Consider the following 72,089-nt stretch of genomic DNA (forward strand, 5'->3'; position numbering starts at 1 on the left):
CTGACCATCAAGGTGAGCCAAAAGTTGCTGACAGCGCAGGAGCAACGCAGCCTGACCGACCTGAAAGGCAGGCCAGAAGTTTTGAACTTTGAGTGATTGAACTTTAAATAACTTTGATTGAACTTTGAATGACTAAACTTTAAATGACTTGCTATCCTTTTGGGAAGCCTGAAGCACCTTCAACAGAGGAACTTTTCTGGTGTCCATTTCCAGAAGGATGGCCATGAATCATAGCTTGGACTTTTGCAGCTTGTGCCTGTGTATTGTGGGTTTGGCTTTGCATGTGGCTCCTGGATTAGGACAAATTGATGATACTAATGCTTTTATTCAGTTTGCTCACCAGATGAAGAGGCGTATGCCAGCCTTGCAGAATACATCCTGCTGGGTTTGTTCTCTTTTACCAGTGTCCAGTGAAAATGGTTTTCCAATGATACCAACGCCTCTAACAGCACAAAATATGACTTGGGCACCATCTCTAAAGGATCCCACAGGAAGCAGCTTCGTGACTTGGAATGATGTGGGGATTGTTTCTGATAAGTATACCATAGTGCTGCCAAGAGTGGGAGAGTGGTGTTTCTTAAGTCAAGGTGCACAATCTGTGGGCACTAGTGTCTATAAAGGATATTTTAATGGTACACATTTTGGAACACAGAGGGGGCAAGGAATAAATCTGGAAGATGGATATTCCCAGAGCAGAGCCTATTGGGCATACACAAAGCCTTTAAATTGTGCTCTGATGTTCAAAACCCTAAATTACTATGAGAGAGGATTCTGTTGGATTGTGTCCCAGCGTATCCAGGTTCACCTAAAGAGGATAGTAGAGGCTACCTCTGCTACTGTGATTATAGGGCTATAGAACCACGCTTCGAGGGATTAGTTGTGTGGTCAGGATGGGCCCTACGAGTTTATGCAGTATCAGCTCTTCATAGAGTTAGTCTCCTCTATGGTGTTTAATGGGTATGTGGGGACAAAGTCTATATCATTCTTCCAACTTCATGGGATGGTTCATGCTACCTAGCATGGTTGAATCCTCCAGTTTTGTTCAGGGAACAACTGCAAATCGAAAGAGTGCGGAATGTGCGAAGTGCTAAGGAAGATGTGGATAGGACGCACCCTCTGACATGGAGAGCACTGAATGATTGGACAGGTACCTGTGCAGCCTTTCTTTGGGCTTGTAGTGGAGCTTTCTGGAGAGTAGGTGAGGGCCTGATTCATGTCCAAGGGGTACTTGAACAAATGGCGAACAATACAGCAGGAGCCTTACTTGATTTAACTTCTGAGCAGAGGCAACTAAGGCAAACTGATACAACACCACATTGTTCTCGATCTTTTATTGGCTGCTCAGGGAGGTGTGTGTGCCTTAATTGGCCAGGAATGTTGTGTTTACATTCCAGATACGTACAACGCTACCTGGGATCGTGCACATCACATTCGCACAGTTGCTAAAGATATGGCAGGCAAACTGGTGGTAGGATTTTGGGCTAATCTGTTCAGTTGGTTCCCTGATGTGGGTGGTTGGTTGCATAACCTAATAAGGACTTTGGTTGTCTTTATCTGTATTCTGTTACTGATATATGTTTTGGTAAAATGTACTTGTTGCATGGGTAAGATAATAGTGTCTAAAGCATGCACAACACCTGAACCCAAGAGAGTATATTAATGCTAGCAAAGGTATTTACAAGAAATGACAGTTAACGGAATGTATAATCACATTTCACATATATCAACTTATATTATCATGTATCAATATATACAGAATAGGAGATTATGTTGGTGGCTCAGATTCACTAGTTCATCTGTGCCAAGAGGAGGCACTGAGGGAGATTTTTAAGGTTTATCTGCATTGATATATCTTCTTATGTAGACTTATGTATTTGTCTTACTCAAGTAATGTATATTGTTCTCTGAAACTGGTTCTCGGCCCTACAAATATGGATACAGACTTTGGTTGTGCAGTTTTCTGCTTACATAGATAAGAAGGAATGTGTTTTTCAGCTTTTGACTGTGGCTGACATCCAGGGACTTTTGCAAGGGAACAGATATATCAGGATAATGAGAAGACCATGTCAGAAAGTTCTAGGGTGCAATGACCCGAGTTTATGAATTCTGGAAAGTTTGGAAAGTCCCGAGAATCCAAAGTGCGTCATAGTTGTTATGCACAGTTGTTTTTGTACTGTTATAAAAGTGATCACAAAAGGGGAGGTACAAGGGGGTATGGTCTTGTCCTTGACAAGTCTGTCTGAGCCTGTTAGCAAATAAACCATCTGAAGGAGAGCAAATCTTGACTTTTCATTTTGGCTCCTAATTGGAAAACAAAGAAATCCAAGTTCTTTCTATCAGCAGATTAAGGAACCCCTAAAATACTTCCCTACAACCTATCCGTTTCTGATTCCTTTCTGGATGCACCCAAATACATAGCACATGCAGCCACCATAAGCTAGGTACACTAGACACAAGTAATAGAAATCTATACTTATCAATTCTCCATGTGTATTATGTTTACCTATGTGTGTTTTTGCAATAAAAATATAATCCTTTGATTGAAAGTTACCTTTCTCCCAGTTTCCTCTTTAAGCTAAACAAGGGATTTCTTTGCTCTATGCTGTCTTCTTATCCAGCCTGCGATTCTAAAAGTTTCCAAAAGGCTAATATACTAATTCCCCTAAAAAAACTGCCTTTTTGGTAACAGTGCAGCTTCCCCGCTCCCTTTCTCCCACCCCATCCAGTTTCACGCCTAGCCTGCCCCATTACCACCACCACCCCATGGTTGCCTTCCTTAGTCCGACAGGCATGGCAGGGCCCTCTTGCAGCAGCACTCACAGAATGCTCCACGCTCCATTGGTAGTCACAGAAGTGACTTCCACTATCATAATAAGCTCAGCAGCACAACCCAATTGGGCTGCCAGTGCATCATACCAAAGGTGAGAAGATGCCCTCCTTGATGAGGTGCTTTTTTCCCCCTTGGCTGCAGGTTCTTATGATATGAATTGCCTCGGAGTAGAACTTCATGAAAGCAACCATGTTTGAATAAGCTAATTTTTCTAAGGTTTTGAGCCAGCCACCCTCATTCAGTGCTTTATAATTCCAAGTGCTGATCAATACAGGGTGCAGGCTGGCCCCCGGATCCACATAATCTAATATCAGCGGTTCTGGTTATCTTTGGAAACACCCCCCGCCCTTTACTGTCATTAAGCAGCTTACCCAGCAAAGATTTCTTGCTAAAACAAGTCACTATAAGCATTTGCGCTCATAGTGCGATGTGACCAGGCTGCCTAAACACTTGCTGAAATGAGCTCAAATGCTAAATGGGAAGTGGTTAACTTCTGCTTACTGTCTAGCAATAGAGATAGATTAATTATGAAGATTGTTGGCAGCCTGTTCACGTTGCACCATGAGCTTATAGCAAATTCTTTAAACAAGAAAACTTCAACGGGTAAGCAGCTTAAAAATGTGAATGCATGCATGGGGGCGTAGTGCTGCATGGGGGGCACCATTAAAACAGGTGTCCCGTTTATCCGTGATTTCCGTATTTGCAGGGCTTTTGTGGTACAGATCCTTTCCTTATATGGGAGAATGCCTTACTATACGCAGCTTTTCTCATTTTTCTCAATTTATCTTTTCTCTGAAAAGACATGGATGACTGTTTTGAATGCGCAGGAGATCAATATCCCAACCATGACCAGGTTATCTGCATTCCAAAGGTTTACAGCTTCTTGTCTTACAAAGAGCCTTTGGGGATCACTTTGAATACAGTCACACTTTCTTTTTCTTTCATCACTGCTTTGATCCTCCAAATACTCATTAAGCATCAGGACACTCCCATTGTCAAAGCCAACAACCGGAGCGTCACCTACGCTCTTCTCATCTCCCTCCTACTCTGCTTCCTTTGTGCTCTGCTGTTCCTTGGACAATCCAAAGCAGTCTCGTGCCTTCTTCGACAAACTGCTTTTGACATCGTCTTCTCAGTGGCCATTTCCTGTGTGTTGGCCAAAACCATCACTGTGGTTCTGGCTTTCATGGCCACCAAATCAGGGTCCAGGGTGAGGAAATGTGTGGGAAGTAAATTGGCAACCTTGGTCGTCCTTTCCTGCTCCTTCCTTCAAGTCATCACTTGTACGGTGTGGCTGGCAACTTCCCCTCCATTCCCAGTTCTTGACATGCACTCAGTGACTGGAGTAATTGTACTGGAATGTAATGAAGGCTCCACTCTCATGTTTTACTGTGTCTTGGGCTTTCTGAGTCTCCTTTCCGTTATCAGCTTCACTGTGGCTTTTTTAGCAAGGAAGTTGCCAGGCACCTTCAATGAAGCCAAGTTCATCACCTTCAGCATGTTGGTCTTTTGCATTGTTTGGTGGTCCTTTGTTCCCTCCTACTTGATCACTAAGGGGAAGTACATGGTGGCTGTGGAGATCTTCTCCATCTTAGCTTCTGGGGCTGGTTTACTATTTTGTATCTTTTCCCCAAAATGCTTCATTATAGTGCTGAAGCCTGAATTGAATGAAAGGGGTCAAGTGATAAGAAGAAAGGAATATAATATCTAAAATTTGTGAACCCAATCTAGTTCCAGTTAACTGTTTCTTACCAAAAGTTAGTCCAATGTACTTAGTGGTGTAGTGTTGTAACTTTGATGGTACAAATAAATGCCCAGCAGGGGATGTGGACCTCATTTCTGGAGTCCCTCCCATGCAGTGGGTTAGAACAGCTTTTCGCAAACTGTGGGTCCATGTGTGGTGGGTCACAACTCCATGTGTGCCAGACCCAACACAATGCTCCTGGTAGTGCTACAATGCCTAATTGGGAAGTTGTGGAGTCCTTTTCCTAGTAACACCAGCCCTGGGACCCACTTTATTGGCCTCCGCAGGCCTCAGAATGCCCCACAGAATCAATTGGAAGCAACTTCCGGTTGGCGGACACAACTTCTCGTTTTACGAAAAAATGCTTCCAATGTGTCTGCAGGGCATTCCAAGGCTTGCAGAGGCCAATAAAGTGAGTCATAGGCCCGGCATGGCCCAGATGAGGTCTCTAGGGCTTCTCAAATGGCACTGAGGCACTGCCAAGAGGTCTGTGTCATGATCACCAGGGAGGATGAAGTGTGCTTTGGAGCTGAAGTGTTTGGCAACCATTGGGTTGGAACATTGTCTCTGGCTTAGCTTTCATTACATCTTTCACCTCCTGCCAAGATTACCCAGTTCAAATCAACATGTTTTCTTCTGAAATGTCTCAGGATGTCCATAACACTCAGGAGATGATTTTCTCCCCTTGTCATTATCAAATTAAGTATGATGACTTGACCGATTTCTCCAAGTCTCATGGGAATCATTGCTCCCTTCAGAAACATCTAAATATATGGCATAATCTGGATATGGTGAATGGGTTTACAAAAGGTAGATAGTCCTAGAGGATGTTGCAATTCATGGTGTTACTATTAACATGCCTGCCTCAAGGAGTGTACAGTACCCCTATTACGAAGTGTGCCGGAGGCGAGCATGTTCCTCTCCATTACAGTTATTATGAGTCTGGAGACTTCATCATTGGTGGCATTATTTCTCAAAGCTACCTGATTTCTGACCCACAAACTTTCAGAAGACATCCATCTCAGGGACTGCTTGATGATCGCCTGTAAGGAGTTGACTTTCCTGAACCTTTCATGCATGTTTTCAGATATTATGTTCAGAAATACTGATTGGACAGGTTGAGATGGGATTGAGATCGTCATGATTGCAATGGGAATGAATGGCAAGACTGGAATTTTAAGAAATTCCTTATCATCAAGTGAATCTTTTTGTATGACATGTAATGCAGCATTAAATTGTTCCAAATGTGTTTTTTAATTGGGTGACTAGCTGAGTGGGTGACGGGAATGCCGTGGATGCACTTTGTCTTGATTTTGAGAACACATTTGACAAGTGATGTAATTTTGAATTGAGTTTCATATGAATGCCAGCAAACAGCTGAATCCTAACTAGAAATGCCGCCGGGTCAATGGATTGCAGGCTGCGTCATACAGGAGGATATACCGCTATTCAACAGAAAGTTCACAAAGCGGTTTACTGAGAAAATCAAACAAACAACTCCAAAAGGACTCACAATCTAAAAAGACGCAAAAGAACACCAGCAGACTGCCACTAGAAAAGACACTGCTGGAGTGAGGAGGGCCAGTTACTCTCCCCCTGCTAAATAAAAAAAGAGCAGCCACATAAAAAGTGCCACTTACTGAGTTAGCAGGGGTTAAGGGAGCATTTGTTCCCTTACGCTTGGGGCATGTCTCTGTTGCCCCAATGTACCTCCTTGGAGTGTTCCAACCATTTTGCTGCAGCAGGAGAGTAAGGGAGAGGGAAGAGGAGAAGTAATGGGGATGGAGTCCTTCCATATGCCGGTGTCACTGGGATCCATCCCCTCTCTCCTGCATTCTTCCTACTGTGCTCCTTTCTCCCACACGCCCCATTCCATCCCTTTCCTGACCCGCTCCCCCCACCACCCACCCTCACAGCCAACATACATGCATTGCTTTTGGGGACACTTGTGTAAACCACCCTAAATTGGCTTCCTCCTTTCTGGGTGATCCCTGAGAGAGTCACTCTGCCCAACACAACTTGAAGGAAACGGGCACAGTTGCAGTCATATGGATCAGTAGTGAGCCTTTGGGCAGCTGTCTAAGTACCCCAACTTCTGATGCAAGTCCTGGCAGCTGCAGTAATAAAAAAAAATGTCTAACTGGCAAGCATCTATGGATTTTCCTTCTGTGCTTCCTTTCCATGCTTGCTTCCATATGCAGGAGGCTCCACTGCTTCTAGCAAAACTTCCTTAAATTTAAGTAAATGTCATATTGTGCAGCAAATGTGTTGCAATGTCATATCACTTTCTTCGTAGTCATTCAGAATTACCAGCTGTTATTCAGAGACATTTACATTCCAGGTCTAGGCACCAATGGCTCTTCACACTTCATCGATTGTGGCCATTCTTTATTTGTAGTGTCATTACCAAATATATGTTGGATTTCAAAGTGGAAAAGTGTTATCCTTAAAAATACCCACTGTGATAGAACATGCAACTCTCATTGTAGGGTATTGATTCAGACCTACCAGCATATCCTGGCCTTGGAATTTGCTGTGAAGGAGATAAATGAAAATCCCCATATCTTACCCAATGTCACTTTGGGTTTCAACATCTATAATAGTTATTTCATGGCAAGCTGGACATACTATGCCTCCCTAGAGCTTCTCTCCACAAAGGGCAAATTCATCCCCAACTACAAGTGTGACCTACAGGACAACGTAGTAGCTGCCATTGGGGAACCCAACTCTCCCATGTGGAACTGCATAGCAAACATTTTGTGCAACTACAAGATACCACAGGTAAGCTGCCATCAGATTTCATTAAACTGCAGACAAGTGTAAGCTGAGGGTCAGTTGTTTGATCATCTGGAATGAGAGTTAGATCAATATGCACAAATATCTATGGCTCTTAAAGCAGCAAGTTTTATAAGGACAGTGAACTTCCCATTCATAAATATTACCCTGATAGCCAGTGAGAGCCTGTGTGTCCCCAGTTTTGCCACCCCCAGGCTCATTTGTACATGCACCTGTGTAGATGAAGGGACAGGGCAGCTGGGGGGGTGAGCAAGCAAGCAGACTGGGGAGACAACAAGTGTCCATGGCAGAGAGGGGGAACAGTGCCATCCGCACCTCCCTTCCTTCTACTTAGAAGCAGAGCTGACCTTAGAGGCTGTGGGGGTACATTTGTGGTGGGGCCCCAGGTTCACAGCCACGGTCTGTAATATTATAGAGCTATAAATATCACTTATAGATGTTACAGATCTATGAAAGGGTGGAAAGCAATCAAAACATGTGCTTGAAAAGTGCATGTGAGTTAATGCACCACATGTATCCAGGTTCATTTTATTATAAATCATATACTAGGCTAGAGTCAATTTTCCTGGCACGGGGCCCAATTTGGAGTAATCACCCCAATCAGCCTAAAGCTGGACCTACTTCCAAGAGGTCTGCTTGCAGCCTATCTCTCTCTCTCTCTCTCTCCTCAGTGCGCCTTCTCTTTGAAGTGAGCATGAGTGGTGCGGGCTGGGAAGGGGAGGCTGCATGTAGAAGTCTGGTATGTAAATGGGCAATTCCAAGTCTCGGAAGGGAGGAGGGGTGCCCCACCTCCCTTTCTCTTCACTTTTCCTTTGCCGCTCCTGTTCTTTTCAAACAGAGGGGGAGAGGCTGTGTGTGGATCTCCAGTCAGTCAAGCTGAAGGGGTGGGGGAACATCTTTCCTCCTCCCTAGCCATGGAAGGTGAACCTGCTAAGCTGTCTATGAACAGTGCTGCTCCTCACTGAAAGTGGAAAGAGGGAAGCTGAATGCCTTTTTCTGGAAAGAATCTGGACAAGTGTGTACCTGTAAGCATCTGAGAAGAACATGGTGGTTAATAAACACAAGGAACAACATAAGTTGTTCTTCTCCCTCTAATTTATTGGCATGTTTTTACAACTTTAGTGCACTTCAATCCCCATATCGGGAAGCCTTGTGCATTCTCATGCCCTTTTCCCCCAGCTACCATCTCTCTTTAGGTCTGTAATCATTCTTGCTTTCTCTGAAGTCACTACATTCCTCCTCCCTTCTTTTGATAACATCCATCTTTTCACCATGCCTTTCGTCTCTCCAGATCTGTGAAGCCTTGTTTTCTCACATGGTAAGAAAAGTCCTGCTGGATCAGGCCAAAGGCCCACCTAGTCCAGCTTCCTGTGTCTCACAGTAGCCCACGAGATGCCTCAGGGAGCACACAAGACTCCAGACTCTGGTGGTCGTATCCAGAGGTCATAGTGGTCGTAGTGAACTGGACTTGCATATTCCCTTATCCATGGGTTTCAGTAACCATGGGAGGCCCAGGAATGGATCCCCTGTGGATACCAAGATCCTGCCTGTACTCTCATAACTCTGTCACAGAAAGAGAGACACAAGCATTTGTTTCTGTGTAGACATGTATCATTCCATTTTTCAATGTTCTCTAGCTTGTATATGGCTCTGTCCCAGTTCTGAATCATGAAACCAAGGCTGTTTACTTTCACCGGATGTTTCCAAAAAGTGACCATCAATATAAGGGATTTCTCAAGTTGCTGCTACATTTCAGGTGGACGTGGGTTGGGGTGATTTATGTACCTGGTGACAGTGGAGAGTGGTTTGTTCAGAACGTGCTCCCCACATTCACCCAAGAAGGCATCTGCTTTGCTTTTGTAGAAGCCTTGCCCAAAGAATCTTTCTCCAATGAAGTCTATGAAATGCTGGAATTGTGGCATGGGGCATACAAAACGATATTAGGAAGCACTGCCACTGTTGTGCTCTTATATGGTGAAATTCAGAGCACTGCACTTTCAAGAATATTCCCCCTCTTGAAAGAATATGAGGATATACCAATGAAGACAAAAGGCAAAGTTTGGATTATGCAAGCCCAGATGGATTTCACATCACTTCCCTTTCAAAGAACTTTCAGCGTGGAGTTCATGCATGGCGCCATCTCCTTTGCAGTGCCCTCAAAGGAGGTTGTAGGATTTCAGAAATTCCTTCAGAGCAGAAATCCTGCCTCAGATAGAGAAGATGGCTTCATCAAGTTCTTCTGGGAACAGGCCTTTGATTGTTTTTTCCCCGACTCTAACAAAGACAATGACAATGGAAATCCCTGCAATGGGGAGGAGAAGTTGGAGACCCTCCCCTCATCTGTCTTTGAAGTGAGCATGACTTCCCACAGCTACAGTGTCTACAACGTGGTCTATGCTGTGGCACATGCTGTGAGTGCCCTCCATCCATCCAAGTACAAACACAGGACAATGGTGGATAGTGGGAGATGGAGGTTTCTGAATCAGCAGCCATGGCAGGTAATGTCCCAAACACATCATCTCTATCTGTGCAACCACTGTTGGTTGTCCCATAAATCTGTAAAATATTATCCATGTACGTCAGCACTAAACTTTTGGCATTTAAGAGTAAATTCACCTGCCATTTTCAATTAGTAGGTTGCTCCTGAAAATTTTTTTGTTTATTTTAAAAAAACAAAAAACTAAAACTTTTCTTGCAGCTGTGGGAGGTCAAAGAGAGTTGTGAGACTGGTGCCATGTACACCAATGACTCTGAAATCCTCAGTGGATTAAAAAAAAATCAGTGGATACCAGATCAGTGGAAAAAATCGCTTTAAAGACCCAATTCCAGGTTTCTTGGATAATGAGGCATGACCTGTATGTAAATGCAGGTTTTTTTTGTTTTTTGTTTTTTTTTGGGGGGGGGGTGGGTGGGTGGTGGTGGGATAGCACACACTTTAGTACATATATTAACATATATGAACAGTTATACATTTGGAGAATGCATATGTCCATGTCAGTATGTAGCGAGAAATGTATTTTTAGTATGAAACGAGATATTAATTTTTACTTAAAATATTCTTGTCAGAACCTTGAATTTTGCAATCTTGAATTGTGTCTTGTAGTGTTTATGTGGAGGTGCTAGTTTTAGCCTTGGTACGTTGGCAATAAAGCAAAGCACACTTTGCACCTGCGCAGAGCACACTCGGCACGGCCTTGGTGACATGCTGAGTCTGAAACTCCTTAGCCTGTCAACAAGAAGATGTTATGGAGAATCATATCTAGGAATGTGGATTGCGGTTAAGCTAGAACTAGCTAGTGGCAGCCAATATAATCTTATTAACCTTTAATAGCCCTTAAAGTTGTAATAGTATTGTGTCATGTTTTTAAGATTCAATAAAGGCTGAGCGGGCTAGCCGGGAGGAGCGCATTCTCTCTCGATCTCCCAGCGTTCTGCTTCTAGCTCTCCTGCCAGCATTTTACCCTTTGAACCCATAACTGCCATCTCATCCTTGCTCTGATTCCTTGCTATTTCAGTGCCTACTAACCCTTCAGTGCATCTGCTTTCTGTACTCCCAGCAAGCCACAAAGCCCTAGTCATTGTGGGCTTCCCAAGCAGTGTCAAACTACAAAATCTTTCAGTGCTCTGCACTCCCAGCAAGCAACAAAGGCCCCAAAAGCCTTGGTTGCTACCCAAAGCAGCATCTTGCCCTGCTACAGTGTCTCTTGAACCTTTCAAACACAATAATTATGCCTGAAGACCCATGTCCTCTTATATAAAGATGCTACTCATACTTTCTGAACTATCAGTAGCTTTTGTGTATTTCCACATTCTTAGAGATCCCTAATTAATTACCTTCTTTTGCTTTAATTTAGTTTCACCACTACCTGAGAAGTTCCATGTTCAACAACAGTGTTGGAGACACACTTTCCTTTGATGAAAATGGGGAATTAATATCTGGGTTTGATAATAATAATAATAATATAATAATAATATACAGTATTTATATACCGCCTTTCTTGGTCTTTATTCAAGACTTTATTCAAGGCGGTTTACATAGGCAGGCTTATTAAATCCACGCAGGGATTTTTACAAATTGAAAGAAGGTTCTTTCTTTCAAGAACCACTACAAATTCAAGGTGTTACACTCCGATCTGGTTTAACATTCTGGCCTCCATCCTCCCACGCTCCGAGCAGATGGAACAGCTCAGCTGCAGCTTGCCAGCTGCTTCAAGGTCGCACAGTGCCGGTGGCCTCGAACTGGCGACCTTGTGGATGTTAATCTTCAGGCAAATGGAGGCTCTACCCTCTAGACCAGACCTCCTGCCCATCCAGTTTGATATTATTAACTGGATCACTTTTGCAAACCAGAGCTTTCGTAGAGTTAAAGTCGGAAGGATAGAGCCCATGGGACCTAAAGACCAAATGTTCACCATTGCTGAAGATGCCATTGTGTGGCCCAGTGTCTATGACCAGGTAGAGATTTCATCTTTCAAGATGTAAGAATCCCTTTCACCAATTTGCAAGCTGTTCTTCACCACATAGCCTGTACCCAACTGCACTGAAATCCTTCTATCTCTGTGTCTTGTCAATCAGATGGGATTGATCCCAATTCTGATTTTATATCCCAAATCTTCCCTTTGCAAAATGTTGTCCCTGTCAGGTTTATATGATTTACTTGAATGGGAATGTTGTCAGGACAATACTGCTGTTCATGTGATTCATGAAATCATGTGAATCAATGGAATTAACAGCTGAGCACTAATCAGGGGGTAGCCTGCCACGCATATGTTCCAATGAAGAAGACTTTGGGTAAAGTGTGGAGGCAGTAAAAATAATCTGATGAATGTTGTCATATTCCCCAAACTCTACAGCACTGTGATCTGAGTTGGACATTGCAGAGAACATAGTACTAACTAGAAGTGATGTGACCAAATGCTGGACATTTATGAATAAAGCCTGCATCATTTAGGCAGAAGTCACCAATAACAGGTTGCAACTTTCTGTTCGTACCACTTCCATTCTGTCATGCCAGCATTACTCATTTCTTAAATGTAAAGTGATCAGTGAAATATAAAATCCAAACTATGTCTTCTGAACATATAGTATGTTTATATGCTTTCATAATGTCTTTCTGCTTTTGTTTACGGACAGGCACAACCCCTTTCTCTGTGGCCATTGTCATTCTGGCTATAGCAAGATAAAGGTGGAAGGACAACCCTTTTGCTGCTATGATTGCCTCCAGTGTCCAGAAGGGAAGATTTCAAATCAGAATGGTAGGACGCGTCCTGCTTAGAGTTCATCAAATACATTGACGGTGATCCAGAAATTTTCCTAATGGTGGGCAGCCCAATCCTGAGCAGCCTGGCATGCAGGGCTGCAGCGGTGCTGAAAATGGCTTCCGCTGCATCCAGTATGCTTCAGGCAGCCACTGTTGGTTCCTCGGGAGAAGGGGACATTCATCCCCTTCCCTGCGGGTAAAGCAAGTAGCTCTGCAGTGGAACTACTTGATTCTATGGCGACCCAAAGGTCAGTGTAGAATCAAGAGCCTCTGTGTTGGACACTGAGCCCAACACAGAGGCTCTCTGGATCTGGTGGAGTGAAGCTAAACCATTCCCATCTCCCTCCCATCCTGCTCCTCCTCGGAATGCCTTCTCCCCACCCTCCCTCCATTCCCCCCTTCCTGGAATGCCACTTCCCCACCTTCCCCCATGCCTCCAACTACCTCTCCACTGCTTGACGCACCCCCCCCCAAAAAAAAAAAAAACACACCTCATTTCACTTGTATTTAAACAACTGTTCAGATTTCATAATGATGAGCACCGATCAGAGAGCCTGGGCTGATGGAATCAATGATATGTGCGCTTCTGGGTGCGCACGCCCATTTCACAGACACAAAACAGGGAATCTCTGACTTTCGAAGACAAGTTGAATGTATTGATAAGTTCTGCTTTGTGATGTCTAAGGTGAGAACACTGCATGAACCACAGGGGCCAACAACCTGAATTGCTCCTGGTTAATTGGGGATTGCCAAATATACTTGGTTGAGAAAGGTAGAAATATATTTGCATTTGGACCTTGCAGCCTGCATTTAAGACAGCCGTCACCAAACTCACAACTGCTGTTTGACAAAAATGCAGTCCCCATTTAGAATGGAACTTACCATTCAGCCTCCGTGTATCAAGTATTTCCAGTAGATCTGGGCACCAGGACGCTCTGGGCAGTTGCCTCTGTTACCCAGTGGCCCAGAAGGCTGTGAAACAGGACATCCAGGCAGATGTGACTGCCCAGAGTGTCCCAGTGCTCAGATCCACTGGAAAAGCTTGCGGCATGGGAACAGACCGCTAAGCTTTGCTCACAGAGCAAAGGACTTTCCCTAAACCCTGGATCTGGCCCCTGGCCCAGGGTTTGGAAAGCCCTGATTCAGGACTTTCTAGTAATGCTTAAGTACATCACTGAACTCTATCCTGAGGGCCCAGTTATAGAAAATCCCCATATTCTTTCTTTTCAGACATGGACGACTGTTTTCACTGCCCAGAAGATCAATATCCCAGTAAGGACCAGGTTTTGTGCATTCCAAAAGAAATGACCTTCTTGTCTTATGAAGAAACTTTGGGGATCATTTTAGCAGCTCTGGCTTTTTCCTTTTCTTTCATCACTGCTTTGGTGCTTGGGATCTTCATGAAGAACAAGGACACTCCCATAGTCAAAGCCAACAACCGGAACCTCACCTACGTTCTTCTCGCCTCCCTCTTGCTCGCCTTCCTTTCTGCTTTCCTGTTCATCGGTCGACCTGAGAAACTGACATGCCTCCTTCGACAAACTGCTTTTGGCCTCATCTTCTCAGTGGCCATTTCTTGTGTGTTGGCCAAAACCATCATTGTGGTTCTGGCTTTCCTGGCCACCAAACCAGGGTCCAGCATAAGGAAATGGGTGGGGACAAGACTGGCTTTCTCCATAGTTCTTTCTTGCTTCCTAATGCAAGCTACTATTTGTACTATATGGTTAGCAAAGTCTCCCCCATTCCCAGATTTTGATATGCACTCAATGGCAACAGAAATTGTGCTGGAATGCAATGAAGGTTCAGCTGTCATGTTTTACTGCATTTTGAGCTTTATGGGTTTCCTGGCCATAATCAGCTTTGTTGTGGCTTTCCTAGCCAGGAAGTTGCCAGACAGCTTTAACGAAGCCAAGTTCATCACCTTCAGCATGCTGGTCTTTTGCAGTGTTTGGTTGTCTTTTGTGCCAACTTACCTGAGTACCAAAGGAAAACACTTGGTGACTGTGGAGATCTTCTCCATCTTGGCCTCCAGTTTGGGGCTCCTGTTTTGTATCTTCTCCCCCAAGTGCTACATTATCATTGTGAGACCTGAACTGAATAAAAGGGGGCAGCTAATTAGAAGAAGGAATTAAGAAACTGTGTGGATGCAAAATAGCATTGGTTAACTTGCCTGAGAAGGGGAGCAGATATGGTTTGCTAGCGCTGCAGATCCTGCCCCCTTCCAGAACCAGTTTGCCTCCACACCCTTCCCATTAGTCCTTTCCTGCCCCTCCCCTTACCTGCTTCTGCGTACCGTGTTCCTTATACTAGCAGGCCTTCCTGCAATAGCCCCAAACGCCTACGGTGTCATGAAGTGCTTTATGGCACTTTTGTGACTGCCTGAGCTGGGAAGCATGCACCTTAGGCTGTTAATACTTTTATAAGCAATGCGGATTAAATCAAACACAACTGAATACATCGATTATGAAGGATCAATTTGTTTGTTTGTTTGTTTTGTACTTCTGCGAATATTTGAATAGAGAAGTTGTGAAAAGAGCAGAGTTAACCTAGCAGTGAATGAAAATTTAGGTTGTATGTATAGAATTATTTCTTGTTCCATCCCTTGGGCCGCAGTTCTAACCCACATTCCAGCATTGTCTTAAGGGCAATGCAACTCCAAGGTAATGGAACCAACATTGCCTTACCTTGAGGGGGCCTCTATGACTGCCCCCCAACTGCAGGATGCAGCACATGCCCCACTGCACAGCTATGCCAGCGCTGGAAAGTGGGTTAGGACTGCACCCTTAGTCAAATAAAAGTTGCTTCACTGGCGGAGCTAGAGGGGGTGCAAAACACTAAGTTTTGCAGGCACCTGAACATGCCTGCAAGTGGCACCTCCCCCACGCTTTGGAGCCATTCCGGGTGGGGGGAGCAGAGCGGAGGCATTTGCCTCCATTTTACTCCCCCCGCCCGGAGTGACTCCGAATGGAAGGGAGCGCACAGCGCATTCAACTGCCTGCAAAACTTAGTGCTTTGCAGCCCTCTAACTATGCCACTGGGTTATCTTATGATACTTCATGGTGTGATCCTTCCAGTTGCAGAACTGTCTTCATAACTGGGCAATATCAGGGCTTCACACAATAAAAAGAGGGATTTCAAGATGAAACTGGTTGTGCTTTTTTCCCCTATTCCTCTCCATTCCTTGTCATTGTTGTACTAATCAAATATAGAAAATGACAAAACAAAATGAAAATAAATTTACTTTCCAGCATCACTTTGAACATTGTATAATCTGTGTCATGGTATTCTGCCATGCACCTTAAAGCAGTGCTTCTCAAACTGTGGGTTGGGACCCACTAGATGGGTCGTGAGCCAATTTCAGGCGTGTCCCCATTATTTCAATATTTTATATTTACTATATTAGACTTGATGCTCCCATGGTATGTGACTGCATTTAAGGAAATGTGACAGACCTGTACTTTTAACAAGCTACTATGCATATTCTTTTAACAGATGGTCAATGGGACTTACTCCTGGGTAAGTGTGGGTAGGACTGCAGCCTAGGATAGTTAGAAAATCTCCTGCTTGATGATGTTGCTTCCGGTCATGACATCACTTCCCATGGGTCCTGACAGATTCTCCTTCTAAAAAGTGGGTCCCGGTGCAAAATGTGTGAGAACTACGGCCTTAAAGGATTTGTCAAATATTCTCCCTTGATAAAGGTTTCCAAATATTGTTTTGTTTTGTTTTATATGCTAAGCCTATTATGCATATATTTCACCGGAAGAGGCAGGCTGCCTGAGGGCTGTATAATCTAATTGTTAGAGCTCACCTACACCTTCCTGTTCTGCACTTTCCCTTTTTATTGAGTCAGTAGCTAAAGGGGGTGCAGAGAAACTGGTGGCTGTACCTGCTGCAAATATCCCAGGCAAAGGGGGACCATCTGAGGAAACCCCCATCTCAGAGACATGAGGTTTTGAATGTACAGTTGGAAAACTAACATGACTGTCCAATATCTGCGAGTTTTGAGTCCTCAAAAGTGGCGATAGGGTGCCCTCGATTATCTCCTGGGGGAGCCCTTCATCAAAGCTGAGCCTCCCCTTGCTTTCCGATTTAAGGGCAGCAAAATCCCCCTCCTTGTATTAAGGAGAGAAAGACATAAAAAGTGGCTTTAACTTGTTCGTATGCTCTGGTTAGAATCTTGGGGGGAGGGGAGGAAAGGTGAGGAGGAGAAGCCCCCTTTCCTTCCTTGTCGGACAGCTAAGGGTGAGCGCGAGAAGGATCAAGGCAGTGGCAGCCCCCTTCTTGCTGATCAGAACCTTGCAGGGGACCCACTGCTGATGGAGAGTTTGTTGTCAGTACCTTGAAGCGACCTTCAAGGGCAAAACCCTAGGCATTCCTACTCATAAGTACGGTAGGTCCCACTCACTGTGTTCAGTGGGGCTAACTCCCCAAATAGCGTGTATAGGACACATGTTTTCTGAGTGTGGGTGTGAAGGAGTGTGGGGCAACTGCTTCATTGACAGTCCTCATGTCTTTGGGTCATGATTGTATACGTGCTTGCTCAGAAGCAAGCCCCAAGGAACGGCCAAGCGCCTGCCCTTGGCATATGCTCTGTGCAGCTTGAGGGGTGGGGGAAGACACCAGAAATCATGCTGCAATCCTTAGCACACTTCTGGGAATGGAAGTGTAGGGATTCTCAAAGGATTGGCATGGCTGCGAGCATCACTGGCCTCAGCCACCACAGTAAATGTACTGGCCTCAAACAGGCAGACCACTGGAGGAAAATCCCACCACTTCTGGCTGGCAAGTGCTGCTGGGATACATGCAGATGTCAGACTGTTGGCACCGGTTTTGCTGCTTATCCCCTCTTTCTGCAGACTGCTGTGTGCCCCGGCTGTGGGTCTGAAGGTTTGTTGGAGTGCCAAGTGAAAGGCATGACAGACTCACAGTTTACATACAAGAAGTTTTTTGTTTTTTATTTTAAGGACGCCAAGCACTAGAATGAACAGCTGCAAAGTGACACATACTGTCGCAGAGCCCAGTTCAAAGGGCTAACTCATTGGCTCCCCATCAGTTGCAATGCCCAGGGACATTGTGAGGCACTCCCCTGGGGCATCAAGGGAGCCCACTGCTTGACAGTAAGAACATAGCACAAGTCTAAAAAAGCGGTGGGTCGTGATGCTCCTGATAGTGCTGGAGGCCTCTCCTGGCCCAGTAACCCACTCTACAGATGTCTGAAGGCCTCACAATGGTCTTGAGAAGTTTCCATAAGACAATTCTGATCCATGCCATGGTGACATCGAGGTTAGATTATTGTAACGCGCTTTACGTGGGGCTGCCCCTGAAGACGGTTCGGAAACTGCAATTAGTGCAGAATGCGGCGGCCCGTGTGGTCACTGGAGCTAGGCGGTTTGACTCTGTCAGCCCGCTTCTCTGGGGACTGCATTGGCTGCCCATTCATTTCCGGGCCCAATTTAAAGGTTTTGACCTTTAAAGCCCTATACTGCTCTGGGCCAGGGTATCTCAGAGATCGCCTACTTCCGTACAATCCGGCTCGTCCTCTTAGGTCATCAGAGAAGGCCTTTTTACAAGTGCTGCCACCTAAGGAGGTACGTGGGGCGGTTGCAAGAAATAGGGCCTTCTCAGTAGTGGCACCAACATTATGGAACTCCCTTCCCCTTGACTTGAGAATGGCTCCCTCTCTTGAGACTTTTCGGCGAGGCCTGAAGACATTTTTGTTTAAAAAAGCCTTCTGAGTGCATGGCCTTTTTAAACATCTTTTCTGTATCTTTTATTATTTTTACAGGCCTGATTCCTCTGATTTACTACGTTTTGCTCTTTTTATCTGACTTTTTATCTGACTATGGTTTTTATGGGTATATGTTAATGTGTTTTTAATATGTTTTTATTTGTGGTTAAATTATGTTTTTAAATTGTTTTTAATATGTTGTGAGCCGCCCTGGGTCCCTTTGGGGAGAAGGGCGGGATATAAATAATGTTTATTATTATTATTATTATTATTATTATTATTATTATTATTATTATTATTATTATTATGGATTTTGAAATTGGTTTTGAAAACAAGAAGTGGCTTACGGAGTCTTTGGAACGCCATTCTAAGGTTCTCAGAGGCCTCTGGAGCGGGTTGCCAGGCCAGGAGAGGCTTCCTGAGGTTCCAGTAATGTTCAGTTTGTTTCTGATGAGTAAGATGGTATTATAGCCTAAGGGCACAATCCTAACCAACTTTCCGGCACTGACATAGCTCTGCCAATGTGGCGTGGGGAGGCAGTCAAGGGGGCCTCCTCAAGGTAAGGGCATGCTTGCTACCTTACCTTGGTGGCTGCAGTGTGGTTGGAACGTTGGTTAGGATTGCGCCGTACAAATGGGCTTAATTTTGAATAAAACAAATTACACAACTTTCAAATACCTCAACTACCTCAAATCCATTATGGGCTACAAGACATGATGTGGATGTGCAACCTCCTGATTTTAGAAATGGGCTATGTCAGAATGCCAGATGCAAGGGAGGGCACCAGGATGCAGGTCTCTTGTTATCTGGTGTGCTCCCCGGGGCATTTGGTGGGCCGCTGTGAGATACAGGAAGCTGGACTAGATGGGCCTATGGGCTGATCCAGTGGGGCTGTTCTTATGTTCTTATGGGTCTTCTGGAATGGCTCCTGTTTTGAGCCAAAACTGCACAAGGGTGGAAGGGAGGGCCCACATCATGACTCATTGTGCTTGGGCTTGTGACCCACCAGTGGGTCACAACCCAGGTCTTTGGAAACTCTGTCCTGTCCCCAAGATGCATAGACACAAAGTGTCTTTCTTTTTTGTGCTCTTCTTTGCCATCTCTTCTGTGTCTTGCTATCCCAAAGGAGTCTTCTGATGATTTCTACGGAAGAGCAATAAAAATATACATGTTTTCTTTGGAATCTACAGCTCTGAGGAGGCAATTGTCTTCCCCGTAATTATCAAATTAAGTCTGATCACATCTTTTTCTTCCCCAAGTCCATGAAGAGATGCAGGTGCCATGAGTTAAAAGGGAACCTGAGGCTTTATTAATTAAGATATTAATATCTAATAAGATGCTGAGGTACGAGACAGTCAGAGTGATTAGACAGGCTGTGTGATCACGAGAGCTCTGTGCTGGGAGTACTCAACTGGGACTGTTCAATTGAGGGACACGCACATGCCGATGTGCAAGCAGGTCAATTGGTGCCTCGGAAGAAGATCTTTATGCAAGACTCTGCTATTCAAGGTGTTGCTATTAGCACTGGGATCTGTGCCTGGGATTTTTTCATTGCAATACAATGTGTTGTTACACAATGATTGTATAATACACTATCAGACACATAGAGGTGATGATCCCACAGCTGAAATTCCTCAGGTTAAAAAAAGGCAGGAATGTGGCACAAAACATTACTTCATTAAGGACACAATCCTATGCAGGTCTTCTCAGAAGTAAGTCCTATTGTGTTCAATGGTCTTACTCCCAGGAAAGTGTGGATAGGATTGCAGCCTTTGAGCAGAATCCTATGCATATCTACTCAGAAGTAAATCTCATTATAGTCAATGGGTCTTATTCCCAGGAAAGTGGAAGTAGGATTGCAGCCTTAGGTCATAATCCTATGCAGGTCTACTCAGAAGTAAGTCCTATTATGCTCAGTGAGGCTTTCTTCTAGCACCTGTGCAGTCACAATGCAGCCCTGAGGTAAGGGAACAAATGTTCCGTGCCCCCCCCACCACAGGATGCAGTGCATGCCCTATTGGTACAGCTGCACTGGCACTGGAAATTGGATAGGATTGGGTCCTAAGTCCTCTTAACTGTAACTTTCCAGCACCAAGTCCTGGAGGTCTCCTTGTGACAAGGGAATGTTTGTTCCCTTACCTCAGGACTGCAATGTGGCTGCATTGGCTCTGGAAAGTTGGATAGCCCTTAGGCTGCAATCCTATTCACACCTGGGAAGCAAGCCCAATTGACTATCTAATGTGATTTACTCCTGTGTAGGCTGCATAGGATTGGGCTGCTGTTTCCAGGTAAGTGTGCTGAGGATGGTACAGTTAGTATTGCTCCTTCTCTAGCAGAAAAAGTTCCTTTAGGTTATTCTCCCTCTCCCCATGCAAGTGAAGTGGCAGGCTGACTAGAAATTGAAGATTTTTTGAACAAGTTTGCAAATTGGGTTTAGGTCTTATCACCTAATGAAGAAGAACTGGAGAAGCACTGGCAAGAACTTGTGATCAGGGTGAACCTCAAAACCTAGAGGTCCCTCCCTTATCTTGAGCTCTCACTCTGCCACCTTCCTCTAAGCATCCTCTTTGCTTTATTTCAATCATAGTTTGTTCATCCTGTTTATTTCAAAAATGTTGGAGTACATTTTTCAAAGAGGAGTTCAAAAAGAGGCCGGGGTAGAATCCAGGTTGCTGCCCTCCACTACAGTTTGCACCCCATCTCTCCTTGCCCACCAGCTTTTCTAAGCAGTAGGGTGGACAATGTGGTGACTTTTTTGTCCTTCCACCAGAGATGCTGGAGGTGGGCTGCTGCCGTCCCAATACTCACTCTCAGTGAGCCAGAGTAAGCAGATGAGCAGATATGAGGTGAAGCAAGCAGTTCACTTCACCTTATTGTTAGGCTGGCCTTGATGATGGCATCCCCCCCCACCTCTCATATATTGGTTGTTTTCAGTTCTTAGACTGAATGACCCCTAACAACCCACCAAAGGACAAGAAGCATCTGAGAACATCTGAACATGTATCAGTAAAAGAGGCGGTTTGTAAAAGGAAACAAGAACAAGAGAATGAACCACAAACTAAGAAACTACTTGTGAGAACAGCCCCCAAACTTCTACAGAAAACTGGCAATTTCCTCAAAGCTTAATTTTCTCAATTGCATCGGTATGTAAATACTGCTTGTGTAATTGAATACTGTTGGTAGTGTTTGGCCATGTAAACAATCCAGTAGTAATTATTATTGCTGACTTTCCAGTTACATACTAAGAGAGTACAGACAGTGAGAGTGAGGGGGGAGAGACTACCAGTATGGGTAATTTCTTTATGCATATGTGAATTGTTTTGTGAGCTATTTTTTTGGTTGAAAAGCATTAAAGTATATAAAAATTATTCTTAATAAATTCCCCTTTCATAATTATTGTAACTGCCTGTGCTTAAGTGCACTTGTGTGCATGCACTCTGTGCAACTCAGGTCATTTACTCATGTCAGAACCAATGGCTATTGATTTTTGCTAAAGATTAGAGACACAAATATCAATTCACATCACATGCACATTATTAATTTGAGGGAATAATGTACAGTAATAGGGAGGAGAAATAAAAGAAATCACTGTTCTGAATGGTTAAATTAAATGCTTAAAATAACAGTAACAGAGGCCCAGCGGAAGTGATTACCGCAAAGGAAGAAGGGCTTGACTAAGTCCAGGAGGGTTCCCACATGGCTGACCAGCCAAGTTAGAGAGGCCATAAAGGGCAAGGAAGCTTCCTTCCATAAATGGAAGTCTTGCCCCAATGAGAAGAATCAAAAGGAACATAAACTGTGACAAAAGAAATGTAAGAAGGTGATACGGGAGGCCAAGAGAGACTATGAGGAACACATGGCCGGCAACATTAAGGGTAATAATAAAAGCTTCTTCAAATATGTTAGAAGCAGGAAACCCATCAGAGAAGTGGTTGGCCCTCTGGATGAAGAGGGAGGGAAAGGGGAGATAAGAGGAGACTTAGAGATGGCAGAAAAATTAAATGAGTTCTCTGCATCTGTCTTCACGGCAGAAGACCTTGGGCAGATACCGCTGCCCGAACAGCTCCTCCTGACCAAGGAATGAAGTCAGATAGAGGTTAAAAGAGAAGATGTTTCAGACCTAATTAATAAGTTAAAGATCAATAAGCCATCTGGCACTGATCTTTTGGTATATTTAAAATGGTCATTAGGACATAGAACCTGTTGTCAATTTTTTTGAATCTGACCAATGCTCTGTGCTCCATTGGAACTTGTTACCCTGAATTCAGTGGGAGCCTGCATGCGGAGGCTGGGGGGAGGGGGAGGCAAAGGCATTTCTGGGTGGAGGAGTGTGGGGGCAGAACAGGGTGTGACCAGCAGAGGCCTCCTCTACCAAATTCTAACCCTGTGTCGGCTTGGAAGGTCAACACAGGGCTTTTCAAGTCTGCACCAGCAAAATAGCAATGCTTACTTCTCAATCTGGGGTATCAAACAGAAGGCCTGTGGTTCAAATGCGGCCCATTGAAGCAATTTATCCAGCTCCCATTATAATTGGGCTCTCCCAGTGTGACAAATGGGTTCTCTCTTATCTTGGAAATATGGACATGATTTGAGAATTTTCCTTTCGATCATTTGCAGCTAATGAGTTTCTATGTGAGAACACAGTGCTTATTTCTGGCCATCATCTGCTTAATGATGTCACTGCCTGCTTAATGATGACATTTCGGCCCTCAGCAGTCACCATGAATGCCAACTTCAGCCCTCTGTACGAAACAAGTTTGACACCCTCTTCTAATTGGACATTCTTGGTCTCTTAACCAGTATGCTATATTCACTTGAGTGACAGGACCATTGTGTCCTCGACCGGATAACCGTGTGCTGGTTCAAGGTGTTCCAGTATTGGACATTTGTGTCCTAACATACGTGTATTTATATTAGACATACTTTTTAAATTTAAAAAAGCAAAGGTAGGAGTGAGGGTTAGGGCTGGAATAAGAGGCTTAGGATATATGGGGTTTGTTATCCAGTTATCATTTGTTTGTTACCCATTTATGCAAATGTAAAAAATTAGGACACAAAAAATAGACTTGAATGTCCAGGAATCAGTGGCATCATTAGGGGGTGCAGGGGGCGCAAGCCGCACTGGGTGACAGCACACAGGGGGGTGACACCACACATGGGGGTGACACCACTACTAGCCAAAAATTTTAAAATCTTGGTATTTTTGAATAATACCATCATCTTATATATCATTAGATGCGTAATTTCATTTGTGATGCAATGAAACAACCGGTGTTGAAATATTTCTATTCTATCAAAAGTTTTACCCCAAAAAACAGAGGGGTGGGGCAATGGTACATCACCACGCCCACTGCCTAAGGCATTGCCCCACCCTTTGCATGGGAGAGGTCCATCGTGGGTGTGATGTGCTGCTCTCCCACACCAGGTGATGCAAACCCTTGTGACGCCATTGCCTGGGATGCCAAGAACTGGGATGCATTTGGCCAGGAGATAATCATCCAGTATGCATCTGTCCTACTACCACCTACTTTTCTTCACAAGTAGGAAAAACTGCTTTTCAAAGTCTTGCAGAAATGTCTTGCTACGGTCTCATAAACATATTTTCTTCCACAATATCAAGACAACCTATAATTCTGAGGAGGCGATAATGTCCCTTGTGGTTATCAAATTACCCGTGATTAAATCTTGTGTTTTTGCCCCCTCTGCAAATTTCCAAGGGACATCTAGTGGCTACTTGTAAAACTACAGGCTTCAACTACAGGATGTTATTAATACCCATGGTGCAGGTCAGACATGGTGCAGAATCACACTGGATTCTGTTGGTCTATTTCCTAATTGTTTACACTGTGCCATCTGCACTTTTATTCTGGGGAGCGAGTGGCCATTTATGTGCGCTGTGCTATTCAAGGATGCACAAATGAAAAGGGGGGGCAGAGGAATTATTGACATGTCTTAGATGTTGCAGGGCTGATTTTTTCCCTGCAAGATGATTGTATTCTTGGTGTCAGTGTTTGTGATGCTGCCACAGATTGTGTGTGAGGTTCCTATTGCAAAGTGTGCCATCGGTAACCCTCTTGCTATTCTCCACAAGTATTTCCAGGCAGGAGACCTCATCGTTGCTGGCATTCTTTCCCAGATCTACATATTTTCAGATGAGATCACTTTCGTGAAACATCCATCACAGGAACTCTTTGATGAACACATGTAAGGGGTCTGCGTGTGCATTAATTGTATCCTACAAATGTGATGGTAATATCTTCAGGCAAACCGGTTGTAGTTTGGATCTAGTTTCAGAAGGTAGAGAATATTTGGAGATGAACCTTGACGTCAATTGATTTTCACTCTGTCACTGTTGCTGCAGAGTGACAGAATGTATATTTACCATTTTCTTTTTTGAAAGACGGCCTGTCCCTAGTTTTGGAATAACAATCATGATGATTATCCTCCCTTTTTTTCTTAGACAGTTGGCATCATATGGGTGAAAGGCTTTAACTCTGAATCACGAAACCCCTGTACGGTGAAAAAACAAATGCTGTGATCTTATTTACGTACGCTTGTCATGCTCATTGCAGGTTCCTGACTCAGAATTATCAGCACATTCTGGCCTTGGAATTTGCAGTCAAGGAGATCAATGCAAATCCCTTGATTTTACCCAATGCCACTCTGGGCTTCCACCTCTATAACAGCCACTTCATTGAAAGCGGGATCTATCTTGCCTCGGTAGAACTTCTCTTTGGGTGGGGCAGAATTGTGCCTAACTACAAGTGTGGCAGGAAAAGCATTCCAGCGGCTGTCATTGGGGGACCTACCTCTATAGTTCCCTTACATATGGCCGCCATTCTGTGCATCTACAAAATTCCACAGGTAAGATGTGGAAGTTAGCAAAGCAGATGAAAGTGAGATGAATAAAAGGTTTTTTTTATAGCTATGTCACTGGGAAAACTTTGGGTCAGGTGCACTATAAGTAAAGTTCCAAGAGAGACGGTCTGTCTAATGCACCTTCCGACAAATATGCTGCCCTCCATTCCTCGGTGTGAATTTGATTCTTGTCTGTTTAGATACAAAGGAGCAGCAGAACTGGAAGCGCAGCCTAGGAAAGGAATTGGAGAGTGTAGATATGTACCATGTCCTTCCAACAACCATCTAGGTGTCCAACAAACTTTGGCAGTCTAACATTCTTCTAGTATTCTATTGCATGTTGCTAATCCACAGTGTACAGTCTTTGCATCAAAATGCCTTCTGAAATTCTGCCTTTATATTTCCATCATATTGATCCAAACAAGTATTATTGTGACTCCTTCTTCTATATCGGCAATTGTCGACCTTTTTCATCTCCTGGCACACTGGCAAGGTGCTAAAATTGTTTAGCATCTGTTTTTGGCCCATTGACAAGGCACAGCATTCTGTTGGTGATGGGCTCACATTTCCCAATGACCCTACTAATAAATGACCATCTCCCAAAGTCCCGTGGCACGCCTGTGGACCCCTCATTGCGCACCAATGTGCCATGGCACAGTGGTTGAAAATCATTGTTTTATATATATAAAAAAAGACTGACTGAATTTTAAATTGAAAATTGATTGGATCTCAGTGGCCATATGCATGCCCTGAAACCATTTGGCAAGTATATCAGTATAAACCAAAACGTATGTGTAGAGTTTCATCTCCTGGCACACTGGCAAGTTGCTAAAATGGTTTAGCATCAGATTTTTGCCCATTGACAAGGCATTCTGTTTATTTATTTATTTATTTATTTATTTATTTATTTATTTATTTATTTATATACCGCTTTTCAACTAAAAGTTTACAAAGCGGTTTACAGAGAAAAATCAAATAACTAAATGGCTCCCTGTCCCAAAAGGGCTCACAATCTAAAAAGATGCAAATGAATACCAGCAGACAGCCACTAGAACAGACAGTGCTGGGGTGAGGTGGGCCAGTTACTCTCCCCCTGCTAAAAAAAGGAGCACTCACTTGAAAAAGTGCCTCTTACCCAATTAGCAGGAGTAAATTCTGTTGGTGATGGGCTTACATTTCCTAATGACCCTACTAATAAATAACCATCTCCCAAAGTCCCGTGGCACGCCTGTGGACCCCTCATGGCGCACCAATGTGCCATGGCACAGTGGATGAAAATCACTATTTTATATATATATATAAAAGACTGACTGAATTGCAAATTGAAACTTGATTGGATCTCGGTGGACAAATGCTTGCCCTGAAACCATTTTGCAAGTATATCAGTATAAATAAAAACCTATGCGTAGAGTTTATTTTGAAACTATGTCTTCACATCCCCCGTTTCAAATGATCTTTAGTTTCTGTATGGCTGTCCTCCGGTGATGAACGACAACACTCAAGTTTTCTTCCATCAGATGTTCCCTGCTGAAGCCCATCAATACAGAGGGATTCTCCAGTTACTGTTACATTTTGCATGGACATGGATTGGAGTGGTTTCTCATAATGAAGATAATACGGAGGTATTTATAGACAATGTGCTTGCCATGTTTAAACGGAGAGGCATCTGCTTTGACTTCATAGCACGATTTCCACTCATATCATCATCTATTACCAAAATGGAGAGCGACAGTTTCCAAACAATCAACATCATTCAGAGAAGCACTGCCAATGTTGTGCTTGTGTATGGAGAAATTCAGACCACAATGATCTTGAGGATGCTGAACCACTTTGCAGATTTTGAGGGTATAGCAGCAAATATCAAGGGTAAAGTCTGGCTTATGACAGCCCAGATGGACTTCACATCATTTTCCTTCCTAAGGCACTGGGACATTGATTTCCTCCACGGCGCTCTGTCTTTTGCCATTCACTCTGAAGAGCTACTTGGATTCCAGAAATTTATTCAGCTCAGAAATCCTGCCTCCCAAAAAGAAGATGGCTTTTTCAGGGAATTCTGGGAAAAGGCATTTGATTGTTCATTCCCCAGCTCTGTCGCAAATCAGGTGGGCAGAGATAACTGCACTGGAGAGGAGAAGCTGGAGACTCTTCCTGGGTCTGTGTTTGAAACCAGCATGACTAGCCACAGCTACAGTGTCTACAATGCTGTCTATGCTGTGGCACATGCTTTGCATTCCATGTATTCATCAAAATTCAAAAACAGAGCAATGCCATATGGATGGAGAGAGAAGATCCGAAATCATCCACCATGGCAGGTAATGGTGCACAAAAGATTAGTGGATGGGGATATCTCCCACAAGAAAAGGTCCACTGTGTTTGGGGCTATTCAGTCTAGACAGAAGGTGCCTGGGGGAGGGGGCATAATTGAGACATGTGATATTATGCATGGGTTGGAGAGAGTGGATAGAGGGAAGTTCTTGACCATCTCACGCAACTCCAGTACTGGATGGCTGAATGCGAGAGTGGGTTGAATTCTAGAATCCCCTCCTTTTCAAGAGCCACATAGCCATAATGAGGACTAATTCACCCAGTTTTCTCTCCTACTCATGTCTGCATCTTGTTATCCCCCTTCACCTTCCGTCAGCACAGGGGCAGGATGCAGGGGAGATGGAAGAAAATAGAATAAGGCAGTAGTTCTCAAACTGTGGGTCCTGGACCCACCAGTGGGTCATGACCTACTTTTTGGTGGTTCATTAAATCCACAGGGCAGATTACATTCAGTTTATCAAGGGCTGGACAAGCTGCTGCTGGAGGGGGAGCCTCTAAAATGTTTGAGAACCACTGGACCAAGGGATGGAATCAGATGGGAGGGATGAATGAATCCATCATTCCTCAGTTCAGCATGTGTTTTACAGAGACAGAAACTGATTCCAAGTGGATATCCAGAATTTCTTGGAAAAGAAGATAGTTCTGCCAAATAGGCACACTCCTTCATTTATTAACCCATGCACAAGGCAGCATTTGCTTTGCTTTTCAGGTTCATGTTAGTTTTCTTGTAAACCTGCTAGTAAGGGGTTGTCCTGATTGTCTCTGCTCTGTCTCTTTCTGGAATTAGATTTTGTTCTTCTGAAATGTGTCGATTGTCAAAGATCAGCACACTGTTATGTATTAGTATGTCTTGTGCCTCCTTTGAAATTCTTCTTCTGTTGTGGTTCCTTGTAGCTCCACCACTATTTGAGAAACATCGCCTTTAACACCACTACTGGGAAAAGGATTTCCTTTGATGAAAATGGGGAATTAATAGCTGGATATGATCTTATCAACTGGGTCACATTCCCAAACATGTCTTTTCTGAGAGTCAAAGTTGGAAAAGTAGACCCAGTGACTTCCACAGACAAGGGGCTCACTGTTCATGAGGATGCCATTGTTTGGCCCAGCAGGTTTAACCAGGTGGGGTATTTGAACTTTTCAAGTGTATCTTATAGATTCCTCAGTGTTGACTGCTACCCAGTCACCATTGGTGCCCATTCACCATTATAGCCGCTGAGGCTTGAGCAGCTGCTATAGTGAAATTTTTTTTAACGTAGTTCCTGATGCTAAAAAGTTTGGAAACCACTGCTTGAGAACAATGCTTTATGATTAGTTGGGTCAATACCACAGGACTTCTTGAAGATAAAAGGGTGGCTGCCAAAAGCAGCCTCTGAGAAGAGCTTACCAATTTTGCTCCATCATCAATATGAATCAATATACATGTTTTCAGTGTGGAAACCTGCAAATGAGACTATGGGTGCAATAATGAAAGTGCGCTGGGATGTCACACGTCCCTTGTGTTTGCCCAGCAGTGTCACAAAAGTGTCGTAAAGCACCTTCATGCGACAGGGAGAGTAATCATATCCTCATTCCTGGGCAGTCTGTAGCAGTTCCGGGCTGCTAGGATCAGTGGCAGAGATTTGAGTAGCCCCATTAGGGCTGCTGCCACCATTTACCTGGGGTGAGGGAAAACAATTCCCCTTACCCCAGACTGAGCCGCTTTCAGTCCTAACCCTACCTTGGATGTGGGGCAGGCCTGCCGGCCTACCTGGTCCAGGGCAGGTTAGGATTGGTCTGTAGGAAACTGAAGGGGCATTTTGGGTTAGCCTTGCTTTAGGATGCCAAGTCTATTATAACAGGAGCAGGAGCTGTAAAGTGATCAATTTAGCAACTGACCAAAAAAAGTGCCAGGGTGGAAAAGAAAAGCAAATTGTAATGCATTTGTAACAAGCATGAAGGAGCAGAAGCAAACTGGAACCACTTGATTGCTGGTTTTGCAGGTAGAGCTGATACTCATGCCCAGCCCATTCTTGAGACAGCAAAGTCCTCCTGGCTCCCCACCACACAGTAAGGCAGGACTGGTGGGGTGCACCAGTAGTGATTGTGGGGAAGCAGAGCCAGTAGCAGACCATCTTCTTTGAGAGATGTTTATTCCCAAAACACATCTCATGATGCTGAAATATTCCCCACTCCCATTTCCCAGCAGGTACTGCCCCTTTCAGTTTGTAATGACAATTGTCATTCAGGTTTCTTCAGGAGAAAGAAGGAAGGGGAGCCTTTTTGCTGCTACGACTGCCTCCCGTGTCCAGAAGGGAAGATTTCAACCCAAGACAGTAAGATATGTCATGTCAACATCAACATATGTATAGGCAGCATCTCTGTATCAGATTGTCCAAATCAGTAGAGTAGCTAGAGGGGGTGCAAAGCACAAAGTTTTGCAGGCAGCCTCACCGTGCCATGCCAGAGACCAGACCCCCTCCTTTCCGGAGCCGTTCTGGGCTGCTAGAGCAAAACTGAAGCATATAGAAAGGCTCCAAAGGGGAGGGGGCAGCTTGCACTTCACGGTGAGGCTCTCTGCAAAACTTAGTGTTTTGCACCTCTTCTAGCTACACTGCTGGAACAGATAAAAATGGCTCAAATTAGAAAGTGTTGTTAACTGGTTGTCACGTCTGCTGTCCAATAAGACCATGAAGCACACTGTACCTGCTGAATTTACTCTTTTTACTGTAACACGCAGTGTGTATTTACTCTTTTACTACACTTGATAAATCAACCGTCCATCAGTCAATATTTTCTGTATTGCTCAATCAATCAACAATAATTTACAATGGACATTGGTGCTGTTACATAAATAATAACCCACAATGTGGAGGTAGTGTTAACTTCAAATATTGCCATCCATGGTTAACTGGAATCAACCAGATCACATCCCACTAAATTGGGGGGAGGAATTGACCCCCATCCCAACGGCAAAAAAATCCTTTCAGTTTCCAATCAGCAGCTTTTATTCCAGATTCTGTATTATGAATGCTTAGTTACAGCAGTGAATTGTGTATGGGGCTGTCATATACTGAAACCAGATCTTGTTTTCCAGACACTGATAGTTGCTTTGAGTGTCCAGAAGATCAGTATTCAAACCCTGGCCAGGATTCCTGCGCTCCAAAAATCATCAGCTTCTTGTCTTATGGGGATCCTTTGGGAATTGGCTTGGCCACTTCAGCAATTTTCTTTTCTTTCATCACAGCTTCTGTGATGGGCATCTTTATGAAGAACAAAGACACTCCCATTGTCAAAGCCAACAACCGGAACCTCACCTACGCTCTCCTCATCTCTCTCTTGCTCTCCTTCCTTTGTGTTTTGATCTTCATGGGACAGCCTGGGAAGACAGCATGTCTCCTTCGACAAACTGGTTTTAGCATCATCTTCACAGTGGCTGTTTCCTGTATATTGGCCAAGACCACCATTGTCATTTTAGCTTTCATGGCTACCAAGCCAGGCTCGAGGGTGAGGAAATGGGTGGGGAATCAACTGGCCAGCTCAGTGGTTCTTTCCTGCTCCCTTTTTCAAGCCACACTTTGTACTGTGTGGCTCTCAACATCCCCTCCATTCCCAGATGCTGACATGCACTCAATCACTAAAGAAATTGTACTGCAATGTAATGAAGGTTCAGCTCTCATGTTTTACTGTGTCTTGGGCTTTATGGGCTTCCTGGCCATTGTCAGCTTCACTGTGGCTTTCCTAGCCAGGAAGTTACCAGATACTTTCAATGAAGCCAAGTTCATCACCTTCAGCATGTTGGTCTTTTGCAGTGTTTGGTTGTCCTTTGTGCCAACGTACCTGAGCACCAAGGGGAAGTACGTGGTGGCTGTGGAGATCTTCTCCATCTTAGCTTCTGGGGCTGGTTTACTATTTTGTATCTTTTCCCCAAAATGCTTCATTATAGTGCTGAGGCCTGAATTGAATGAAAGAGGGCAACTGATAAGAAGAAAGGAATATAATATCTAAAATATGTGGACACAATCTAGTTCCAGTTAACTGTTTCTTACCAAAAGTTACTCCAATGTACTTAGTGGTGCAGTGTTGTAACCTTGATGGTACCAATAAATGCCCAACAGGGGATGTAGACCTCATTTCTGCAGTTCCTCCCATGCAGTGAGTTAGAACAGCATTTCACAAACTCTGAGTCCATGTGCCACATGTGGGTCACAACTCCGTGCTGGTTTACAGGGTTGTGTTTTTGCTCCCAAATGCTACATTATCCTAATGAGGCCTGAGCTGAACATGATAAAGCAGTTCATGAGAAGAGTGAAGTAATTAATTCCAAACACCATTAACTCTGTCCCTGTGCGATTTTACAGTGGTAGTATGCCAGGTAAAAGGCCTGTTATTCACCACCAAATCCTCATTAAATATTTCTGCATCAATGTTCTTGATGTGTTGATGCATTAGTTTCCTAATTCTCACGAATGGGAAAATCCAGCACAAAGTAACTCAAGTCAAGTCACAAGTCTCCATCCCCCTGTTACTTGACTCAAAAATGGGCACTTTCTGAGACGCCAAGTCACCCTTTTGCAATTTTAAAGTCGAGCCACCCCCTTTAAAAACCCAGCCATGGGGAAAAAATGGGGCTGATGTCAGGATGTGTGTGTTGGAGTTCTCTTTAAACACTTCCCTGCTGCTCCATCTCATCCGTAAACAGGGCAGGAGGGGGTGGGAAGGACTGCGAGAGAGCAGGGACAGAAGAGGCAAGACAGAAGAGGGTCATGTGCAGCAGCTGGGCGGTTTACCAGGACGACCTGATCCTTTGCAGCTCTTCTCCAAAGCAGGCCCACTGAAGCTGGTCATTCAATGAGGGTTCCTCTCCCCCACCAGCCATGCAGTGGAAAACATGATCACTATGAACTGCCTCTCCTCCCCCCCCCCCCGCTTCCCTGCCTCCTCCCTGGGTTTTGCCAGACAATCATAAGGCAAGAACCCCCTTTGGCTCTCCCTCCTGCCATTCCTCAGCCAAAGAAAATATCAAACCTCCCATCCTTTGTCCAATGATCATCGAGTCTTTCCTTCCTTCCTAATCAGAGATGGGCAAAAGAGCTCGCTCCCGCCTCCCCCCTCCTGCTCAGATGCTAAAGCAAACATTAACCCTTATCTGCCTCCCGGCTGGAACTCCCTGCTGCTCACGGTCAGAATGCTGGCACCACAAGGTTCTTCATGGCACGACAACAGAAAGCAAGCACACCCAGGCACAGGCAGACTGCAGTCAGCATGCGTGGGGACAAGTGCCAGGTCAGGGAGCCCTTGACTCAAGTATTTTTCTGAGTCTTCCATGTGCAACTTGAGTTTCAATGACTTTGAATCCAATTCATTCAAATGCAGAGACACCACCTTATCATTCCATCACAATCCCTCAATCCTTTGCCAACTAAATTTAATAGTGCAATCAATGTATTCAAAAAGAGTCTAGTTATTTACCAATTAATCTTTGCTAACATCCTTTTTGCTGCTAATTTATTGATTTCCAGCCTCATTCTCTATCTGTTCCTAAGTTGGTTTGACTTGACATAAACAACATATAGGATGATTCAAACCAGTGCATTTGACAGATGACGCAGGTCAACACACATTTTGCTTCCTTAAACGTTACACCAATTCCTGCGTATATTTAGGGTGCTGATTCCAAACATGGCATCCGTTTTGCCCTATCACCTCTATTTTTGGAGACATGGCACAGCCTCTTTAGTGAATGGTTCGAGCAGCTTCCTCATGAGGAAGCCTACACCATGGCTTCCTCATGAGGAAGCTGCTTGAACCATTCACTAATGAGGCTATACTATATCTCCAAAACTAGACAGGATAGGGCAAAGGGTGCCATTTTTGGGATCGGCACCCCAAATTCCTATCAAAGCACCATAAAATTTGGAAAAAACTTTCTGACCCTCAATTTTGTAGGCCTGTGTAATTTTTTGATACCTCTTCTCTGTTTTTAGCAGCCCTCCTCTATTTGGGGTTTTGGAGAAAGGAGGAATCCACTAACACTTGTAGCTAATCTCCATGGTGTGCTAGGGATCTTTGGGGCAAGTTGGCAAGCAGAGGACCGGGCTAGAGGAGGGGGGTCTGGCTGGGCTGCAGAAAGGTTGGGGGCAAGTGGGGGTGCGGAGTGGCAAGCAAGAGCCTTGCCCAAATGGTTCCTTCTCGGGGCCCAGTGGGTTGTGGCAACCATGTTCACCCTATGCGTCCTCTTACCCTTGGCATGCTGCCCGTGCCGACCCCTTCCTGCTCCTACTGGCTCCCTTTGCAGTGCACCAGAGGGCAGATCGGCAAAGCAGTGCTCCCAGCATGTTCCTCACTCCCAGTTGCTTCCCTATGGAATAGAATACACAGGACTTCCCATGTCCTTCAGTGAAGTTCTTCAATGGAAATGGACCAACAGGCAGCAACGTGGACACCTCTATGTATTTCACTGTGTGCTGCATGGATAAAATGGATCATAGCAGCCAGCATGTCTGACACTGGTGTGGCTGGAGCAGAAGCAATGCTGGTGCTTCTTTATCATGCTCCTGTATCTGGTACCTGGAGCGGACTGCACCTCCCACCCCTTATTGCTATGCCACTGAGTCAAACCATCTCGCTTGCTCACAATTATTTTTGACTATTTTTTACTTACCTCCTTTTAGGCTGCCCAGTTTTCCCACTCTCTTATGGTTCTCCATGGACCAAGCAAGACATTTTGCTGACACAGGTCGGAGGAGAGGCAGGAGCTGTTCTGGGATGGGAAAAATGGGATAGGATCCTGGAGCAAGTCACTGCCACCAAGAGCCACCTCCCCCCTAAATTGCCCACCAACTTTGTGGCAGCAGCTCCAGCTGGGCCAAGCTGCAGCGCAACCTTTGCACCATTGCTGGGCTTTTGCTACAGCACTAAACTCATCTCGCTGTCCTAAAAGGTCCATAGGATTGGAAGATAAGGCACTTGAAGCAGTTTGTAATATTAAAACTACTTGTCAGTGAAGATTTAAAAAACAGTGTTATCTCAGGAACTTGATGGTTTCTAAAGAAATGCTGGTGTTCCATGGTCCAGGCTTCTCCTTCCCTACTTTTAGGTCAGACAGATCGTACATCTTGAACTCATGCTTACTACAACTTCAGCAGACTGTTTGTGTTGTCTGTAAAGCACATTCCACCATGAAATGCTAATTCCTGCAGTGGCCCAACAGTTTAGAATTGGCCCATTGATCTGTCAAGGTTAGGCTCTTGACCTCTTGGCATATGAATGCCTCCTAATTAAGGAGGCATATGAATGGTTATGGCACTAAATTAAAACAGAGCATGTCATTATCACTTCCAATTCAATCAATTCAATCAAGCAATCAATGTCCCTAACCCGAGTTACAAGGTATAGAAGGTTACAGGTTACAAGTCAAATGGGTTACAAGTCATAGTAGGTATGTGCAAGCTCTTGGTTTTAGAGGCAGGCTGCCTGTAATTGCCAGATGCAGTGGAGGGCACTGGGACTCAGGTTGTGTCTGTTGTCTTGTGTGCTCCCTGGAGCATTTGGTGGGCCACTGTGAGATATAGGAAGCTGAACTAGATGGGCCTTTGGCCTGATCCAGCAGCGCTCTTCTTATGTCCTTATGTTCTAACCCTTTCCACAGCTGTAACAACATGTAGAAGAAATCTGCTCTGAATGACTGAGTGTGCTAACATTCCCCTGTACCATGTTTAAAAATTGAATGCATTTCCCAAGTCAAAATATGCCAGTGTCTGTCCATTTGGTACCAACTGCCATGGAATATAAGGATGACTTAACAAACATGTGTTAGATGATTATTCCATCAGAGGTTCCATCAGTGCAAGGCCCAGAGACGTTTGAACTAAGATTCTTTAATGTGTTCTCTTTATTAGATGCTCTCTGATATTCAGCTCAGGATACATCAAAATAATAAAACATTTGGGGAAAAAGATGCAACTCAATAAGCCAGCACTGGAAGCCAAGATGGAGAAGATCTCCACAGCCACCATGTACTTCCCCTTGGTGCTCAAGTAGGAGGGAACAAAGGACAACCAAACACTGCAAAAGACCAACATGCTGAAGGTGATGAACTTGGCTTCATTGAAAGTATCTGGTAACTTCCTGGCTAGGAAAGCCACAGTGAAGCTGACAATGGCCAGGAAGCCCATAAAGCCCAAGACACAGTAAAACATGAGAGCTGAACCTTCATTACATTCCAGGACAATTTCTTTAGTGATTGAGTGCATGTCAGCATCTGGGAATGGAGGGGATGTTGAGAGCCACACAGTACAAAGTGTGGCTTGAAAAAGGGAGCAGGAAAGAACCATTGAGCTGGCCAGTTGATTCCCCACCCATTTCCTCACCCTCGAGCCTGGCTTGGTAGCCATGAAAGCTAAAATGACAATGGTGGTCTTGGCCAATATACAGGAAACAGCCACTGTGAAGATGATGCTAAAACCAGTTTGTCGAAGGAGACATGCTGTCTTCCCAGGCTGTCCCATGAAGATCAAAACACAAAGGAAGGAGAGCAAGAGAGAGATGAGGAGAGCGTAGGTGAGGTTCCGGTTGTTGGCTTTGACAATGGGAGTGTCTTTGTTCTTCATAAAGATGCCCATCACAGAAGCTGTGATGAAAGAAAAGAAAATTGCTGAAATGGCCAAGCCAATTCCCAAAGGATCCCCATAAGACAAGAAGCTGATGATTTTTGGAGCGCAGGAATCCTGGCCAGGGTTTGAATACTGATCTTCTGGACACTCAAAGCAACTATCAGTGTCTGGAAAACAAGATCTGGTTTCAGTATATGACAGCCCCATACACAATTCACTGCTGTAACTAAGCATTCATAATACAGAATCTGGAATAAAAGCTGCTGATTGGAAACTGAAAGGATTTTTTTGCCGTTGGGATGGGGGTCAATTCCTCCCCCCAATTTAGTGGGATGTGATCTGGTTGATTCCAGTTAACCATGGATGGCAATATTTGAAGTTAACACTACCTCCACATTGTGGATTATTATTTATGTAACAGCACCCATGTCCATTGTAAATTATTATTGATTGATTGAGCAATACAGAAAATATTGACTGATGGACGGTTGATTTATCAAGTGAAGTAAAAGAGTAAATACACATTGCACGTTGCTGTAAGAAGAATAAATTCAGCAGGTACAGTGTGCTTTATGGTCTTATCGGACATCAGACGTAACAACCAGTTAACAACACTTTCTAATTTGAGCAATTTTTATTTGTTTCAGTAGTCTAGCTAGAGGGTTGCACCCCTTCTAGCTACTCTACTGATTTGGACAATCAGATACAGAGATGCTGCCTATACATATGTTGATGTTGACATGACTTATCTTACTGTCTTGCGTTGAAATCTTCCCTTCTGGACACGGGAGGCAATCGTAGCAGCAAAAAGGCTCCCCTTCCTTCTTTGTCCTGAAGAAACCTGAATGACAATTGTCATTACACACTGAAAGGGGCAATACCTGCTGGGAAATGGGAGTGGGGAATATTTCAGCATCATGAGATGTGTTTTGGGAATAAACATCTCTCAAAGAAGATGGTCTGCTACTGGCTCTGCTTCCCCACAATCACTACCAGTGCACCCCACCAGTCCTGCCTTACTGTGTGGTGGGGAACCAGGAGGACTTCACTGTCTCAAGAATGGGCTGCGCAAGCGTATCAGCTCCACCTGCAAAACCAGCAATCAAGTGGTTCCAGTTTGCTTCTGCTCCTTCATGTTTGTTACAAATGCATTACAATTTGCTTTGCTTTTCCACCCTGGTGCTTTTTTTGGTCAGTTGCTATATTGATCACTTTACAGCTCCTGCTCCTGTTATAATAGACTTGGCATCCTAAAGTAACGCTAACCCAAAACGCCCCTTAAGTTTCCTACAGATCCATCATAACCTGCCCTGGACCAGGTAGGCCGGCGGGCCTGCCCCACATCCAAGTTAGGGTTAGGACTGAAAGTGGCTCAGCCTGGGGTAAGGGGAATTGCTTTCCCTCACCCCAGGTAAAGCAGCGGCAGCAGCCCTAATGGGGCTACTCAAATCTCTGCCACTGATCCTAGCAGCCCGGAACTGCTACAGACTGCCCAGGAACGAGGACAGGATTCCTCTCCCGGTGGTGCAAAAGTGCTCTACGACACTTCCGTGACACTGACGGGCAAACGCAAGGGACGTGTGCCTTCCCAATGCACTTTCAGGATTGGACCCATAGTCTCATTTGCAGGTTTCAACATTGAAAACATGTTTATTGATTCATATTGATGATGTGACAAAATTGGTATCTGGAGCTCTTCTCAGAGGCTGCTTTTGGCAGCCACACTTTTATCGCAAGAAGTCCTGTGGTATTGACACAACTAATAAAGTATTGTTCTAAGGCAGTGGTTCCCACACTTTTTAGCATCAGGACCTACGTTAAAAAAAATTTCACTTCAGCAGCTGCTCAAGCCTCAGCGGCTATAATGGTGACTGGGCACCAATGGTGACTGGGCAGCAGTCAACATTGAGGAATCTATAAGATACACTTGAAAAGTTCAAATACCCCACCTGGTTAAACCTGCTGGGCCAAACAATGGCATCCTCATGAACAGTGAGCCCCTTGTCTGTGGAAGTCACTGGGTCTACTTTTCCAACTTTGACTCTCAGAAAAGACATGTTTGGGAATGTGACCCAGTTGATAAGATCATATCCAGCTAATAATTCCCCATTTTCATCAAAGGAAATCCTTTTCCCAGTAGTGGTGTTAAAGGCGACGTTTCTCAAATAGTGGTGGAGCTACAAGGAACCACAACAGAAGAAGAATTTCAAAGGAGGCAGAAGACATACTAATTCATAAGCGTGTGTTCATCTTTGACAATCGAGGGATAGGATGAAGAGCCCGAACTTAACTAAATCTCCACATGGTGATGTAGCAGCATTGGCACGGGCTACACTACCATCCTGTGGGGAATTTTTGGCCACTGGTGGTCTCTTTGGGGTAAGAGGACATTTATCCCTGTGCTCCAGGGTATGTCTCAGCAGCCACTATGGGCGCATTCAGACCTGCTTCTGTGATATTTGCTAGCGCAAGTCCACACTGATCTGTGCAGGTGGATCAGGCCCAGAAAGTTGCTCAAGATTCAGTGCACACTGTTACCAATCCCACCGCCTCCTGGACCCAATATGCCCACCCCCCACTCCCATCCACTCACTGTTCCGCTCACCACCTCCATGTTCAACTCACAGAAGCCCCAGTCTATTCTGTCCCCTGCTCCAGGTTTACCTGCTCCAACAGGCCTCCATCACTCTACCAGCACGTGCAGGAAGGATCTGGCCTTCCTCCTGGCATGCTGGTTTCCTGCAATCTCGTGAAATGCTTTAACGCACTTTTGCGATAGCCTGCACCGGTTGAAGACACTTTCCACTGGTGCAGATCTTTAAAAGCTTTATCCAGGCTGCTTTTAGTAATGGTGGTGGTGGTAGTGGTAGTAGCAGTAAAATACCAATGAATACAAGCTAGTAGTGTTGTTCTGTTGATGGTGCTTCTATTTACACGACACTTTTTAGAGGAACAAAATCCAATTCCAGAAGGAGACACAGCAGAGAAAATGAGGACAACACCCTACGAGCAGGTTTACAAGAGAACTAACATGAACCTGAAAAGCAAAGCAAATGCTGCCTTGTGCATGAGTTAATAAATGAAGGAGTGTGCCTATTTTGCCAGAACTATCTTCTTTTCCAAGCAATTCAGGGTATCCACTTGGAATCGGTTTCTGTAAAACACATGCTGAACTGAGGAAAGATGAATTCATTCATCCCTCCCATCTGATTCCATCCCTTAGTCCAGTGGTTCTCAAACCTTTTAGAGGCCTAGAGGCTGCTGCCTGATGCTGATGGGGCATCAGAGCTCCCCCTCCAGCAGCTGCTTCTCCAGCCCTTGAATACAGAATGTAATATGTCCTGTGGGTTTCATGAACCACAAAAAGTAGGCCATGACCCACTGGTGGGTCCAGGACCCACAGTTTGAGAACTACTGCCTTAGTCCCATCTCCCCTGCCTCCTGCCCCTGAGCTGACGGAAGGTGAAGGGGGATAACAAGATGCAGACATGAGTAGAAGAGAAAACTGGGTGAATTAGTCCTCATTATGGCTATGTGGCTGTTGAAAAGGAGGGGACTCTAGATTTCAACCCTCTCTTGCAATCAACCATCCAGTTTTGGAGTTGCGTGAGATGGTCAAGAACTTCCCTCTATCCACTCTCTCCAACCCATGCATAATATCACATGTCTCAATTATGCCCCCCCCCCCGGCACCTTCTTTCTAGACTGAACAGCCAGACTGGACTTTCCTCTTGTGGGAGATATCCCCATCCACTAATCTTTTGTTCACCATTACCTGCCATGGTGGATGATTTCGGATCTTCTCTCTCCATCCATATGCCATTGCTCTGTTTTTGAATTTTGACGAGTACATGGAATGCAAAGCATGTGCCACAGCATAGACAGCATTGTAGAGGCTGTAGCTGTGGCTAGTCATGCTGGTTTCAAACACTGTCCCAGGAAGAGTCTCCAGCTTCTCCTCTCCAGTGCAGATCTCTCTGCCCACCTGATTTGCGACAGAGCTGGGGAATGAACATTCAAATGCCTTTTCCCAGAATTCCCTGAAAAAGCCATCTTCTTTTTGGGAGGCAGGATTTCTGAGCTGAATAAATTTTTGGAATCCAAGTAGCTCTTCAGAGTGAGTGGTAAAAGACAGAGCGCCGTGGAGGAAATCAATGTCCCAATGTCTTTGGAGGGAAAATGATGTGAAGTCCATCTGGGCTGTCATAATCCAGACTTTACCCTTGGTCTTTGCTGCTATACCCTCAAAATCTGCAACGTGGTTCAGCATCCTCAAGATCATTATGGTCTGAATTTCTCCATACACAAGTACAACATTGGCAGTGCTTCTCTGAATGGTGCTGATTGTTTGGAAACCGTCGCTCACCATTTTGGGAATGGATGATGATGTGACTGGAAATCGTGTTATGAAGTCAAAGCAGATGCCTCTCTGGGTAAACACAGCAAGCACATTGTCTATAAATACCTCTGTATTATCTTCATTATGAGAAACCCATCCAATCCACGTCCACTCAAAAAGTAACAGTAACTGAAGAATCCCTCTATATTGATGGGCTTCGGCAGGGACCATCTGATGGAAGAAGACTTGAGTGTTGTCGTTCATCACTGGAGGACAGCCATACAGAAACTAAAGATAATTTGAAACGGGGGATGTGAATATATATTTTCAATATAAACTCTACACAAAGGTTTTGGTTTATACTGATGCACTTGCCAAATGGTTTCAGGGCAATCATTTGGCCACTGAGATCTAATCAAGTATCAATTTGCAATTCAGTCAGTCTTTATATATATATATAAAACAGTGATTTTCAACCACTGTGCCATGGCACATTGTTGCGCCATGAGGTGTCCACAGGCATGCCACAGGACTTTGGGAGATGGTCATTTATTAGTAGGGTCATTGGGAAATGTGAGCCCATCACCAACAGAATGGTGTGTCTTGTCAATGGGCAAAAAACCAATGCTAAATCATTTTAGCACCTTGCCAGTGTGCCAGGAGATGAAAATGTTGACAATTGCCATTATAGAAGAAGGAGTCAAAATAATACTTATTTGGATCAATATGATGGAAATATAAAGGCAGAATTTCAGAAGGTATTTTGATGCAAAGTCTGCACACTGTGGATTAGCAACATGCAATAGAATACTAGAAGACGGACAGACTGCCAAAGTTTGTTGGACACCTAGATGGTTGCGGGAAGGACATGGTGCATATCTCCACTTTCCAATTCCTTTCCTAGGCTGTGCTTCCAGTTCTGCTGTTCCTTTGTATCTAAACAGACAAGAATCAAATTCACACCAAGGAATGGAGGGCAGCATATTCGCTGAAGGGTGCATTATACAGACCATATCTCTTGGAACTTTACTTATATTGCATCTGACCCAAAGGTTTCCCAGTGATATAGCCATAAGACAAAAAACAAACCTTTTATTCATCTCGCTTTCATCTGCTTTGCTAACTTCCACATCTTACCTGTGGAATCTTGTAGATGCACAGAATGGTGGCCATATGTAGGGGAATCATAGAGTTAGGTCCCCCAATGACAGCCGCAGGAATGCTTTTTCTGCCACACTTGTAGTTAGGCACAATTCTGCCCCACCCAAAGAGAAGTTCTACTGAGGCAAGATAGATCCAGCTTTCAATGAAGTGGCTGTTATAGAGGTGGAAGCCCAGAGTGGCATTGGGTAAAATCAAGGGATTTGCGTTGATCTCCTTGACTGCAAATTCGAAGGCCAGAATGTGCTGATAATTCTGAGTCAGGAACCTGCAATGAGCATGACAAGCGGACGTAAATAAGATCACAGCATTTGTTTTTTCAGCATACAGGGGTTTCTTGATTCAGAGTTAAAGCCTTTCACCCATATGATGCCAGCTGTCTAAGAAAAAAAGGGAGGATAATCATCATTATTGTTATTCTAAAACTAGGGACAGGCAGTCTTTCAGAAAAGAAAAAGACACATATACATTCTGTCATTCTGCAGCAACAGTGACAGAGTGAGGATCAATGGAAGTCAAGTGATAAAGGTTCATCTCCAAATATTCTCTACCTTCTGAAACTAGATCCAAACTACAACCAGTTTGCCTGAAGATATTACCATCACATTTATAGGATACAATTAATGCACACACACCCCTTACATGTGTTGATCAGAGAGTTCCTGTGATGGATGTTTCATGAAAGTGATCTCATCTGAAAATATGTAGATCTGGGAAAGAATGCCAGCAATGATGAGGTCTCCTGCCTGGAAATACTTGTGGAGAATAGCAAGAGGGTTACTGATGGCACACTTCACAATAGGAACCTCACACACAATCTGTGGCAGCATCACAAACACTGACACCAAGAATACAATCATCTTGCAGGGAAAAAATCAGCCCTGCAGCATCTAAGACACGTCAATAATTCCTCTGTTTCCCCCCTTTTCATTTGTGCAACCTTGAATAGCACAGCGGACATAAATGGCCACTCGCTCCCCAGAATAGAAGTGCAGATGGCACAGTGTAAACAATTAGGGAACAGACCAACAGAATCCAGTGTGTCTATCGTCTGAACTGCACCGTGGATATTAATAGCATCCTGTAGTTGAAGCCTGTAGTTTTACAAGTCGCCACTAGATGCCCCTTGGAAATTTGCAGAGGGGGCAACAACACAAGATTTAATCATGAATAATTTGATAACCACAAGGGACATTATCGCCTCCTCAGAATTATAGCTTATCTTGATATTGTGGAAGAAAATATGTTTATGAGACCGTAGCAAGACATTTTTGCAAGACTTTGAAAAGCATGTTTTCCTACTTGTGAAGAAAAGTGGGTGGTAGTAGGAGGGCTGCGTCCTGGATGATGATGTCCTGGCCAAATGCTTCCCAGTTCTTGGCATCCCTGGCAGTGGCGTCACAAGGGTTTACATCACCTGGTGCGGGAGAGCAGCACATCACACCCATGATGGACCTCTCCCATGCAAAGGGTGGGGCAATGCTTTAGGCAGTGGGCGTGGTGATATACCATTGCCCCACCCCTCTGTTTTTTAGGCTAAAACTTTTGATAGAATAGAAATAGTTAGTTAGTTAACCTTTATTGGCATTATAAATATTACAGCAAACAACTGACAACAAAGTGGAACAATACAACCGTTATCCACTAGACTAGTTCAGGAAAACTAAATAGAGAAAAAAGAAATAGGATCTAGAAAGAAAAGGAGCCAGAAGGGACAACCTTATCCTTTCAATAAAACAGGTGTTAGATGGAAAAAGGTGACTACAAAGATTTTAAAGAAGATTTTATAGAACTAAAGTCCGGCGTTTTTTGTAATGTATAGGCCAGGAAACTAGCCACTGAATACGTCAAGGGAGCAATAGAGTCTTCCAACAACTGGGGAAGGGGTGATACCTGAGGGGGAAAATTAGAAATCCAGGATTCTAGATAAATCCTACGATGAGAATCATGAGAGGGACAAAAAAGCAAAATGTGTAAAAGAGTATCCGGGGTCTCCCCACAGAATAAACATAATCGTTTCTCGCGAGGAACTCGCATGAAACGACCATAATGAACAGCTGAGGGAAATGTGTTGAGTCTAGCGAGCATGAAGGCTCTCTTCAGTCTAGGATTAGTGAGGTGAAAAAAATAGTTTGAAGTGGCAACAACATGTTGCGGAAAAAGACCTAGGGAAAGGGGGGAACAGGTCAAATTAAGAGAATTTTTTAAAGTATTGAATTCAGCTAGAAAAAGGTGGTCTTTGATAATTTTATAAGCTTGAGATAAGTTTAGATCAGCAAGTAATTCTACTGATAGGTTAATAGAGTGGAGTTTAGTTTCCACTATTTTAAACCAAATAAAGATATACGTATCACTCATTAATTCTGTAATTAAAGAGTCAGGGGAAGGAGATAAATGAATCCTTAACCAAAACTTAAAGGTAAAAAGCCAGGCATAAGTGGAGGGAAGGTGTAAACCAAGTTCTAACAGAATAGTGGACAACCGTATAAGATTAGGAATACCTAATATCTTTCTAAAAAAGGAAGAAGCAATATGATCCAAATCCTTAGAAACTGCCTGTATCCATATCGGGATACCATATAATAAATGAGAAATAATTTTTGCTTTAAAAATTTGAATCGCTGCTGGGATGTATTGATTTCCTGCATTAAAATAAAAATTTGTTATAGCCAAAAGGTGGGTAGTTGTTGAAGAAATAACTGACTTTTTATGTTGAATCCATGATAAATTATAATGAAAATGTAAACCTAGATATTTAAAAGATTTAACTTGAATGTAAGATTGGGAGTTGATTGACCATATAGAAGGAGTCCAGGAGCGGGAAAAAACCATAATTTTAGTTTTGTTGACATTAATTACAAGATCATTTGAATGACAATAAACTTGAAATTTGGAAATGAGCTCACGAAGACCGGATTTTGTGAGTGAGAGAAGTACTGTATCATCGGCATAAAGAAGAATCGGAATTGGCTTTTTATTTATTACAGGAAAGGAATGAGAGGTGGTGGTTAAGCTGGCAGGAAGATCGGCTATGAATAAATTAAAAAGAAGAGGGGCAAGGACGCAACCTTGCCTCACTCCTTTATTGATAGGAAAACTAGAAGAGAGAATATTGGTAAAAGGAAGACGGATTTGACATTTATTATGGGAATGAAGTTGCTGTAACAAAAACAGAAGCCTCTGGTCAATGCCCCAGTTGGATAACTTTTTCCATAAAAGGGCTCTATTTATCGAGTCAAAAGCACCTTGTAGGTCGATAAAGGCTACATATAGATTTGATTTATGATGTATGGAATATTTCTGGGCTAAAAAAGAAAGTGCAAAGGCATGATCCAGAGTAGAAACACCCTGGCGAAAACCTGATTGTTCAACTCCTGGAAGGTTTTTCAAACGGGCCCAGGATGACAGCTTTTGAAGAAGGAATTTGGCATAAAGCTTCTCTATACAAGATATAAGACTTATAGGACGATAATTTGACGGAGAAGCGGGGTCACCTTTCTTAAAAATTGGAAGAAGAAATGAACAGCGCCAGATATCTGGGAATAGACCTGTAGAATTAATCGTGGTAAAAAGAGAAGCCAAGGGAGCAGCCCACCAACCAGGATTAGTAAGAAGAATTTCATTGATGATAAAATCTGGGCCGGGGGCTTTGGCTGATTTTAAGGAAGTTATGAGTTTATTAATTTCCAGTGGGGAAACCGATGGCCATTCAGGGACTTTTTGGAGATCAATATCAGAAATAGGGAGGGAAGAAGAATAGAAAATTTTGGAAAAATAATCTATCCACGTGGTTTCTGGAATATCAGAGTAGATGACAGGGGTTGGATGATTTGCCCTAGTAACTGCATCCCAAAAAGTTTTATGGTTTTTGGAAATAATGGCTTGATGGAGAATGGACCACTTCCCAAGGGCAAAAAGATGTTGTTTTTCCTGGAAATACTTTCGGCAGGCAGTCCGTAGTTGAAAATAATATTGTAAATTGTAAAAAGATGGATTATTCCGAAAAAAAAGAAAAAGGGTACGCACCTGCTTTTTTAATTTCCAACACTCCTCGTCAAACCATGTGTTTTTTGTAAAACGGGGAGGATTACTTGGGCTAGCCATCCTCAAGTGATCTACCAAAGAAGAGATTATAACTTGGAAAGCTTCAATCACATCAGTAGTGGCCCGAGAGGCAAATAATAAATGCAATTGGGAGTTAGTTTCAGGTGCCTGAGTCCACTGGGACAGGGCTTGCTCCACAACTGGTGACCATCTATAGGGACGGCTTGGATTGGGGAGAGAAAGAGAAGAGACAGGGGAATCAAAGGGAATATTAAGAATAAGTGCAACTGGCAAGTGATCACTCTCAGAACGGGTGCAGACACAGAAATCTGATAAAAGGGGCAGAAGGGCAGGAGAAACTAGGACATAATCTATTACACTAGCACCTCTTGGAGAGAGGTGGGTAAAATCGCCTGGAATGTCACGTCCTTTTGAGCCATTTAGAATAAAGACGTTAAATGAAATACATAAACTTATAAGATGTGGGGCAAAACTATTTATTACAGAATCTTTGGAAGACCTTGAGGTTTGAAACCAAGGGGGGATAAGGTCATCAGAGTACCAGTTCATCTGCTGGGCAAGTGTAGAATTTGAAGGGCCAATTCTAGAATTAAAATCTCCAGAAATAATCATAAAAGCATCAGAATATAAGTTAGAAGCACGGGATATAGTGTTATCAAGATCTAACCAAATATCGGATGGGGCAAGTTTAGCTGGGGGTATATATACATTAAAAAGAAGAATTTGAATATCTTTAAACTGAATTAATATAGTTTGAAAATAAGAAGAGTTCGAATCTAACTGAGAAACTAAACAAGAAAGGCCAGATTTAACAAAACAACAAAGTCCCACACAAGGTCTCCCTAGGGCATTCTTCCTAAATGCTGGGGTCACAAAAGAAGTATACCCATATAGGGACAATGGGACCGACGACCATGTCTCCTGAAATAAAATAAAATTAAACTTTTTAATAAAAGCGTGGAAGTCCTTATCTGAGCTTTTAGATGACCAACCGGATATGTTCCATGAGATCAAAGTGAAAAGAGTGGAAGAGGAAGGGGTTAGGGAAGTTGGTTCTAGTCAGTGCTTAGAGGATGTGGAGAGAGAACCATCAGAATGATCCTTTACAAAGGTAAAATCGAAATTTAAAGGAGGAGGGAATTGGGATGTAGCGTCTACCAATACAAAGGGTTCAGAGGGAAGGGATTTAGAAACAACACAAACAGGAAATAGATGTTGATTAATAGACTTAGTTGGACCAGTAACAGTGGGTAAGGATTGCTGGTCCACTTCTGTTAAGTTAGTAGGAGAAAGGGGTAATTGGGTTGATATAGGAGAAGAGGAGGGACAGAGAGAAAGGGGGTCATTGGAACAGAGAGAAACAGCTGTCGAGTGAGTGAGTCTCGACTGGTCATAGGACTTAGGAGTTTGCGTTAGTGGAAGGGAAGGGAAAGAAGAACAGTTCGAGGACTCAGTAGATCCAACGAAGGGAATCGACAGAGAGGGGCACAGGTTCTTTGATCGCCGTGTTAAGGAGTTCTTAATCCTTCGAAGACTGCGAGATTTTTGCTGAGGCCGGTCTGTCATAGATGTGAGTAGTGAAGATTGTCCTCGACGACCAGGAGGAGAAGGTGGTAACGGAGGGTTTTTTTGAGGAAGAACATGATTAGGTAAAGCTGGGCTAACTTGTACAGTTACTGAATCTTTTATTGTAGATGTAGAATTTCCATTTGAATGCATAGACTTTTCCAAGGGAGAGGATACATTTTGTAGGTGAGTTGAAAAAAGTTTTCGGATAATCATATTTTGGAAATGTCTCTGAGGAAAAATTCCCAACGCTCTAAACCGTTGAGACTGAAGAAAGATTCGATTTGGAATTCTACAAGTATTGAAATAGAGAAGAACGCGCTGTTGCCGAAGCACAGAAGGCAGTCTCACATAGTTACATAGATCAATATTAGAGCTATTCATCTTCAGGATTGATGCCAAGTGTTTCTTAATCATCCACGGTTGAGACCAGTCGACAATTACTCCAGGTTGATGGATGATTGAGAGAGCTATGCTCGAGGATTTTAACATTAGTTTTGAAGAGGGGAATTTCTCCAAAAGCTGAGACTCTGTCGCTTGAGATTGGTAATTTGCTTCCCGCTGATGAGTAATATGAGCCAAGGGTTCCAAAAAACGTTCCTTTAAGAGGGAAAGAATGTTTTCCAAAGTGCTAAGGTTGTGCTTGACGTCTTTTGCTATATTAAGTATGTGGTGCAACAACAGATCCGTTGAACAAGAGAGTTGCTCTTTCCCATTAACCGAGGAAGCCTTAGTCTTCTGATCGTCAATTAAGTCCTTAATTAAACCTTTAGTAAGAGGTGAAAAACTTTCAAAGTCGATAGCCACCGGTGGATCAAAACAGACGCAGTTCTGAGGGGAGATAGGTTGGGGTTGAAGACTCTCAACAGGTTCAAAATATTTTTCCAGCTTAGACTGCTTGGATAGTTTTTGGGAGTCATGTTGTATTTCCGAGACTGATATCTCAGGGGAGAGCTGTCGTTTGCGTCTCATCTTATCAGTTTTAAAAGTCTATTGCTGCATACTCATAAATCAACAAGTTAACTCACAGTTTCAAGGAGAGAGGAAACGAAAATATCAAAAGCAGGGAGACTCAGATGTTCTTGAAACTTCGCCAGAAAAATGTTAACGAGCTAATTAGCTAGCAGCACTAGCTCGTAAAGAATTAAAAATAAAAACCTATTAAAACAACAATCTTAAAACAGCAGTGGTACGGTTTAAAACTTATTAAATAATATATTAAATGATAAAAGAAAATAAAAGCGGAGCAAATTAGAATGCAGCTGGGCTGGAGGCCATCTAGAATAGAAATATTTCTTCACCGGTTATTTCATTGCATCCCGAATGAAATTACACATCTAACGATATATAAGATGATGGTACTATTCAAAAATACCAAGATTTTAAAAATTTTGGCTAGTAGTGGTGTCACCCCATGTGTGGTGTCACCCCCCTGTGTGGTGTCACCCAGTGCGGCCTGCACCCCCTGCACCTCCTAGCGATGCCACTGATTCCTGGACATTCAAGTCTATTTTTTGTGTCCTGATTTTTTACATTTGCATAAATGGGCAACAAACAAACGATAATCGGATAACAAACCTCATATATCCTAAGTCTCTTATTCCAGCCCTAACCCTCACTCCTACCTTTGCTTTTTTAAATTTAAAAAGTATGTCTAATATAAATACACGTATGTTAGGACACAAATGTCCAATACTGGAACAGATTGAACCGGGACACGGTTATCCGGTCGAGGACACAATGGTCCTGTCACTCAAGTGAATCTAGCATACTGGTTAAGAGACCAAGAATATCCAATTAGAAGAGGGTGTCAAACTTGTTTCATACAGAGGGCTGAAGTTGGCATACATGGTGCCTGCTGAGGGCCTGAATGTCATCATTAAGCAGGAAGTGACATCATTACTCATTACTCCTCCAGGAAGTGCTCTCCTCCTCCTCCTTTTCTCCCAGGTATTTACATCTCTGCTGGGCTTGCCAGAGGCTGCCTCTCCAGAAGCTGCCTCTGGAAGGGCCCATGAGGCCCAGCTGGGGGACTGGCTGGCTGGGGGTGGAGTCTGCAAGCCAGCTTGCCTAATTGCTCTCCTCCTCCTTTTCTCCCATGTATTTCCATCTTGCTGGGCTTGCCAGAGGCGCGAGCCTTTGGCGCGAGCTGAAGGGCAAGAGCCAAAGGGCTCTTGGCCCGTGGCTCTTAGCCTGGAGCTTGTGCCTGAAAGATCTGGGCCTTCTCGGACAGTGGACCAAGTAACAGGGGTCAGATATCCTCCCCTTCTGTTGAGGCAAGGGAGAGAGGAGCAACAGTTGTTTTACAGCAGAGGATCCACCTGCAGGCCAGTCTCAGAAGGTGGGCCTCGCCACATGTGTGTTTTCTCAGGCTGGAGCTTAGGGGAAGGGAAGGGTGCCACTATCAAGAGAGTGATGGGCCAGGGGAGATATGGCAGTGGGGGTCGGACAGGCCGTTACGGGAGAAGGAGAGTTAATCGTAGGCAGATCATCTCCCCTTCTGGTCCCTCCCCCAATTCTCGGATGCCTGGTGGTCTTGGTGGTGAGTCCCTGGATCTGAAGCTGATGCTTTTGAATGCCAGGTCGGTGAATAATAAGACCTGTATCATCCGGGATTTGATTCTGGATGAGAAAGCCGACCTGGTATGCATTACGGAGACCTGGTTGGACTTGGAGGGAGGCGTTAGTCTCTCTGAACTTTGTCCACCAGGCTTCCAGGTGTTGCAGCAGCCAAGATTGCAGGGACGGGGAGGGGGAGTTGCAATGGTCTATCGTGAGTCCATCTCCCTCACCAGGTGCCCTGTCCAGCAGTCTGCTGGGTTCAAGTGCCTGCATGTTGTGTAGATAGGACTGGACAGGATAGGGATTCTGTTGGTGTACCACCCGCCCTGCTGCCCAACAGTCTCCCTGCCTGAGCTTACTGGGGTGATCTCGGGGGTGGCATTGAAGGCCCCCCACCTGTGAGTGCTGGGGGACTTCAATGTTCATGCCGAGGCCCCTGCGTCAGGTGCAGCTCAGGATTTCATGGCTGCCATGACAACCATGGGCCTGTCCCAGAAGATCTTGGCCCTGACACATACTGCAGGACACGTGTTGGACCTGGTGTTTACAGCTGGGCACAGGGGCGGTGATCTGGATGTAGAGGAGATCAAGATCACTCCGTTGTCATGGACAGATCACTTCCTGGTAAGGTTTAGGCTGGTTGCGACTTCCTACCTCCACCGTTTTCTATGGTCCGCCCCCAGAGGCTAATCGATCCTGAAGGTTTCCTGAGGGCTCTGGGGGATTTTCCCACTGCCGAGACTGGCATCTCATCTGAGGCCCTGGTTGACCTCTGGAACGGGGAAATGTCCAGGGCAGTGGATGAGATTGCTCCGGAGCGACCTCTGCCACGTTGCAGATTCGGAGCGGCTCCTTGGTTCACTGAGGAGCTGTGAATGATGAAGTGGCAGGGCAGGCGTCTAGAGCGACGGTGGCAGAAAACTCATGATGAATCTGATCGGACACGGAGTAGAGCTCATTATAGAGCCTACTCTGTGGCAGTGGTAGCAGCGAAGAAATCATTCTCCTCTGCTACCATTGCGTCTGCTGATAGCCGTCAGGCAGAGCTGTTCCGTGTGGTGCGGGGCCTCTTCCATCAGGCCCCGCCAGTGGACCAGGAGGAATACACGGTCAGCCGCTGTGATGTGTTTGCACAACATTTTGCAGATAAAATTGATCGTATTCGTTGCGACTTGGATGCCACATTGACAATGTCTGATGATGTCCCCTTGGCAACTGCTTGTCCAGTGTTGTGGGATTCTTTTCAGCTTGTGCAGCCTGAGGATGTGGACAGACTCCTTTGGAGTGTGAGGCCGTCTGCCTGCCTGTTTGACCCTTGCCCAGCTTGGCTGATAAGAGCTGCCCGGGGTGGACTGGCTGAGTGGACGGGGAGGGTGGTCAACTGTTGCTTGATGGAGGGGACGTTGCCACTTGCTTTGAAACGGGTGGTGGTTCGCCCCCTCCTGAAGAAGCCCTCCCTGGATTCCACTGTGTTGAACAACTACCGGCCAGTCTCCAACATCCCGTTTCTGGGCAAGGTAATTGAGCGGGTGGTGGCGGCCCAACTGGGCAAGGTAATTGAGCGGGCGGTGGCAGCCCAACTCCAGAGGGTCTTGGATGAAGTAGATTATCTGGATCCTTTACAATCTGGTTTCAGGCCGGGCTTTGGGACAGAAATTGCCTTGATCACCTTGGTGGATGACCTATGCCGGGGACTGGACAGGGGGAGTGCGTCCCTGTTGGTCCTGCTGGACCTCTCGGCGGCTTTTGATACCATCGACCATGGTATCCTTCTGGGCCGATTGGCCGAGTTGGGAGTTAGAGGCACTGTTTTTCGGTGGTTCTGCTCCTACTTGGAAGATCGGTCCCAGATGGTGGTGCTGGGGGATGCCTGTTCGACACCCTGGCCCTTGAGGTGCGGGGTACCACAGGGTTCAATTCTGTCCCCCATGCTATTTAATATCTACATGAAACCGCTGGGAGAGGTCATCCGGGGGTTTGGAATGGGGTGTCATCAATATGCTGATGACACCCAGCTTTATCTCTCCTTTCCTCCAGACTCCAGGGTGGCGGTTGAGGGCCTGGAGCGCTGTCTGGAAGCAGTGAGGATCTGGATGGGGGCTAACAAGCTGAAATTAAATCCGGATACGACAGAGGCTCTCGTGGTTCGGAAATCCACGATGCAGGTGCTGGATTATCGGCTTGCTCTGAATGGGGTTGCACTCCCTCTGAAGGAGCAGGTCCGCAGCTTGGGGGTCCACCTGGACTCCTGGATTCCCAGATGGCGGCTGTGGCTAGGGGGGCCTTCGCTCAGCTTCGGCTGGTGCGCCAGCTGCGGCCGTACTTGGATCGTGCAGACCTGGCCACGGTGATCCATGCTATGGTGACATCGAGGTTAGATTATTGTAACGCACTTTATGTGGGGCTGCCCCTGAAGACGGTTCGGAAACTGCAATTAGTGCAGAATGCGGCGGCTCGTGTGGTCACTGGAGCTAGGCGGTTTGACTCTGTCAGCCCGCTTTTCCGGGGGCTACATTGGCTGCCCATTCGTTTCCGGGCCCAATTCAAGGTGCTGGTTTTGACCTTTAAAGCTCTATACTGCTCTGGGCCAGGCTATCTAAGAGATCGCCTACTCCCGTACAATCCGGCTCGTCCTCTCAGGTCATCAGAGAAGGCCTTTTCACAAGTGCCGCCGCCTAAGGAGATACGTGGGGCAGCGGCAAGAAACAGGGCCTTTTTAGTAGTGGCACCAACATTATGGAACTCCCTTCCCCTTGACTTGAGAATGGCTCCCTCTCTTGAGACTTTTCGGCGAGGCCTGAAGGCCTTGCTGTTTAAACAAGCCTTCTGACTTCATGGCCTTTTTAACATCTTTTATACATCTTTTAGTTGCTTGTTTACAGGCCTGATGCCTCTGCTGTTTTATGCTCTTTTTTATTCTGACTTTTATCTGACTACTGTTTTTATGGTTTCTGTTAATGTGTTTTTAATATGTTTTTATCTGTTTGTGAAATTATGTTTTAATCTGTTTTTATATGCTGTAAGCCACCCTGGGTCCCTTTAGGGAGAAGGGTGGGATAGAAATAAAGTTTATTATTATTATTATATTATTATTAAGCAGATGATGGCCAGAAAAAAGCACTGTGTTCTCACATAGAAACTCTTTAGCTGCAAATGATTGAAAGGAAAATTCGCAAATCATGTTCATATTTTCAAGATAAGAGAGAGCCCAATTGTGACACTGGGAGAGCCCAATTATAATGGGAGCCGGATAAATTGCTTCAATGGGCTGCATTTGACCCACAGGCCTTATGTTTGACACCCCAGATTGAGAAGTAAGCATTGCTATTTTGCTGGTGCAGACTTGAAAAGCCATGTGTTGACCTTCCAAGCCGACACAGGGGTTAGAATTTGGTAGAGGAGGCCTCTGCTGGTCACACCCTGTTCTGCCCCCCACACTCCTCCACCCAGAAATGCCTTTGCCTCCCCCTCCCCCCAGCCTCCGCATGCAGGCTCCCACTGAATTCAGGGTAACCAGTTCCAATGGAGCACAGAGCATTGGTCAGATTCAAATAAATTGACAACAGGTTCTATGTCCTAATGACCATTTTAAGTATACCAAAAGATATACCGAAAGGTAGTTTAACTCTTGGGTGGATGTCATCAGGGCCAGGTGACTTATTGATCATTAACGTATCAATTAGGTCTGAAACACCTATTTTAACCTCTATCTGACTTAATTCCTTGGTCAGGAGGGGCTGTTTGGGCAGCAGTATCTGCCCAAGGTCTGCCGTGAAGACAGATGCAAAGAACTCATTTAATTTTTCTGCCATCTCTAAGTCTCCTCTTATCTCCCCTTTCCCTCCCTCTTCATCCAGAGGGCCAACCGCTTCTCAGGTGGGTTTCCTACTTCTAACATATTTGAAGAAGCTTTTATTATTCCCCTTAATGTTGCTGGCCATGTGTTCCTAATAGTCCCTCTTGGCCTCCCGTATCACCTTCTTACATTTCTTTTGTCACAATTTATGTTCCTTTTTATTCTTCTCATTGGGGCAAAACTTCCATTTATGGAAGGAAGCTTCCTTGCCCTTTATGGCCTCTCTAACTTGGCTGGTCAGCCATGCGGGAACCCTCCTGGACTTAGTCAAGCCCTTCTTCCTTTGCGGTATACACTTCCGCTGGGCCTCTGTTACTGTTATTTTAAGCATTTAATTTAACCATTCAGAACAGTGATATCTTTTCTTTCTCCTCCCTATTACTGTACATTGTTTCCTCAAATAAATAATGTGCATGTGATGTGAATTGATATTTGTGCCTCTAATCTTTAGCAAAAATCAATAGCCATTGGTTCTGACATGAGTTAATGACTTGAGTTGCACAGAGTGCGTGCAAACAAGTGCATTTGAACACAGGCAGTTATAATAATGAAAGAGGAATTTATTAAGAATAATTTTTATATACTTTACTGCTTTTCAACCAAAAAAATAGCTCACAAAACAATTCACATATGCATAAAGAAATTACCCATACTGGTAGTCTCTCCCCCCTCACTCTCACTGTCTGTACTCTCTTAGTATGTAACTGGAAAGTCAGCAATAATAATCACTACTGGATTCTTTACATGGCCAAACACTACCAACAGTATTCAATTACACAAGCAGTATTTACATACCGATGCAATTGAGAAAATTAAGCTTTGAGGAAATTGCCAGTTTTCTGTAGAAGTTTGGGGGCTGTTCTCACAAGTAGTTTCTTACTTTGTGGTTCATTCTCTTGTTCTCATTTCTTTTTACAAACCGCCTCTTTTACTGATACACGTTCAGATGTTCTCAGATGCTTCTTGTCCTTTGGTGGGTTGTTAGGGGTCATTCAGTCTAAGAACTGAAAACAACCAGTATATGAGAGGTGGGGGGGGGATGCCATCATCAAGGCCAGCCTAACAATAAGGTGAAGTGAACTGCTTGCTTCCCCTCATATCTGCTCATCTGCTCACTCTGGCTCACTGAGAGTGAGTATTGGGACGGCAGCAGCCCACCTCCAGCATCTCTGGTGGAAGGACAAAAAAGTCACCACATTGTCCACCCTACTGCTTAGAGAAGCTGGCAGGCCAGGTTAGATGGGGTGCAAGCTGTCGTGGAGGGCAGCAATCTGGATTCTACCCCCTGGTTCTCAAACATTTTAGAGGCCCTAGAGGCTGCTGCCTGATGCTGATGAACACACTTTCCACCAGTGCAGATCTTTAAGTTTTATCCAGGCTACTTTTAGTAATGGTGGTGGTGGCAGTGGTAGTAGCAGTAAAATACCAATGAATGCAAGCTAGTAGTGTTGTTCTCTTGATGGTGCTTCTATGTACATGACACTTTTCAGAGGAACAAAATCCAATTACCATGCATTCCCCAATAAATACAGCCGACAACAGGTATGGGATTAAATGGGCCACTTTATTAACTTACAACAAGCGCAACAAGGCAAAATAGGTAACAATACCCAAACTAAGTGCGGGGTTCTAAATGGGGGAAATGGCCCTAGCCATCTACGTCCCCCATTCTCATAGGGCGTCCACCTGACTCCAGGCGTAGCTCAATTGTTATTAAGCCCGCCTTTCACCGTCGCCCGAAAAGGGTAAGCCAGCCAAACTACTATACCTTCAGGTCACCCCTGCAAGGCCCCAAAGTTCAGACCAGGGGCTAGCCAGCCTGCCTCTCCAAGCCGGTCAAGCATCTTGAGAGCGGTTCTGGTTCACCGCTGCCCTTGCTGGCTTAGATTGGATGCCAAGAAGGTCTTCTGTCTACCCACCCCGCACTTCTACCGCCACAAGGGGAGGTCAGCCTAGCGCTTGGCCTTCCCTGCACCCAAAAAGAGTTTCAAGCCTTGTTGCAAATCTGAAAGAAAGCGCCCATAACCCATAGGTGAAAGGTGAACTCCATCACCATGGTAAAGAGCAGCCTTCTCAAAACCAATACTGGGATGATGGATAGCCGCTCCACCAAGCTCCATGACGACCCTGCCCAGGTAAGCGTTGACCCTTTTGCGTGCTACGTCAATTCTTTTAACACAACTCGCCCACCGCCAAATTTGCCTAGGCAGCATGTCAGACCACAGGATAGTGATCCCAGGAAACTGACAGACTAACAAGTTAAAATCCTTGCGGGCCTGGAGCCTCAAGGACATGGACGTCCTCTGACCCAGGTCATTTTTGCCCAAGTGTACCACGATTACCTGTGGCAGGGGGTTGATAGCAATGTATTCCAAAAAGGCGGGGAAAAATTGACCCCAACACATACCCCTCTTGGCCAACCAGTCAATGTGCACAACATCACCCAGCGCCAGCTGAGAGCTGGAACTGGATGACATGGCATGCTTCCAAGCCCAAAAAACTATGGAGTGTCCACAGATCAAGACCCTGGCTGGGCAGCTCCTTCGCAGACCTGTTGGAAAAAGAAGCACATCATGAGATAAGCTCACTGGACAGGCCAAGAGAAAGGAGTAATCCTTCCTCTGCTCTAATGCTTACCCCCATGGCCAGTCACGGTCAGTGACCTGGTCCGCCCTACCTAACTTACAGGACACCCCACCTACACATCACACCAACAATGGCGCGGCACACACCCACTAAGCGCTGCCAACAGAGCCTACGCGGCTCTGGCACATCATGCCAACACGGCGTGGCACACGCCCACTAAGCACTGCCAACAGAGCCTATGTGACTCTGACACATCGTGCCAACCTGGCACTGCACACATCACGCCCACCTGGTGATGCACACGCCCACTGGCATTGCACACGGAGCCCTTGCGGCACCTTAATGAACGTAGTATTTAAAGGCACCAGAGCGCCATCTACCGATGCACCTGATGCCCTGGGGGGAGAAACCAATGCTGGCCGCAGTGGATGCTGCCCCAATCCTAAACGAATGCAGCCCAAACAATTCAGGCCTCAGGCCTAATTGAGACAGCGCTCTTTTAAAAATGGCCCGAAACTGGTAAAGTGAAAGGGGGGAACGATCCTCGTGGCAAAATAATGGGCCCACTCCTGCAGGAGCCATTAAGCAGTACTGTTCCATGACAGATACTGGACAAAGACACCAGCTTGGAGCCTGTTACAACTGAATCCACTGCCCATGCCCTAACTGGTCCGTTTTGGACACTCGCAAATGGAGGGATAAACTTCCAGACCATAACACACAGTCCCCCCCACTGAAGGACTCTGTCAGTGGGGGCAAACCGTGACCTAACCAAAACGTCACCTGGGCGAAAAGCCCCATAAAACATTACCAGAGTCACTGCCCTAAACAACAGTGACTCGTAGGTTGAGGAACACATGGCAATAAACTCCATGTGCAACCCCTGTAAAATGGTGGGCGTGATAGGCAGGCGCTTGTCGGCGCCTGTGGGGAATTGCCGGCCAAAACCAGCCACCATCTTACGCACCCTAAAATCCTTGGTAACGTCCTGAATTCCCCAGGCCTGGGACTGGAAGGAGATGGCTGCCAGATAAATCGACATAGATTTGCTGGATAACCCCCTATTATGCAGTCCCAAAATGAACTGCATAAGAGTGTGGGTCAAAAATGGTCCCTGCTCAGGAACCCCAACCAACCTACAGAAAGCACCAAATTCACGGGACTTACTCAAATAACTGGCGTGGGTGGATGGAGCCAGTGATGCCCAGATGGCTTCCTGGGCTTCATCATACCAAGTCCCCACAGCCATGGGGGCATGGGATCTGGATCCTACCTGGACTCGGGGGCTAGCCAAAAGCGCTCCTCCTGAAATCGAGAGAGAGCGTCGGCTATGCTATTTTCAATCCCAGGCACATGACTGACTGAGAAAACAGTGTTGATAGCAAGACACTGTTTGACAAAGACTCTAACCAGATTCATAACCCGGGGGGATTTGGAGGTCTGCATGTTAACTATGTGGACCACGGCCAGATTATCGCACCAAAAGCGAACTGAAGAGTTGGCAAACTCCCCAGCCCACAAGTGGACAGCTACGACAATCGGGAAGAGCTCCAAAAATGTCAAGTCCCTGGTGATCTCCTCCTGCACCCACACCTGTGGCCAGGGGGCTGCACACCAGCGTCCTCAAAAAAACACTCCAAATCCCAATCCTCCCGCAACATCAGAATGAACCTGGAGCTCAGCCTCAATCAACTGTAAAGATCTCCAAAAGGAGATCCCGTTGAAATCTTTCAAAAACTCCAGCCACAGCTCCAGGTCCTCCCTCATACCAGGTGACACCCGCACTCTGTGAGATGGGCGCCGAAGCCCCGCCATAGCATCACATAAACGACGCACAAAGGCCCTGCCGGGGGCAATGACCTTACACGCAAAGTTAAGATGCCCCACCAGACTTTGTAGTTCCCTCAATGTTAACTTGCTGGACCCTAGGGTGCTAGTCAACATCCCGATCAGCTTATCTAATTTGTCCCTTGGCAGGCGGCTGGTCTGTGTAACCGAGTCCAACTTGATACCTAAAAAGGTGAGCTTGCTAAGGGGGCCCTCTGTCTTCTCGTGTGCCAGGGGGACCTCCAGCTGCTCACACAGCGCTGTAAAGTCACCCAGGAGCCAAGCACAGACGCCAGACCCAGATGGTCCCATAAATAGGAAATCATCCAAGTAGTGGGCAGTGGATTGTAACCCAGTTCTGAAACGCACAGTCCATTCCAAAAATGTACTGAACGCCTCAAAAACCGAACAGGAAATTAAACACCCCATTGGCAAAGCGCTATCTACATAATAACTGCCCTCAAACTGGAAACCCAACTGGCAGAAATCCTGGGGGTGCACTGGAAGCAAGTGAAGGAATATCCCAAGTGAGGCCCACCACCCCCTGTGTTCTAATTTTTAACTGTATACGATACGAAAAAGGGGGGGCGACGATCCCAACAGTGCCGCTGCAGCAGGACGGTTTCTTGGTCCTCCGCGCTGTGTCTGGAGGCCGCTGTAACTGGAAGTCCCCCAACTCTGAAAATGAATGACCCTTTGGGCAGTTGAAACCCTCAAAATGGCCGCCAGTCTATTTTTAAAATTTCAAAATGGCGGAGGGCCACAAGGCGGAGCCCACAAAATGGCACCCAGCCACGAGGCACCCCCCCAATGGCTGCCAAAATGCGCCCCAACGGTCGCCCAATCAGGCCTGCCAAGGAGGAACGTGGGGTGGCCGCCGACCAAAGGCGTCTGCGGCCCCCACACGGACCCCCCAAGGGCACCCGCTACCGTGGGGTGTGCAAAGCCACCAAGCGCTGAAAGCCACGGGGCTGGCAGAGCGCACAGCGGGCCACCCCCTACCACTGCCGCTAGGACAGAGCGCAGAGCGGGCCATCCCCCTTGATGGCACTCTGCAGAGCGTGCAGCAGGTCACCCCCCTGAAGCCATTTGCAGAGCGCACAGCGGGACGCCCTCCTCGTTATCGCTCACGGGGCCGCTTGTTGCTGCGCCCCGGAGCGAAAATGCAGAGCGCGCAGCTCACTCCGGAGAGGCTACCCTCTGCCACAGTGACGGGAGCCTGCAAGCGCGGATCCCCATGCCTCAAGCCCCGTCATGGGGCAGCCTCTCTCCGCTCCCAGAAAAGCGACCTGCCCGGTCGCTTCCAGGAATGGAACTGAGCCGGGTCAAGTTCTTGCGCGCTAGATCAGGCTCAGTCGTCCCGCCCCCCCAATGCCAGCCAGCCAATCAGCTGGCAGCAAAGCCCTGCTGCTGGCTGATAGGGGGCTTAGCCTGGCAATCAATGCTAGCATGCCCATACAGGCACACTAGCTGCCTTTCCAGAAATACAAGCTAGTAGTGTTGTTCTGTTGATGGTGCTTCTATTTACACGACACAGCAGAGACAATCAGGACAACCCCTTACTAGCAGGTTTACAAGAGAACTAACATGAACCTGAAAAGCAAAGCAAATGCTGCCTTGTGCATGGGTTAATAAATGAAGGAGTGTGCAGATTTTGCCAGAACTATCTCCTTTTCCAAGAAATTCTGGGTATCCACTTGGAATCAGCCTCTGTCTCTGTAAAACACATGCTGAACTGAGGAATGATGGATTCATTCATCCCTCCCATCTGATTCCATCCCTTAGTCCAGGTGTTCTCAGACTTTTTAGAGGCTGCTGTCTGATGCTGATGGGGCAGCAGAGCTCCCCCTCCAGCAGCAGCTTGTCCAGCCCTTGATAAACAGAACGTAATCTGCCCTATGGGTTTCATGAACCACCAAAAAGTAGGTCATGACCCACTGGTGGGTCCAGGACCCACAGTTTGAGAACTACTGCCTTAGTCCCTTTTCTTCCATCTCCCCTGCCTCCTGCCCCTGAGCTGATGGAAGGTGAAGGGGGATAACAAGATGCAGACATGAGTAGGAGGGAAAACTGGGTAACATGGAAAACATGGTCCTTCCTGGACCATGGAACACCCACATTTCTTTAGAAACCATCAAGCACGTACCTGAGATAACACTGTTTTTTACATCTTCACTGACAAGTGGTTTTAATATTCTAAACTGCTTCAAGTGCCTTATCATCCAATCTTATGGACCTTTTAGGACAGCGAGATGAGTGTAGTGCTGTAGCAAAAGGCCCAGCAAAGGTGCAAAGATTGCGCTGCAGCTCGACCCAGCTGGAGCTGCTGCCACAAAGTTGGTGGGGAATATAAGGGGAGGTGGCTCTTGGTGGCAGTGACTTGCTCCAGGATCCTATCCCATTTTTCCCATCCCAGAACAGCTCCTGCCTCTCCTCCGACCTTTGTCAGCAAAATGTCTTGCTTGGTCCATGGAGAACCATAAGAGAGTGGGAAAACTGGGCAGCCTAAAAGGAGGTAAGTAAAAAATAGTCAAAAATAATTGTGAGCAAGCGAGATGGTTTGACTCAGTGGCATAGCAATAAGGGGTGGGAGGTGCAGTCCGCTCCAGGTACCAGATACAGGAGCATGATAAAGAAGCACCAGCATTGCTTCTGCTCCAGCCACACCAGGGTCAGACATGCTGGCTGCTATGATCCATTTTATCCATGCAGCACACAGTGAAATACATAGAGGTGTCCACGTTGCTGCCTGTTGGTCCGTTTTCATTGAAGAAATTCACTGAAGGACATGGGAAGTCCTGTGTATTCTATTCCACAGGGAAGCAACTGGGAGTGAGGAACATGCTGGGAGCACTGCTTTGCCGATCTGCCCTCTGGTGCACTGCAAAGGGAGCCAGGAGGAGCAGGAAGGGGTTGGCACGGGCAGCATGCCAAAGGTAAGAGGACGCATAGGGTGAATATGGTTGCCACATCCCACTGGGCCCCCGAGAAGGAACCATTTGGGCAAGGCTCTTGCTTGCCACTCCACATCCCCACTTGCCCCCAACCTTTCTGCAGCCCAGCCAGACCCCCCTCCTCTTGCCCTGTCCTCTGCTTGCCAACTTGCCCCAAAGATCTCTAGCACACCATGGAGATTAGCTACAAGGGTTAGTGGATTCCTCCTTCCTTCAAAACCCCAAATAGAGGAGGGCTGTTAAAAACAGAGAAGAGGTATCAAAAAATTACACAGGCCTACAAAATTGAGGGTCAGAAAGTTTTTTCCAAATTTTATGGTGCTTTGATAGGAATTTGGGGTGCCGTTTCAAAAAATGGCACCCATTTTGCCCTATCCTGTCTAGTTTTGGAGATATAGTATAGCCTCATTAGTGAATGGTTCAAGCAACTTCCTCATGAGGAAGCCATGGTGTAGGCTTCCTCATGAGGAAGCTGCTTGAATCATTCACTAAAGAGGCTGTGCCGTATCTCTGAAATTAGATGTGATAGGGCTAAACGGATGCCATGTTTGGAATCAGCACCATAAATATACGCAGGAATTGGTGTAACGTTTAAGGAAGCAAATATGTGTTGTCCTGTGCCATCTGTCAAATGCACTGGTTTGAATCATCCTATATGTTGTTAATGTTAAGTCATATCAACTTAGGAACCGATAGAGAATGAGGCTGGAAATCAATAAATTAGCAGCAAAAAGGATGTTAGCAAGGATTACTTGGTGAATAACTAGACTCTTTTGAATACAGTGATTGCACTGTTAAATTTAGTTCACAAAGGGTTGAGGGATTGTGATGGAATGATAAGGTGGTGTCTCTGCATTTGAATGAAATGGTTTCAAAGTCATTGACACTCAAGTCGCACATGGAAGACTCAGAAAAATACTTGAGTCAAGGGCTCCCTGACCTGCCACTCGTCCACACGCATGCTGACTGCAGTCTGCCTGTGCCTGGGTGTGCTTGCTTTCTGTTCTCATGCCATGAAGAACCCTGTGGGGCCAGCACTCTGACCGTGAGCAGCAGGGAGTTTCAGCAGGGAGGCAGAGAAAGGTTAATGTTTGCTTTAGCATCTGAGCAGGAGGGGGTTGGTGGGAGCAAGCTCTTTTGCCCATCTCTGATTAGGAAGGAAGGAAGGAATCGATGCTCATTGGACAAAGGATGGGAGGTTTGATATTTTCTTTGGCTGAGGAATGGCAGGAGGAGGTGCACAAGGGAGTTCTTGCCTTATGATTGTCTGGCAAAGCCCAGGGAGAGGGAGGAGGCAGGGAAGCGGGGGGGGGGGAAGGTAGTTCATAGTGATCATGTTTTCCACTGCATGGCTGGTGGGGGAGAGGAACCCTCATTGAATGACCAGCTTCAGTGGGCCTGTTTTGGAGAAGAGCTGCAAAGGATCAGGTCGTCCTGGCAAACTGCCCAGCTGCTGCACATGACCCTCTTCCCTCTTGCCTCTTCTGTCCCGGCTCTCTCGCAGTCCGTCCCACCCACTCCTGCCCTGTTTATGGATGAGATGGAGCAGCAGGGAAGTGTTTAAAGAGAACTCCAACACACACATCCCGGCAGCAGCCCCGTTTTTTCCCACGGCTGGGTTTTCAAAGGGGGTGGCTTGACTTTAAAATTGCAAAAGGGTGACTCGGCAACTCGGAAAGTGCCCATTTTTGAGTCAAGTAACAGGGGGATGGAGACTTGTGACTTGATTTGAGTTACTTTGTGCTCGGTTTTCCCATTCGTGAGAATTAGGAAACTAATGCATCAACACATCAAGAACATTGATGCAGAAATATTTAATGAGGATTCGGTGGTGAATAACAGGCCTTTTACCTGCCATAGTATCTCTGTAAAATCTCACAGGGACAGAGTTAATGGTGTTCGGAATTAATTACTTCTTTCTTCTCGTGAACTGCTTTCTCATGTTCAGCTCAGGCCTCATTAGGATAATGTAGCATTTGGTAGGAAAAACACAACCCTGTAACCCAGCACGGAGTTGTGACCCACATGTGGCACATGGACCCACAGTTTGTGAAATGCTGTTCTAACTCACTGCATGGGAGGAACTGCAGAAATGAGGTCTACATCCCCTGTTGGGCATTTATTGGTACCATCAAGGTTACAACACTGCACCACTAAGTACATTGGACTAACTTTTGGTAAGAAACAGTTAACTGGAACTAGTCCACATATTTTAGATATTATATTCCTTTCTTCTTATCAGTTGCCCTCTTTCATTCAATTCAGGCCTCAGCACTATAATGAAGCATTTGGGGAAAAAGATACAAAATAGTAAACCAGCCCCAGAAGCCAAGATGGAGAAGATCTCCACAGCCACCATGTACTTCCCCTTGGTGCTCAGGTACCAAGGACACAAAGGACACCAAACACTGCAAAAGACCAACATGCAGAAGGTGATGAACTTGGCTTCATTGAAAGTATCTGGTAACTTCCTGGCTAGGAAAGCCACAGTGAAACTGACAATGGCCAGGAAGCCCATAAAGCCCAAGACACATGAGAGCAAGACATGAGAGTAAAACATGAGAGCTGAACCTTCATTACAATGCAGTACAATTTCTTTGGTGATTGAGTGCATGTCAGCATCTGGGAATGGAGGGGATGTTGAGAGCCACACAGTACAACGTATGGCTTGAGAAAGGGAGCAGGAAAGAACCATGGAGCTGGCCAGTTGATTCCCCACCCATTTCCTCACCCTCGAGCCTGGCTTGGTAGCCATGAAAGCTAAAATGACAATGGTGGTCTTGGCCAATATACAGGAAACAGCCACTGTGAAGATGATGCTGAAACCAGTTTGTTGAAGTGGACACGCTATCTTCCCAGGCTGTCCAATGAAGTTCAAAACACAAAGGAAGGAGAGCAAGAGAGAGATGAGGAGAGCGTAGGTGAGGTTCCGGTTGTTGGCTTTGACAATGGGAGTGTCTTTGTTCTTCATAAAGATGCCCATCACAGAAGCTGTGATGAAAGAAAAGGAAAGGGCTGAAGTGGCCAAACCAATTCCCAAAGGATCCCCATAAGACAAGAAGCTGATGATTTTTGGAGCACAGGAATCCTGGCCAGGGTTTGAATACTGATCTTCTGGACATTCAAAGCAATTATCAGTGTCTGGAAAACAAGAGCTGGTTTCAGTATATGACAGCCCCATACACAATTCACTGCTGTAACTAAGCATTCCTGTTACAGAATCTGGAATCAAAGCTGCAGATTGGAAACTGAAAGGAATTTTTGGCAATCCGGCTGGGGGTCAATTGCTCCCCCCAATTTTGTGAAATGTGATCTGGTCAATTCCAGCTAACCGTGGATGGAAATATTTGAAGTTAACACTACCTCCACATTGTGAATTATTATTTATGTAACAGCACCAATGTCCATTGTAAATTATTATTGATTGATTGAGCAATACAGAAAATACTGACAGATGGACGGTTGATTTATCAAGGGGAGTAAAAGAGTAAATTAAGCAGATACAGTGTGCTTCATAGTCTTATCGGACAGCAGACTTGACAAGCAGTTAACAACACCTTCTAACTTGAGCCATTTTTATCTGTTCCAGCAGTGTAGCTAGAGGGGGTGCAAAGCATTAAGTTTTGCAGGAAGTCTCACGTGCAAGCTGCCCCCTCCCCTTTGGAGCCATTCCATACGCCTCGGTTTTGCTCTAGCAGCCCAGAACGGCTCTGAAAAGGAGGGGGACTTGTCTCTTGCATGGCGCTGTGAGGCTGCCTGCAAAACTTTGTGCTTTGCACCCCCTCTAGCTACTCTACTGACTTGGACAATCTGATACTGAGATTGTCATTACACACTGAAAGGGGCAGTACCTGCTGGAATATGGGAGTGGGGAATATTTCAGCATCATGAGATGTGTTTTGGGAATAAACATCTCTCAAAGAAGACGGTCTGCTACTGGCTCTGCTTCCCCACAATCACTACCGGTGCACCCCACCAGTCCTGCCTTACTGTGTGGTGGGGAGCCAGGAGGACTTCACTGTCTCAAGAATGGGCTGGGCAGGCGTATCAGCTCCACCTGCAAAACCAGCAATCAAGTGGTTCTAGTTTGCTTCTGCTCCTCCATGCTTGTTACAAATGCATTACAATTTGCTTTGATTTTCCACCTTGGAGCTTTTTTTGGTCAGTTGCTATATTGATCACTTTACAGCTCCTGCTCCTGTTATAATAGACTTGGCATCCTAAAGTAAGGCTAACCCAAAATGCCCCTTCAGTTTCCTACAGATCAATCCTAACCTGCCCTGGTCCAGGTAGGCCGGCACGCCTGCCCCACATCCAAGGTAGGGTTAGGACTGAAAGCAGCTCAGCCAGGGGTAAGGGGAACTGCTTTCCCTCACCCCAGGTAAAGTGGCGGCAGCAGCCCTAATGGGGCTACTCAAATCTCTGCCAATGATCCTAGCAGCCTGGAACTGCTACAGACTGCCCAGGATCGAGGATAGGATTCCTCTCCGGATGGCACGAAAGTGCTTTACGACACTTCCGTGACACTGATGGGCCAATGCAAGGGACGTGTGCCAGCCCAGCGCACTTTCAGGATTCCACCCATAGTCTCATTTTCAGGTTTCAACATTGAAAACATGTTTATTGATTCATATTGATGACGTGGCAAAATTGGTAACTGGAGCTCTTCTCAGAGGCTGCTTTTGGCAGCCACCCTTTTATCGCAAGAAGTCCTGTGGTATTGACACAACTAACCACAAAGCATTGTTCTAAGGCAGAGGTTCCAAAACTTTTTAGCATCAGGACCTACGTTAAAAAATTTCACTTTAACAGCTGCTCAACCCTCTGTGGCTATAATGGTGACTGGGCAGCAGTCAACACTGAGGAATCTATAACATACACTTGAAAAGTTCAAATTCCCCACCTGGTTAAACCTGCTCGGACAAACAATGGCATCCTCATGAACAGTGAGCACCTTGTCTGTGGAAGTCACTGGGTCCACTTTTCCACTTTTCCAATTTTCACTCTCAGAAAAGACATGTTTGGGAATGTGACCCAGTTGATAAGATCATATCCAGCTATTAATTCCCCATTTTCGTCAAAGGAAATCCTTTTCCCAGTAGTGGTGTTAAAGGCAACATTTCTCAAATAGTGGTGGAGCTACAAGGAACCACAACAGAAGAAGAATTTCAAAGGAGGCACAAGACGCACTAATACATAAGAGTGTGTTCATCTTTGACAATCGAGGGATAGGATGAAGAGCCCAAACTTAACTAAATCCCCACATGGTGATGTAGCAGCATTGGCACGGGCTACACTACCATCCTGTGGGGAATTTTTGGCCACTGGTGGTCTCTTTGGGGTAAGAGGACATTTATCCCTGTGCTCCTGGGTATGTCTCAGCAGCAACAATGGGCCCATTCAGACCTGCTCCAGTGATATATGCTTGCACAAGTCCACACTGATCTGTGCAGCTGGATCAGGCCCAGAAAGGATTCGGTGCACACTGTTACCAATCCCACCCCCTCCTGGACCCAAAATGCCCACCCCCACTCCCATCCCCTCCCTGTTCCGCTCACCACCACCATGTTCAACTCACAGAACCCCCAGTCTATTCTGTCCCCTGCTACAGGTTTACCTGCTCCAACAGGCCTCCATCACTCTCCCAGCATGTGCAGGAAGGCTATGGCCTGGAGTGCCAGTTTCATGCACTCTAATGAAACGCTTCAATGCACTTTTGCGGCAGCCTCCACCGGTTGAACACACTTTCCATCAGTACAGATGGTGGAAAACTTTAGGGTTTAAAGCCAAGGTTTAAAAGCTTTATCAAGGCTACTTTTAGTAATGGTGGTGGTGGTAGTGGTAGTAGCAGTAAAATACCAATGAATGCAAAGAAGTAGTTTTGTTTTGTTTATGGTGCTTCTATGTACACTACACTTTTCAGAGGAACAAAATCCAATTCCAGAAAGAGACACAGCAGAGACAATCAGGACAACACCCTACTAGCAGGTTTACAAGAGAACTAACATGAACCTAAAAGAAAAGCAAATGCTGCCTTGCGCATGGGTTAATAAATGAAGGAGTGTGCCTATTTTGCCAGAACTATCTTCTTTTCTAAGAAATTCTGGGTATCCACTTGGAATCGGTTTCTGTCTCTGTAAAGCACATGCTGAACTTAGGAATGATGGATTCATTCATCCCTCCCATCTGATTCCATCCTTTAGTCCAGTGGTTCTCAAACTTTTTAGACGCCCTAGAGGCTGCTGCCTGATGTTGATGGGGCATCAGAGCTCCCCCTCCAGCAGCAGCTTCTCCAGCCCTTGAAAACAGAATGTAATCTTCCCTTTGGTTTTCATGAACCACCAAAAAGTAGGTCATGACCCACTGGTGGGTCCAGGACCCACGGTTTGAGAACTACTGCCTTAGTCCCTTTTCTTCCATCTCCCCTGCCTCCAGCCCCTGAGCTGACGGAAGGTGAAGGGGGATAACAAGATGTAGACACGAGTAGGAGAGAAAACTGGGTGAATTAGTCCTCGTTATAGCTATGTGGCTGTTGAAAAGGAGGGGACTCTAGATTTCAACCCACTCTTGCAATCAACCATCCAGTTTTGGAGTTGCGTGAGATGGTCAAGAACTTCCCTCTATTCACTCTCTCTAACCCATGCATAATATCACATGTCTCAATTATGCCCCCTCCCGCAGGCACCTTCTTTCTTGACTGAATAGCCGCAGTGGACTAATCCACTAATATCCCCATCCACTAATCTTTTTGTTCACCATTACCAGCCATGGTGGATGATCTCCGATCTTCTCTCTCCATCCATATGCCATTGCTCTGTTTTTGAATTTTGATGAATACATGGAATGCAAAGCATGTGCCACAGCATAGACAGCAATGTAGAGGCTGTAGCTGTGGCTAGTCATGCTGGTTTCAAACACTGTCCCAGGAAGAGTCTCCAGCTTCTCCTCTCCAGTGCAGATCTCTCTGCCCACCTGATTTGCGACAGAGCTGGGGAAAGAACATTCAAATGCCTTTTCCCAGAATTCCCTGAAAAAGCCATCTTCTTTTTGGGAGGCAGGATTTCTGAGCTGAATAAATTTCTGGAATCCAAGTAGCTCTTCAGAGTGAATGGCAAAAGACAGAGCGCCGTGGAGGAAATCAATGTCCCAATGCCTTTGGAAGGAAAATGATGTGAAATACATCTGGGCTGTCATAATCCAGACTTTACCCTTGATATTTGCTGCTATATCCTCAAACTCAGCAAAGTGGTTCAGCATCCTCAAGATCATTGTGGTCTGAATTTCTCCATACACAAGCACAACATTGGCAGTGCTTCTCTGAATGGTGCTGATTGTTTGGAAACTGTCGCTCTCCATTTTGGTAATAGATGACGATATGGCTGCAAATCGTGCTATGAAGTCAAAGCTGATGCCTCTCCGGATAAACATGGCAAGCACAGTGCCTATAAATACCTCCGTATTCTCTTCATTATGAGAAACCACTCCAATCCACGTCCACGCAAAATGGAAGAGTAACTGAAGAATCCCTTTATATTGATGGGCCTCAGCAGGGAACATCTGATGGAAGAAGACTTGAGTGTTGTCGTTCATCACTGGAGGACAGCCATACAGAAACTAAAGATAATTTGAAACAGGGGATGGGAATATATAGTTTCAAAATAAACTCTACGCATAGGTTTTGGTTTATACTGATGCACTTGCCAAATGGTTTCAGGGCAAGCATTTGGCCACTGAGATCCAATCAAGTTTCAATTTGCAATTCAGTCAGTCTTTATATATATATATATATATATATATATATATATATATATATATATATATATATATATATATAAAACAGCAATCTTCAATTATTGTGCCATGGCACATTGGTGCTCCATGAGGGGTCCAAAGGCATGCCACGGGACTTTGGGAGATGGTCATTTATTAGTAGGGTCATTGGGAAATGTGAGCCCATCACCAACAGAATGCTGTGCCTTGTCAATGGGCAAAAAACCGATGCTAAACAATTTTAGCATCTTGCCAGTGTGCCAAGAGATGAAAAAGGTGGACAATTGCGATATAAAAAGGAGTCAAAATAATACTTATTTGGATCAATATGATGGAATTATAAAGGCAGAATTTCAGAAGGCTTTTTGATGCAAAGACTGTACACTGTGGATTAGCAACATGCAATAGAATACTAGAAAACTGTTAGACGGCAAAAGTTTGCTGCACATCTAGATAGTTGTTGGAAGGATATGGTGCATATCTACACTCTCCAAATCCTTTCCTAGGCTGCGCTTCCAGTTCTGCTGATCCTTTGTATCTAAACAGACAAGAATCAAATTCACGCCAAGGAATGGAGGGCAGCTTATTCGCTGGAGGGTGCATTAGACAGACCGTCTCTCTTGGAACTTTACTTATAATGCACCTGACCCAAAGGTTTCCCAGTGACATAGTAATAAAAAACACTTTATTCATCTCGCTTTCAGCTGCTTTGCTAACTTCCACATCTTACCTGTGGAATCTTGTAGATGCACAGAATGGTGGCCATATGTAGGGGAACCATAGAGGTAGGCCCCCCTATGACAACCGCTGGAATGTTTTTTCTGCCACACTTGTAGTTAGGCACAATTCTGCCCCACCCAAAGAGAAGTTCTACTGAGGCAAGATAGATCCAGCTTTCAATGAAGTGGCTGTTATAGAGGTGGAAGCCCAGAGTGGCATTGGGTAAAATCAAGGGATTTGCATTGATCTCCTTGACTGCAAATTCCAAGGCCAGAATTTGCTGATAATTCTGAGTCAGGAACCTGCAATGAGCATGACAAGCCTACGTAAATAAGATCACAGCATTTGTTTTACACCGTACAGGGGTTTCTTGATTCAGAGTTAAAGCCTTTCACCCATATGATGCCAGCTGTCTAAGAAAAAAAAGGAGGATAATCATCATTATTGTTATTCTAAAACTAGGGACAGGCAGTCTTTCAGAAAAGAAAAAGGTAAATATACATTCTGTCATTCTGCAGCAACAGTGACAGAGTGAGGATCAATGGACATCAAGGTTCAACTCCAAATATTCTCTTTCTTCTGAAACTAGATCCAAACCACAACCAGTTTGCCTGAAGATATTACCATCACATTTGTAGGATACAATTAATGCACACACACACCCCTTACATGTGTTGATCAGAGAGTTCCTGTGATGGATGTTTCACGAAAGTGATCTCATTTGAAAATATGTAGATCTGGGAAAGAATGCCAGCAATGACGAGGTCTCCTGCCTGGAAATACTTGTGGAGAATAGCAAGATGGTTACTGATGTAACACTTCGCAACAGGAACCTCGCACAAAATCTGTGACAGCATCAAAAACACTGACACCAAGAATACAATCATCTTGCAGGGAAAAAATCAGCCCTACAATATCTAAGACATGTCAATAATTCCTCTGCCCCCCCCTTTTCATTTGTGCATCCTGGAATAGCACAGAGCACATAAATGGCCACTCGCTCCCCAGAATAGAAGTGCAGATGGCACAAGGTAAACTATTACGAAATAGACCAACAGAATCCAGTGTGATTCTGCACCATGTCTGAACTGCACCGTAGATATTAATAACATCCTGTAGTTGAAGCCTGTAGTTTTGCAAGTCGCCACTAGATGCCCCTTGGAAATTTGAGGAGGGGGCAAAAACACTAGATTTAATCACGGGCAATTTGATAACCACAAGGGACATTATCGCCTCCTCAGAATTATAGGTTGTCTTGATATTGCAGAAGAAAATATGTTTATGAGACCGTAGCAAGACATTTCTGCAAGACTTTGAAAAGCAGGTTTTCCTACTTGTGAAGAAAAGTGGGTGGTAGTAGGACAGCTGCGTCCTGGATGATTATCTCCTGGCCGAATGCACTGCAGTTCTTGGCATCCCTGGCTGTGGCGTCACAAGGGTTTGCATCACTTGGTGTGGGAGAGCAGCACATCATCACACCCACGATGGACCTCTCCCATGCAAAGGGTGGGGCAATGCCTCAGGCAGTGGGCGTGGTGATGTACCATTGCCCCACCCCTCTGTTTTCTAGGCTAAAACTTTTGATAGAATAGAAATATTCTTTCACCGTTTCTTTCATTGCATCCCAAATGAAATTACGCATCTAACGATATGTAAGATGATGGTATTATTCAAAAATACCAAGATTTTAAAAATTTTGGCTAGTATTGGTGTTACCCCCATGTGTGGTGTCACCCCTGCATGTTGTCACCCAGTGCGGCCTGCACCCCCTGCGACCCCTAGTGACGCCACTGATTCCTGGTCATTCAAGTCTATTTTTTGTGTCCTGATTTTTTACATTTGCATAAATGGTCAACAAACCAACGAAAACTGGATAACAAACCCCTTATATCCTAAGCCTCTTATTCCAGTCCTAACCCTCACTCTTACCTTTGCTTTTTTAAATTTAAAAAGTATGTCTAATATAAATGCACGTATGTTAGGACACACATGTCCAATACTGGAACAGATTGAACCGGGACACGGTTATCCGGCCGAGGACACAATGGTCTTGTCACTCAAGTGAATATAGCGTACTGGTTAAGAGACCAAGAATGTCCAATTAGAAGAGGGTGTCAAACTTGTTTCGTACAGAGGGCTGAAGTTGGCATTCATGGTGACTGCTGAGGGCCGAAATGTCATCATTAAGCAGGAAGTGACATCATTAAGCAGATGATGGACAGAAATAAGCACTGTGTTCTCACATAGAAACTCATTAGCTGCAGATGATCGAAAGGAAAATTTGCAAATCATGTTCATATTTTCAAGATAACAGAGATCCCAAATATTATGGGAGCTGGATAAATTGCTTCAACGGGCCACATTTGACCCACAGGCCTTCTGTTTTACACCTCAGATTGAAAAGTAAGCATTGCTATTTTGCTGGTGCAGACTTGAAAAGCCCTGTGTTGATCTTCTGAACTTACACAGGGGTTAGAATTTGGTAGAGGAAGCCAAATATAACTGCAAATTTCAGAAATGGATCCTACAGACCTCAGACACATGT

The 72,089-nt window shown here is 45.1% G+C and overlaps 2 protein-coding genes and 1 pseudogene across 2 annotated transcripts; 2 read left to right on the plus strand and 1 right to left on the minus strand.

The window, feature by feature from the left end:
- Positions 1–5,401: 5,401 nt before the first annotated feature.
- LOC136650920 (vomeronasal type-2 receptor 26-like) lies at positions 5,402–14,762 on the plus strand (annotated as a pseudogene).
- A 9,585-nt stretch (positions 14,763–24,347) lies between these two features.
- Positions 24,348–31,531, plus strand: LOC136653778 (vomeronasal type-2 receptor 26-like). The gene is made up of 6 exons (XM_066630658.1): positions 24,348–24,565; positions 25,048–25,225; positions 26,680–27,531; positions 28,439–28,666; positions 29,733–29,859; positions 30,621–31,531. Exons 1-6 carry the CDS (start codon positions 24,348–24,350, stop codon positions 31,529–31,531), a joined length of 2,514 nt encoding a protein of 837 aa, XP_066486755.1.
- Positions 31,532–35,403: 3,872 nt separating this feature from the next.
- On the minus strand, positions 35,404–57,231 carry LOC136653779 (vomeronasal type-2 receptor 26-like). The gene is made up of 6 exons (XM_066630659.1): positions 57,085–57,231; positions 42,281–42,393; positions 41,615–41,906; positions 39,914–40,123; positions 36,893–37,019; positions 35,404–36,305 (listed from the first exon to the last, which is right to left on the minus strand). Exons 1-6 carry the CDS (start codon positions 57,229–57,231, stop codon positions 35,404–35,406), a joined length of 1,791 nt encoding a protein of 596 aa, XP_066486756.1.
- Between the last annotated feature and the right edge of the window lie 14,858 nt (positions 57,232–72,089).

This window comes from Tiliqua scincoides, chromosome 5 (assembly GCF_035046505.1).
Source record: "Tiliqua scincoides isolate rTilSci1 chromosome 5, rTilSci1.hap2, whole genome shotgun sequence".
Taxonomy (NCBI): domain Eukaryota; kingdom Metazoa; phylum Chordata; class Lepidosauria; order Squamata; family Scincidae; genus Tiliqua; species Tiliqua scincoides.

Bases quoted from the DNA above. Each gene is read 5' to 3' on its own strand.
- LOC136653778 (XM_066630658.1), top strand. From the start codon at position 24,348: ATGATTGTATTCTTGGTGTCAGTGTTTGTGATGCTGCCACAGATTGTG. The intron at 27,532-28,438 runs GTAATGGTGCAC...GGTTCCTTGTAG, and splicing joins GAAATCATCCACCATGGCAG to CTCCACCACTATTTGAGAAA. The intron at 29,860-30,620 runs GTAAGATATGTC...CTTGTTTTCCAG, and splicing joins GAAGATTTCAACCCAAGACA to ACACTGATAGTTGCTTTGAG.
- LOC136653779 (XM_066630659.1), bottom strand. From the start codon at position 57,231: ATGGTGGCTGGTTTTGGCCGGCAATTCCCCACAGGCGCCGACAAGCGC. The intron at 41,907-42,280 runs GTAAGGGGTGTG...TGCTCATTGCAG, and splicing joins GAACTCTCTGATCAACACAT to GTTCCTGACTCAGAATTATC. The intron at 36,306-36,892 runs GTAAGATAAGTC...CTTGTTTTCCAG, and splicing joins GAAGATTTCAACGCAAGACA to ACACTGATAGTTGCTTTGAG.